General features: G+C 30.5%; 1 protein-coding gene and 2 long non-coding RNA genes across 3 annotated transcripts; 1 reads left to right on the top strand and 2 right to left on the bottom strand.

Moving 5' to 3' along the window:
• The first annotated feature begins 30,383 nt into the window (after positions 1 to 30,383).
• On the top strand, positions 30,384 to 34,192 carry LOC139905229 (uncharacterized). Its single transcript, XR_011779860.1, has 2 exons — positions 30,384 to 33,840; positions 33,904 to 34,192. It is a non-coding gene; the product is annotated as an uncharacterized lncRNA (long non-coding RNA).
• Positions 34,193 to 34,496: 304 nt separating this feature from the next.
• LOC121116042 (uncharacterized) lies at positions 34,497 to 39,330 on the bottom strand. Its single transcript, XM_040710241.2, has 8 exons — positions 38,817 to 39,330; positions 36,063 to 37,241; positions 35,872 to 36,004; positions 35,747 to 35,806; positions 35,357 to 35,689; positions 35,246 to 35,299; positions 35,086 to 35,181; positions 34,497 to 35,032 (listed from the first exon to the last, which is right to left on the bottom strand). The coding sequence occupies exons 1-5, from the start codon at positions 39,120 to 39,122 to the stop codon at positions 35,670 to 35,672; spliced, it is 1,698 nt and encodes a 565-aa protein (XP_040566175.1). The 5' UTR covers positions 39,123 to 39,330; the 3' UTR covers positions 34,497 to 35,032; positions 35,086 to 35,181; positions 35,246 to 35,299; positions 35,357 to 35,669.
• A 13,746-nt stretch (positions 39,331 to 53,076) lies between these two features.
• On the bottom strand, positions 53,077 to 55,092 carry LOC121116494 (uncharacterized). The gene is made up of 3 exons (XR_005863879.2): positions 53,895 to 55,092; positions 53,332 to 53,686; positions 53,077 to 53,277 (listed from the first exon to the last, which is right to left on the bottom strand). It is a non-coding gene; the product is annotated as an uncharacterized lncRNA (long non-coding RNA).
• Positions 55,093 to 72,089: the final 16,997 nt, after the last annotated feature.

Raw genomic sequence — 72,089 nt, forward strand, 5'->3', positions numbered from 1 at the left:
TAAAAATCAATATCCAAATGGAACAAGAAAATCAAGAAAAGAGCATCTTCAAATCATTCAAACAATTGCATCTAATGTCAAGAGTATTTGGGAGAGGGAAAGAATCCTTACTAATGATACCAAATACTTGAAGCAAAATGTTAACAAATTTGTAAAAGATACCAAAGAAGATAAATTTGTAAAGTGATCAATATGTTGGTGAGTTTTTGGAGAAATTTTCGCAACTTTTTGATATTGCTTTATGTTGTTGCACTAAAAACAAGGAAATTAGTTATTTTAAAATTAAAAACTGTAATTGTGAGGCATTCAAAAAAATACCAAAGGATGAATTTATTTTCTACATGAATCCGAACTATTCAAAGAAGCTCAAGATCACTTCCTCTATTGACAAGAAAGCAAATCAATCTTATAAAGAAAAGTATGACAAATTTGTTCGAAATCAAGAAAGGAAGTACCAAGAGACTAAAAAAACGATCAAGAAAAAGAAAGAATGGCAAATTTGGAGAAAGAACAAGAAGAATCCAATCAACAAAATGAGCTATTTAGTCAATATGAAGTGAATTCGGATTATGTGAGTCCTTTAATTTATGCAGTAAGTGAACCTGTCAAACAGAGGAATAATGCTGAGCTTCAAGAATCAAGCCAAATTCTAGTCAGAGATAGACTTTTAGATCGTTCAGTTGCAGCATATGACAATGCATTATTAAGAGATATGAAGCTCACAACTCCCCAAGGTTTGCTTTCAGTTACGAAGGTTAACAAGCAAGTGCAAAAATATGGAATTAAAATTTACCAAAAAGTATAATGAAAAAAAAGAATTTGTATGTATCAAGTTTGATGGGTGCAAAGATCTTACGAAATGTCTAACGGGATCTGAAAAGCCTGAAATTATGGAGGAGTATATATCAGGAATGTAGAACATGGAGCAAAATATATCAATCATTTCTAACCTTTTTCTGGAAAAGCAGGGCATATTGCAAATGAATTGTTTTCATTAATAGCTGAATCTGGAAGTTTTGATTCAATCAAAGCAATTGGTAGTGATGGGGCCGTAGTTAATACAGGGAACAAAGGTGGTATTATTCAACTCCTGGAACAGAAATTAAATGCTCCATTACAAGGTGTTATTTGTGTCCTTCATTTCAATGAATTGTCTTTCAAGAAGCTTTCTGAATTTTATGATGAAAGTTAAGTGGAGCGAGAACTTTTAAATGAGTGTTAGGAATCCTTGTATCAAATTTCACTTGTCATTAGGATCCAATCAAATTTGAATTAATAAAAGGATGTTTTATAATAATTGATAACCCTCAAAATAAAAAATTTAGTATGGATCAAAAGTACTTTATGGAAATTTGCTTAATTGTTCAAAAAGGGCCAGATTCGGTTACCAGCTTATTTCTCAAAAAACATCCAGGGACAGTTCACAATGCAAGATGGATCACGACAGCATCAACTCTCTTGAGGATTTACATCCAAACAAGAAATCCATCCAAAGAACTTAAGAGATTGCTCGTCATAATTCTTAATATTTATGCTCTAACATTTTTTCAAATAAAGGAGTATCCTCATATTAAGTATGAGGATAAACACTTTACTATCTTCGCTTTAAGTCAAGTAAATAAACATCTAACAAAAATGGAAACAGAAACTTCATGCAAAGTGAATTCATTCTTTGCCCACCCATAAAATATAACTTTAAGTGCTTTATTTGATTCGGATAAAGATACCAAAAGGAATATCATCAACATCATGATGAAAGATTAAAAAGAAGAGAAGCAGGATCAATAAGGCAATACATACGACCCAAGGATCACTTTAACCTAAAAACAAATAGATATTTGGAGTTTGTAAACTTATCTACAATTATTAAAAGTTTTCTAACTGAACCTCCATTAACCTTTGGCATAACAAATGAAGAACTTCTGGACTGTGTAGAAGGAGAAAATTTGGATCTACCTGATATCCCCTGTCATTCACAAAATGTGGAAAGATGAGATGCAACAACTACTCAAGAAGTTGTTGTAACAGTAGATGAACTGAAAAGACACCAAAGATTGCTAATGATTATTCAAGGTTAAAATTATCTACGAATTTTCAAAAATCAGACTTTACAACCTTAGCTCCAAATGAGTAAATCTAGTTAATTTAATTGAATTGTATAGATATGTATTTCAATTAAAACTAACTATTGAGTTTTTTTATGTTAAACCCGTCAAAATTCAATATAGAAAATACAATTTATATGCCTAATGTCCATTTATACTTAGTTTCATTTTTTTTTTTTTACAAAATAACAGGAGAGAACAAGAAAGAATAAATAAATAAAAAATTGCTCACAACGCATGCAGTATTACTATATTTGCTACGGTACATGGATTATATAAATGAAAGAACTAAATGAACATGTTTTTAACCAAACTATCGATTTTTTTATAAAATATGTTTTTCTTTACATACAAACTTGTAGAAATAACATTTTTTTTCATCAAATTTTGATCATTTTTTGAGGAATTCTATTACTGGCTGGAAGCTTTGACCAAAAGCAGCCCTTCCAATTCTGTCCAGACAAAAAAAATATTGCAGGGTATTCTTACTTATACCTAAATTCATGTTTCGATCAGTTCAGATTTTGGTTTGGTTGAAGTTGGTTTCATAGCACACACTCAACTGTACATAGCACAGTGTGTATGTAAATCATATAAATATTTTTGATCAATTTTTGAAACAATTAACGTATTAATGAAATATTGTAGGCCTGTGTAGTGTGCATGCACTTTTAACAAGAGTGCTAGTTTTGATTTACACATATGTATCGGGTGCGGTGAAAAAATCTTTACAATTTTTTATAAATTTCATTTTTTGTTTATTTTCATTATTTGACCGGAATAATTTTACTGCATTCACAAAAACCTTTATTTATGTAGCAAAAAGGAATTGTAAAGATTTTACCAACACACAGTTTAAATATTGTATATCATAGCTCATATGGCGATTTTATGTATTTTTATTTACTTTAGAAAGCTCCTCTGTACAAAAGTTTTTCGTTGATAAGAAGATACAAAAAAATTATTTTTTTATGGATAATCCAAAAATGGGTGGGGACGCTTCAGTCCACTTCATCATTTTCGAGCCCCCTTATGAAGCAAAATTGGCTCAAATGACAACTGAAAACTTTGTTTCTATTCAGGTAGACAAATATAATATTAAAATTACCTTCCACCTTTTTGACATGTGTCCCATAACAAGGGCTGTTGTTGAAATAGACTGTAATTTAGATACGGTGTCCCTTTATGTGGTTTTATATCAGTCAATGTAATGACTCATTATGTCTCAATTTCTCATATTCCCTATATTTTGCATTAATAAAATGGGCATTAACATATATATATATATATATAGTAAAATAATTTATCAAAATGATGAGATATTTTCTCAAACCCTTTTCTCCATATATCATTTACATAGAAAGCGTCGACGAGTAACAAGTGCAATTTCTTAACAACAAAAAAACTTAAGACACACAAAGAAAGAATAAGTTTAGATTTATTGCGATTTAATAATACAATTATTCAGAAAAATGAAAGAAAGTTATTCACATAAATGTTGTCGCGATATTAATATTTTCGGACGGGTTGCGGTACCAAAATCGATATTGCGTTTTCTTTTCAATAATTTTTGAAATAAAATATGAACCCATGATGTAGTAAAGGAAAATTGGCATACACTTATGGAGATTTTATCACATATATCATGCAAATAATAATATTCGTTTCTAAGAACTTTAAATATTCTAATCTTCAAACCTCAACAAATATCCATTTCAAAATAAAGATTTTCTATGATTTAAAAAAAATGTCATATTTGGGGAGAGAAATTGCCATGGTAAATTAAATTTTGGATGCACACAAATAATTAAAAGGACATTTCCTAGTATTTTAGGACACAAAAATTGATGTATTGATTCTTTCTCTTCTTCAAATATTTTTCTAATTCAAATTTATTTGTGGTGATTTTTGTTCTAATAGCGGTTCGATCCAACTGTTGAAGCAACCTAATAACGAAATTAATCCATTATTAGTTAATCAGGACTTAATCATTGCAATTCTTAGCCAATAATTGAATAAATTATCATTTAAAATTTGTGTACATGAAAAAGTGGGCATTTAGCAATGTGGACATTAGACAAAGTGTCTGTTTGGTAATGTGGTCATTCGGGAAAGTGTTTGTTCCGCAAAATGGCATTCTGAAAGTAGCTTAAGGCAAAAAGGTTTAAGCCAAAGTGTCCGTGCACGCAAACCAGATAGCATATTTTATCCCTTAATTTATGATATTTTGTATGCAAAAATGTAGTATCTGGTAAATATATTTTAAAAATTTGTTATTCACAAGAGGCATAAATAATTAAAAAATTATAAATTATAATACCTGGGTGATGATAAAGAATAAAAATATCTTAACATCAATATTGGCAAAGATATAGTTACTCAAATATTGAGAGTTAATTATCTCAGTTCAAGTTTTTGTCCAGATCATAGCATGTTTTCGAACTAGGTCAACGATATGTCAAATTATATACAATTAAATGGATATCCATTTTCATAATTAAAAATAGAAACCCTATCTTCAAATACATCTAATTTTATTTAATCACATATTATATTACATACATTCCTTCATTAGTGTAAAATATTTTTGAGTTATAATTATGTTAATTTTGTTGTTTTTTAACGAGTGTTCCATTAAAATCTGAACAATATAAATTTTAAAATTCAACAAGATATAATTTATTAATTAACAATAAAATTTCAACAAAATTAATACTATAAATAGATGTGAGTCTGAGCTCTCTTCAACATTAATGTAACCCTCCATAGCGGCAATGATGGCTTCCGGGGGGTTGCGGAAGGTTTGGCACTCGCTGAGGATGTAGTCCTCTATCATGGCGTCCTAGTGCTGGTTGACAGTGGGTTGAAGGGCATCGGTGTTTGGATAAAGGACACTGCAGTCCATCCCTTGACATGCATCTAAAAGGTGTAGAGGGGATTTGCATCAGGGATGTAGGGGTGCCAAAATTGTCAATAAAGAGTTCAAAACAAAGAATTCAAAACTCATTCAAAATAGTCTTACAACGGCGGAGATGGAATTCTTTCATTGTTGGTGTCAAAAGTGGCCTCTCAACCATTAAATCTCTCCACTCACCTTCTTGATGGTTATCTGGATATTTTGGTGTGAAACTCCGAGATCTCTTGGATGGACTGCTTGTGGACTTGAGCAGATTGGCCTCAACTGTTTACTAAACTTTTCCAGATCCAGTTTAGTCTTTTTGTGGGAGCCCATCTTCCTCTCCAACGTTTTAGACTTGCTGACGGGGTAGAGAGTGGTCCTGGAGATGCCCATCAGCTTGGAGTGAGCAAATGGAAATTCATCGATCACGTTCAAGTGTCATTCTCTCGACTTGTACGTAAGCTAAAGAGGTCAGGTTTTTTTTAATTTTGTAACTAATTACTTATGCTTTAATATAACGAAATATGAAATAATTTCAATCACTCAACCTTTATTAATCATTGATTAGTAAGTGTTCAGATTTCAATGGACCACTCGGTAAATTAAAATGAAAAATTTTATTTATCTAATCATTACGTAAATATTTTATGTATGTACATTGTAAATATTTTTCAGAGTATCTAGTGGTTTTTTTATATTATTCAAAGAAGAGACTCTTGTAACCCTCTTCTTTGATTAAATATTTTTGCCATTAGTATTCGCATATGCTTGTTGCTTGTACAATACAAACAACCTTCTAAAAAAAGCATTTCTCTAATCAAGAAAGTCTTCTTTTTCCTTAATAAGAAAATAAAAACTTTTTCAAAAATCCTTTGCATTTCCTTGGTTTCGTTAAGAAAAACATTTTTTTTATTTATAAAATAAATAGAAAGCTCCAAAGTTCCAAGTAACCTTAGTGAAACGCATATTGAATATTAATCGAGTTGAAAACATATAAATGGATAATATGGGCAAAGTTGTTACTGCAGTTATTATTATTTACTTTTGTTTTTGAGGTGGGGGCCCCCACCTCAAAAACAGGAGGGGGGAGGGGAGGGGAGATTTTTGACAATATCTCTTTTTTATGCCAAACTTGGACAAAAAAGACGGAAACTTTTTCCTTACAAAAACTTGATAGTTAAATTTTTTTGGAAGAGATAACATTTAAAGGAATTACCTTCGTTATATATATATATATAACAAATGTATTTTACAAATTTGAAGGAATTTTTTCAAAAAATTTACAAAAATATATTTTTTTTTAGGATAGACATTATTTTGAATACCTAAAATTTCAAATGTCAAAACTGTAACAACAAAAGATATAATACAAAAAAAAACCTTTTTTTTTCAGCAAATTTAAATTCATATAATGGGGGCTTTTTCTACACCCAACCCCCTTAGTAACCTTCTTTTCTTTTTTTGAGCTCAAGGTTACTTGATTAGCGGTTGATTTATAAATCAAATATTGACTGGCGTCAATAAAAAAAATATAGGAATAAAATACGTTTTCTAAATTTATTCATATCAAAAAAAGATATGTAAAAAAAACAGAAATCGGTGAAAATTTCTGTTTTCTCTTTCTTTTTTCAACCAACGTCAATTTTCAATTTTACAATAAAAATGCCAAAAAACGGTGTATTTTGGACATAATAATTTAGACTCTACCATTTCAAATTTCCAGAACATTTTCTTACATAATTTTTGCATTATGTGTAAAAATCAACCAGTTATTTAGTGTTATTTTTTCAACGACATTTTTCTCCATAACTTTTTTTTTTTTTGCAAGTACAAAAAAATGTGTGTTCCGCTTTACAATTCAAATAAATACTACTTTATAATTTTTTTTGAAAAATTAGTGTGAAAAAGTTTTCTGAAATTTTCTTGGCAAATTTTGATTTGGCAATTTTTCCACAAAAAAAAAAGATGGACTTCTTATCTAGACAATTTTTCTATGCAAATTCGTTAGTATATTTTTTAAAGTTTAAATACAATTTCTTCATAATAATACATGTTATAATGCTTGCCGTGGCTAAGGGGTCTAAACATTAAAAAGAAATAATATGGGCTATTGTGAATGTGATTTTCCGCTCTTTCCTTGGCCTGAACAACTCCGGGTAAACCTTTACTATTAGTTTTATCATTTAAAAAAAACTGATTTTGCAGAATTCACATTGTTCAATCAATTAAAAGGGTGAATTAATGGAAAGAGCATATTTAGTCATTGAGTAGTATGCTAATAAACTTGGTGTAACAGTCACCTGATTTAAGCGTGTCGTCTCACTAATCTTTTAAACAACAAAAATGATATCCATTATTGTATTATTTTATAAACTATTTTCAACTTTGGAAATATTTTAGAATACCAAACTTTGGGATGCTTAGACATAAAGAAGAAACAAGTGCATATTCATCCGTTGAAATTTGAATTTCATTTGCAAGATACATAAATGATTTCATTTTTCATTTACAATCATTGATATCATCCCTTTCAATTACTAACTGAGAAGTTAAATTCCTTTAAATAAATCCTTTGATTGTAAATATATCTACCTAGGATCTAGGAAATGAATTGGAGTAATAGTTGTTATTATATCACTTCAAGCAGGAGCATGATAATTGATAGCATCCAAAGAAGTTTTTTCCCAAAGGATACTCATAAGAACTTCAGTGATTTATGGATGAAAATTGATGATGAAACACTTCCAGTTAATGTTTATTTCAAGATAGCAAAATACTTTATTCAGTTTTACTGCCTGTACAAACCGTGTTACTATCAATGTTAAAGTAGATAGTTCTATGGTCCTTTCTCTTAAGAATTGCAAAGTATGTTCTAAGCTTGTCCAATGCCTCACAATAGACGGAGAATTACCTTTAAAATATTTTTGCATACATAAAATGTATTAATTATATCCTTCTCCTTATAACAACGTTAATAATATTCTTATTTCCATCGATAATCTTATAAAGAATGTATTATATTAGCTTTAATATAATCAACAGAAAAAGTTAATCTTTCTTAGTGAGGAAATTATCTTAATGAAATATATTAGTTAGTAAATTAGTTCAAAAGAGATTGCCGATATATGGGAAATATTGTCTAACTTACAAGAGGAATCCTTGGGCTTGGATTCGGATTCAACTGAGAATAAAATGGTATTCTTTGTTTCAATATGTGCAACTACTGTTAACTAGAAGAACAAGAAAGGTTTTCCCTCTGTAAAATCTATGAATCAATAGAAAACAAAGCAAAACTAAACTTGTAGAGCAAATAAACCGAAGAGGACTCTATTCTCCAAGTGACGTTACGTTTTCTCTAGTAGTCTAAAGCCTCATAATGAAGATCTATCTTTTTTCAGTACCAAAATCTTTGAAGAATATGTTCTCAATCTTTTTTTATAGTTATAATACTTTATGAAACTATTCAAGGAGATTATAAATGTTCAAATAATCATTTATTTCAGGATTTATTCAATCATATTCACAAAAAACAATCGAATGAATTAATTTTTGTTCCAATGCATTTGTTTGTTATTATACCATGACTGATAATATACTACTTTATTTTTATTTTAAAAGGCATGTTGACTGAAAATTGGACAGGATGAAGTATATTTAATTTATGACAAGTTGCCACATCCAGATAGCATTTGATTTGCTTAGAATGCTGTTATTTATAGCTTTGGAGAGGACAAAAGCGATTGGAGACAGTAACTCAGTCAGAGGAGAAAAAGAAGGAATTCTTGAAATGGTTCAAGGAAGCGTCTTTCTTTTTTCTTTTTTTTTTAATTATTTAATTCTATTTTACTTAACAAACAAATTGGTACAAAAGTAGATAATAGTTATTACTAATGACTACATAGAGCCTGATAGAGTGAAATTTAAATACATTGTATAAGTTATCGTTGAAAAAATAATTGTAACAACTTCTTGATTTTTTTGGGGCGTTTTAAATATAAATTACAACCAATTACTAAGCGTCCTTGAAGGATGTGGAGCGAGGATACTTGTAAAAAGTGAGCACTCCTACGTAGTGTTGTGTCCGTCCTTATTTACGCCTGAAGACATTCAGTTCCGTCTCGGTCCGGTCCAATTCAGTCCTATATATCAGTTCAAAAATTTATAAAGTTCGGTACTTGATGACATCCTTCAACTTTATATCTTCTGTGTTTAATCAGTTCTAGTACTGACAGTCCTAAGGACCGATTTCTAAGACTGAGAATATTATTCTCAAGACGGAATAAAACTGAACTAGACCAAATAAATACAGACCGACAAAATACTACGCCTACGATATAGGGAAAACCTGATTCAAATCGTATGTTTATTGGTTGATTCTTAATGTATTCATTTAAATATATTTTATTCATAACTTAATCCAATGGGTATTCTGCTAGTAGATTGTTTTTCTCTTTTTAAAGAGATGGGAATTGAAAAAATTAATAACTTTTGATAAGAACTTGCCTCAGGATACTCCTCTGGATTTTTTTTTTTTTTAAATGGATAAAATGTAAAATGGGTTATTGGTTTGTTCCATTATTTAAATTTTTTTAAATATTTGAAAACAAGAGAATAAAGATCAATCAGTCTGTTATTTATGAGAAATAAGATTATTTTATAAGGTTCACAAACTTATATAAGTAATAAGGTACACATTGTATTATTACATTAAAGTGAAGGTGTAGAGAAAAGGTTAAAATAGAATATAAATTTGGGACAAAATACAACGAGAGTCAAATAAAATAATGCAAATTATTTAATTGTCAATATTTGGGCAGTTATTTTTTACATTGAGGTATTCAATAACCAACCAATAAGTTGGGAAGGGATAAATTCCGGTCTACTTTGGGTGACATTTCGTTGAATGCATGATAAAATGATAATGGGCCATTCAATGATAAATTTTCACGAGAAACAGGTCTTAATAAAATTTGGTATGTATTATAATTGAGAGAAGAGCAGATTAATGCAACTCTTATGGAAGAATAAAATACCATTTTGGTAAATGTTGGATTAGTGTTAAATAGTCTATCAAAGCAATGACAGACAAGTATAAGTCATCAATAAAAACCTATCAGTTAGGTTACAAAACGTATGATCTAATTTTTTCGATTTTGGTTCTAAAAAAAAGTTAAGAATGACTTAACTTTTTTACCTTTAATTTTTCAAGGTATATAATCTTTGATTTTCTTTAAAATTTTAACCCTATGAAGGTAGAACTCCTATAATTTTTAATTAAAAAATAAATTGGAAAGTTCATAGAATTATGAATAATGGTGTGTCTTATAAAAATCATCTATACATAGCTGTCTTTTTTAAAGGTTATATCAAACATACCCTTTTATATGAAATCACTAAAATTAAAACTTTTAAATATGACAGGTTTGGCGTTTAAAGCTATTTCTTTTAAATCAAGTTTAATCAGGGTATAACTATGATATAGTGTCATATTTTGATATGAAATAACTATATAGACAAAAATCAAAGTAAATCACAAATTGATTCAAACCTTTCAGCATTTGGAAAATGAATAATTTATCCCTTTTCTTGATTACAATTAATAAAAAATGTGAATACCCACCAAAACATCGAGTAAAATGAAGGACTTTACTTAGAAGCTAATATATTATTTTATTTTTTCTTCAAATGCGTTACACAATATATCTTATATTTCAACTTTTCTAAATTCTTTTAAAAGAGGTTGATTTTGATTGATTTTTGTTCAATTTAGTTTTTAATAATTATTAAGAAGCTTAATTAAATAAGTTAGTTAGGTTGTGTTGAATATAGATTAGAATAAAGTTCCGTGGAAATATAAAATTGCTTATCAGTTGATAACTAACTATATAATGAATTATTTAGATGTAAGGGGATTAAAACAAGTTTATAGATGTTTAATATTGAAATAATTTATTAGAATTCACCCACTTATAAATTACATAGTTGGTTATAAACTCATAAGTGATTCATTTTTTCCCTGGAATATTACGGTAATCTTTATTCAACGTAACCTAACCAGCTTATTTTATTCAATTTCTTAATAAATATTTCATTTCTGAACTGATCTACTGTCAGCTATACCACATAGTAAATTTTAGTCAAATCTATTTCCTATTAAAAAAAATTTCATAGAATAAACCATGCTATTTTAAATGTGGAAGGATCTCCTCTCTAATTAGTAATAAAGTGTATTCTTTAAAAATGATATAACAGTCAACTGATATAAAGGTCTTAATTCAGTATTATAAGTCTCACACCCGCCTTTTCCTGGCACTCTATAAAATTTCCATCCCTATCAATATATTAAATATGTGGAAATGGTGGAAATTGTGGTGAGCGTAAGAAGCATACCTCAGAAAATGTTATAAAAATATGGTAACTGTGTTATATGAGTGATGACATATCTGACTGAGATCACTAAATACTAGTCTTTAGTACTGCATGCTAATATGTTTTAATTTTATAAATAGGGAGGAATAATTAATAAGATCAAAAACATCTTGCACCTTAGATGAACTATTTTTAATTTATTTATAATCGTGGAGATTTCAGCTCATTTTACATTTCTAGTTATAGTTTATAAATTATAGATTTAGAAAAGAATCTACAAAATCAGCCCCAACAAAAATATTCCAATTGTTCTAATAATCATCACTCATTTCAGGAAAACAAATTGCTCTAATAATTTTTTTCAAATCCAAATATTTTTTTCTTTAATAACTTTTTTGTTTCTAAAAAGGAGTAGAGAATATGGATGAATACTCCTTGAATATTTTCATAACGTTCAGGGTTTACAGTATTATACAATTTCAAACATTTCAAAGCTAAACTTTTTCATATAGGTAGCTAAAGTATATTGAGCTATTGAAATGAGATTTATGATGTCGGATGGAGTGATTGTAATAAAAAAATGTGTTGTTATACTTAATCAGTGCTACTTCTTTTAACCAATGCAAAAACATTAAAAAAAAGATAGTTTTTTCACATCTACGTACTATTGTTAAAACACTGAGTAAAAAATCACTAAATGCTAGTGTTGGAAGACTGAGCAGAAAGCTACTAACTATATGCTAACAATTGAATCCTGAACACATAAAAATGAAGGTTTGGATTCGAAACTTATAACTCGACTTGAACAGTAGTCTATATTTCGAGGATTTCTGACTTGACTTCATAACAATTCAACCTAAGACTCGTGACTCAATTTGGAATCAAAAGTAATTTCAATTTTTCCAGTGAATATAAAGTAGTCTTTAAAGCTTATATTATTTTCTGATTTCTTTAACTGAGCTCAATGAATATATTTTTAGGACTTGAACATGACTTGGAGTTATGAAAAAAGACATGAAACTTTACTTGGATTTTTAGTAAAATGATTTTTTTATTTTGAATCATCTAATACCATATAGAGTTGTATGACTAAATTATTAAAAACGGGATTTTTATTAAATCAAGAAGAGACAACTCATAACCAATTTGTGATATGTTTAAATACTATATTTAGCTATATTATTTTCAATATGTCCTCTTTCATAAGCAATAAAGGCCTTGACACTCCCGCAAACAGGTTGACAGCTCTTGACAATGAAGGCCGAGTCCATGACGTACGGCACAATCCTAATGGCAGTTCAGAGATGTGTTGTATACATTATTCTCCAAGACGTCTCAAACTGCAAAGTCCAGGGGGTTGAGGTTGTTGGTAGAGGAGGACCACATGGAGCCAGGCTAGAAGTCAGCCATATTGTTACTGCAGAATTTGTTTTTTTAGTTTTTTAAATTAACTATAATTTATTTAGGTACAACTTTAGTTTGATACAAAATCATTATTATGAATTAACAATTATCCAGTAAGAATAGAACAATTATAATTAGATTAAAAGTGGAAACACTATGACAGTTTAAAAAATCATTACATCTTAAGCTTTAAAGCAAAATATTTAATAATAAATAAGCAAAAACGCTAAGCGAGAAACATAAAAACTAATGGAAGATGATGTTGTTTCAACAGGATGGATTAATAAAAATTCTTCAGATTGTCTCATTTTGAAATGACTTGTGCCTTGTTTCTTTCTATAGAAGCCTCTCCTGCTAAGACGTCAATCTGTAATCCCAAGAGAGAGATGAATTACGTAACCTTCAGATGTGGAAAACGAGTTCTGAATACTTGCAGTTGCACAGCAGACGTAAGGACCTCCGTTTTGCCGAGATTCACTCTTAGGGCGGAGTCATCCTAAAACATATCCAATTTTTGGAAAGTTCTAATTAGAGACTAAGTTAAGCTCACTGGAGTATCCTCAAGAATCAGTATGAGGTCGTTTGCGTGCCAAAATGATTTGTAAGTTTTGTTTAAATATCTGAGATCTATAATCTGGGCATTGTTCATTAATTTCTTTTGTGTAGGCTATTGGGTGCCAGTAAAAATAAGGAAGGGGACAAGCAATATCCTTGTCTACAGACTATTCTATCATGTAGCCATGTTTTTTTTGTTTTTTTTGTCTGTATGGGAGGGGCAATCCTTAATGTAGTTATTGATATTGTAGGCAGTGAAGATGGAGATGTCAACGGTATTTACAGCTTTCTTGGTACTGACACTGAGGAGATTGCACACGTTTTTCCCTTTTTTCTTATTGCTTGAACATTGGTACACTTCGAAATATGGGATAGAATGGGATTTTGTTTTGTTTTAGCTGTTGTTGGGATGTGCAATGAAACCTCGTAGTTAAAAATAAAAAGTATAAAATTGTTAGTAAATACTATTACAAATTTTGTTTTCCCTCTCTGTATTTATGCAAAAATGCTCAGCAAACATGCTAGATCATAGTCGACATCGCGCCTGCTCCCTAATTGATTATTTATCTCTATATCAAAACGAAAAGTTTGCTGGGATATTAATTGAAAAATAGCATTTAAACTAATTGAGCCCGGACTTGAACGTACGTCTTTTTTCTGTGTTTTTATAGAATTGAGTAGCATTCAATCCTTTCTTGATAGCACTTGAAGAAAAATGAAATCAATGAAGGAACTTTACGGGGAAAATCATATATTTATATACAATTATGATTAATAAAACTTTATCTTACATTTTTTATATGCATTTTCTTTTCAAAAAGTACTTATGTTTATGATAAGATATGATGTATTTGAAATGCAATTGAAGGAAGTATACTTGGATTTAATAAAGCTACGATACCTACATTTTATAATGAAAATGCCTCAAATCCCTTTTAACACACAAAATATGAGTATTAATTCAATTAATATTATTTCAAATGATAAGCCAGGCCTTTACATTATGCAAGCTTCAAAGAATATCTAACTAATATACCAATGTTCACGAATCTTGTCTTGTCCCTGGAATAAGATAAAATATTTCCTATCTATTGCGCTTATCTATTAATCATATTTGTAGATAAATAGAGTGGAAGTAGTTTTTTGTCACAAAAATTTGATATATTTTAGAACATTTATATATATTATACCATGGATTACTTAACTACTTAGTTCCAGATTGAAAGTGTAAAGATTTTTTCTCGGCACCGCTATTTATGAAAAAATCTCATACATTCAAAGCAATACGAAGTTATCCATGTCTTTAACACCTTTTTTGTAAATATCTTGATTCAGTTATTATGTCTTGACCTACATCCTGTCAATCAAGTAATTCCTTTTAATATTTTTGAACATAATATCCAATATATATTGTAAAATTATGTTGAAAAACTTTAAATTACTCTACATAGTGTGATCAATGTTTTAAATCATGAATTATTCCAATTGAAAAAAATTCAAGGCAGTCATATCTAAATATAATATAATATGTGTTATATGCATTAAAAAACTTCACGAGAATGAAAAGTTGAACTTGCTGTCACAATAAATTATCAAAATCAATTTGAAATGAAAGAAATATCAACCAAACATCATTATGTACCATATTTTTAGTTTGAGTATTGGCAATGATAACGATTAGTTACATTAAAAGGCAAAATATAGACTAATTCATGAATCGCTAAACATCCTGAGTAATCCATATTAAGATTATAAACCCGTAATATAAGTTTCAGGAGTATACTCAAATAATCCAGTGATAGATTTGAAGCAATTTTATAAAATTTGAGGTATAGCAATCCCAGTTAATACCTGTCAGTCACTTTTTGAAATGCAGGAGTGTAATTCTTATATAATTTTGCCCCACAAAGATTGATAATCTCTGACTTTTTTGCAGTAATAAAATAAATATGTGGATTTTTCTGGTTTACCTTTACAGAATTAACAATTAGTGTGTAACAAAAAGAAGGGCGATGGGATAGATCAAGTAATGGTGGTACAAAGTTTAAAAAACATCGGCATAATCGATTAAAGAATACTTGTAAGATAAAACATAAGTCTTAAAATATCTTCAATCTATAGTGTTTGTTTATTAAACATTATTTTCACGTTTAAGAGATGTTAATTCCAATTTATGAATTAACAATCCAAGTACATCATGTAACGATTGATCAAATTCATTGTTTTATTTACGTCATAAGTAATAGAATTTAATTTTCATCATAAGTTTTATCAATTACTATATAATGGGTAATAATCTAAATAAATTGGGTACTGATCAAGAAAAAAAAATACGATCGTTTAGTGCAACAGCTACAAAAAGAAAAATTACCTTTTTATAACAGTCATTAATATTCTGAAGAGCTCCAAATACTCTCTACTTTTTATGCTATTGATATAAAACAATGGCATATATGAAAGGATAAGGAAGATTTTAATAATGTTTTGTAACACAAAGATGTCCTTAGAACCACTGTGTTATCCAATGTGACTATATATAAAGGTGAGGGAGCAAGGAAATTCTACGCATGTTTTTGTTTTTTTTATTATCAAAAGAAGAAGGAAAATTTCTTGACGTCACTGTTGATACACATAGGACTCTATCCTATATAGTTATAAAATAATAATTGTAAAATCCAGACTTAATCCATTGTAAGGCAACACAAGTTGAGTGAATAAATTAAATAAATATAATTAAAATTCATTTAAAGTACACAACAGTAAACTTAGGACGATACGAAAAAGTATAAAAGCAAAATTATTTAACTCTTATATTGATATTAATATCTATAAAAGTAAATCCTTTCCAATACTTATTTCGACTATTATGAAACTTGACGATATTTTCGCTTGATGCTTTATACAATTATCAAATCAAATTCAGAACTAATTATTTAAAAAAACTAACATTGATTTGCATAGAGTATATATTAAAAATAATGAACTATCTGCATGTATGCTTATATTAATATATTGAAAGAGAGAATTTGTATTATCTTCGAGGAAGCCAGGTTCACACTTAAAATCATGTAGAAAGATTTTTTGAGTTTGGCGACTGGGAATTTTTGGCAATTAAAGAATTTTTAATTCTTCGTACTTGGATTTTGGAGTGGCTCTTTTCTAAAGTGGTCTGTTTTAAATTTTGCTTAAATTTCTTTGAGTTTAGTAAGTTGCATTTGGTTTTGTACCGACAAAATTCCCTTTTCGTCAAAGAAAGTTCTTTTTGCAATGTTTTGCATTTGCACTCCCAAAACCAAGGTCCACTTGCTTCCTCACACTGGAATACTTTGCGTCTTGGTCAAAGGCTCTTGTTTAGACTCAGTGATCCCACTACATATTTCCATGAACCCTTCATTATCAGTCTCTATTTCCGAGTCAACAATGGTTTCCTGGACCTTACTTGCTTCCAATATTTGTTTTACACGCTATTTCCTTTCGCGAGTTTCCTTACGAATATCTCTGGAGGATTTGGGTACATCAGAGGTGGGAGAAGCAAAGAGAATATGGATTGAGCGGACTGCATCACTTTTTAATCACTTTTTAATTTCTTCCTGCCCTTCAAATCAAGAAGCTCATCCTGGAGATTCCGCTCAAAATAATTGGATATAAAGTGCTTATCACTAATCTTGGCATTTTTAATATTAATTGTGTGTTTTCTACTGCAAATTGAGATCCAAAGACACTGGAGCATCAATTTTTTCTGAGGAAATGCCAAATACTTGGCATTCCGTGGATTGGGAGAACAGATCACTTTGAACCTCGAGAGGGTGCCATTTTTGCTAAGCAGATCCAAATTAGTGTACTTCACTTCAATGAAATTATCTGAACTGCCGCAACAGTGACGTCCCTGCGTCAGTTGAGTCAGCTAACACCAACCAGACTGCCTTAGAAGATCCTTGTTGCCTCACTTTTATTATAATCACCTTTGTGTTGTCCCACTAAAATAACCATTTTTGTCAATTGTCAATTTTTCTAACACTCTTACCCTTAATTTGTGTTTAAACGTTGTTGGTTGGTTGAACTCAAATGAGTTCTTGCTAAGGGCTGCGAACTTTTCTATTATATGCATAAATGAATTGCTAAATTATTAACCAATGAATCTGGGTCTTTTTTATTTCTTTATCTATTTTTTTTTTTTTTTTTTTTCGAAGGAGAAAGCTTTTCTTTTACTTTTTACATTAAAAACTTTAATTTTATTTACATAAAATAAATATTATAAATTAAAAGCAGTACTTATTATAAAATAATTTAATAGTAATGTCATAGATAATTAAACAATAGATCATATTATAATGAATAAAAAAGTTTATAGCATCATTGAGAAGTTTGAACAAAATACGGGAAATTTTTCTAACGGGGAATTTTTCTTACTGGCAATTTTCCTCCATGATAATTTTCTCCAGGACAGTTTTCCTAGTACCGTGCTAAGATATCCTTGGTTTGAAGAAGAAAACTTTTGAACTCTTCTTCATCAACTCTCCTAGATTTTTTTTTTTTTTAATTAGAGTGCAATACATATACAATACATAGATGTAAATCATATGGCCTTTCGTTTTGTCAAATCAAATATTAACCTGATAGTTTAAATGTGTAAGAGAACAACAGCTAAGCTGTCATGATGTTATATTAGATTAGCTGGAAATAATCAGAAATTCCAGCCCGTATCTGGCAAGGAATAAGCATAAATTACACTTTTATTAATCCTTAATTCTACTCTTAGTCCCCAGCACATCCTCAATATTTCCTTCCTTTTATAGCTATATGCAAAAAAAAAAAAAAAAAATCATGACTAGTCGTGAAAATTGGCTGTATTTTTTATGTCGTACAATTTTTTTTTTTTTTTTTCGAGTTGGGAAACTAAGCTGTTATCATTATTATTTAACTCCTGATTAGTGAACTTCCTTTTCTATTACATTCAATTATATGATTCAACCCCTGATTGAATATTTGCGTTTGCTCATAAAAGACAGAGAGTGACTTTGAAGCTTTGTTGCAGAATAATAATTGTAAGTCCTTGTTGGACTCCGAGTAGAATTGTGGATGGAGTAGTTCTTGCCTATGACCTTGTTTAGTTTCATCTCCCACTCGTCAAAGCTGCTGATCTAATGAAACGTTATGACATCTTATCACCTCTCCTTAAAACCATTCATCTTATTGTCATGGTTACCATTTTGATGTTCGGTGTCTTTCTTTTTTAATATGACCTACATGATCCGGATTAATATCACTACAAATAAGCTGCTCCTCTCACAAATATTTTTCAATTTCTTTTATTTTTACATACCGGCAGCCCATATTTTCTACAACTCTACGTATGTTAGTATTTTCATTATAATTAGGATTTCTCATTCATTTTTGAAAATATCCAAACATTCTCCTTTTGAGATATGCGTCATAAATATATATTTTTATTTAAATAAATAGATTTACAGACCTTTTTTTATGTTTGCATAATGCATACTATGCTTATTTTTATTTGTACTACTTACGTTTGTTTGTGTTAATTTTGTTAAAATATTTATAACTATGTTCTGTTTTTGTTTTTTAAATTATGCATATAATTTTAGATAAACATAAGTTCATTATTATGTATAAGTATAATTTAAATGCAATTTTCAATCTAATTAATATAATATCTACATAAAAATAGCTTTGTAAACTGAAAACGGAAAACATAAACATTGAACTCTTTATTACTGATCTGGTGTATTTATTATCACTAAAGGCTTATTATCTATAAATAGATTGTCAAAACCTTCGATGAAAGTTCTTAGTTAATCATTTAGAGGATGAATATAAACCCCTGAGTAATATAAGGCACCCCAATATACTTTTTTGTGAATATATTTATTCCAGACTGAATTTGTGTGGACATATGACTGTAAGTGATATTATCTTTATGTCATCTTGCATTCAAGCTAATTGTGCCACCAAAAATAAGAAAGTATGTATTTATTATTATTAACTTTTTTAATTGCACACTATTAATGGATTAAATTTATTGTCCAAACAAATATAAAATATTCAACATCGAATACATTGTGGAGAGTTATGTGATAATAAGCATTAGTCTCTAAGATGATCCAAAATATATGAAATGTCTGTTTAGAGTAATATGAGTTACACTAATTGAAGTTATATTGACCTTGGCTTTGTGCATGTTTCTGATATTATTGATTAGCTTTCAAATCCTCAATTTGTAGGAGGTACATCCAGAGCTAGTACAACTTTGAATTTTGGCATATATTTATCAAACTTTGCATAGAAGAAGGTATAGCTTAAATAAAGCCTAACATTCCTTTTATTAATCTTATAATACCGTTTATGCATTAATACATAAGTAGTTCCTAAATAAAAAACAATTTAGTTTCAATTATACTAATGTGACATTTGTGGCCTGTATTGTCCTGAGCAGGAAGTAACATGGGCCAATTGCAGGTTTTCAATAAAAGGATCTAACTTCAAATCTTTTAGTGGGATAGCGATAAGTGCTACAAAAATTTAATACAACATACCACTTGAAAGTATATCTACTGTGAAGTTTCTAGCTACATGACTTGACTAGATTGAAAAATATATGTCATTTTGAAAAAGTGCCTCATTTTAAGACCCTTGCAGAATCCCCAAAAGTTAATTATCGAACTTACCACAAGAAATGTTGCTATTTAAACTTTGCATATTTTGTATAAAATAACTATTCCTCAAAAATGTATTATTATGTTATTTAAAGGGGAATAAAAAAGTTACCGGGTTTTTTAAATAAAAACATTCGGTTTATCTAGTGTAAAGCCAATTGAGGACGTCATCTACCTAATAAGACTTCCGTAACTGCGTAAAACAAAATTTTAGACGTGTACTATCATTATTAAACATAAATAAATATAGTTTAGTTTATCAACCTTGTTTCAGTCCCTATTGAAAAAGGGAGGTTATATTGCTGCACCCTAGTGTTTATGTGTAATAATTTTCTAGGGCAAGTAATATTATATATTGTTCAAATATCCATTTTACTGAACAACAACACCCCCATTCCAATTTACTTCCGAGACATAATACTCTCACAAAGAAAATGTACTCCCTGGGGTATTTTTTATGATTAATGCTTTCCATTTAAATTAATGTAGCCATTTAATTAATAACTGTTTGAGAAAAATATACCTACATATTTCAAAATCTTGGGTATGATGAATGATTAATTAATCAAACCATTCACAAAACATAAATATTTAAGTCAAAAAAAGGGTATATACTTTGTCTCCAAGCAAGAACTAATTTCAAAAAACTTCACTTCCAATGCAATTTTTGAAGTATTTATATCTATAGACATGCAAAGTGCAACCTAAATGAGTTTTTCTTTTATAATTTGTTCGAGTATAAGTAAACACTGGAAATAATTGATTTTGAAGTGAAGTGTTTTAAATTAAATGCTGTTTTAAAATTAAAATTTATTTAGAAGTGAATTATATATGCAGGGATTATACATAGACATATGATAAGGGATCTTTTTAATTACTCATCAAGACCAAAAAAATGGTCTTAAGATCATTTTTAAGTGACGTCATCATTGTTGATGTCGGCCATCATTAACCAAGTTGTTGGTAATGAAAACCTTCTTTTCAAAAATATTAAGACAACTAGTTAACTATTGTAGGTGAAAATGAGACAAACAACTCAAGTAAGACTTAAATCTTACTTTCTATCAAAACTTTATACCTCAATTGCCTAGTTTTATTAACTATATTAGCATAAACTGTATTAAAAATATTTTATTATATATCTTACAATCTTATTGCTGTCTTGTGCAATGGAAAAAATAAGGTAGTTCTCTCTAATTATCGAACGTTTCTCGTCCCTAATCGATCAAAAAAAAAGTACATATCTAACCATTTTTAGAAATTTTTAGTATATATTACTTTGATTTAATTTAAATATCAGTGTTTGTCATTTGCAATAAGTAGTATTCAATATAAATGTTCAGTCTTTTTGGATTAAAAGAAATTTTTCCGTTTTATAGAGTAAAAATATCAACTTTAGAGCTCAATATATCGTTTCCTCCAATTTTGATGCAGTTTTAGACGGAAGTAAAAAGGCTTTGTACATTGACCATGAACTCCTGTTTTTTGTAATGTTCCTTTAATTGGTTAGATAGAGTTGCACTTAGTGTCCTTTCCTTTTTTTTTAGACCTACTACTTAAATTTGATTTTTTTTTTTTAGTTGGTAGAATAGTTTTCAATTGAGGAAGTAATTGAATTTAATGAAATTGTAACACGAATATCTTCAGAGATTAATTTAACTTTTTTTATCAATTATTATCTTTTAATTTCTTAAAGTATGCATTAAACAATTTTTTAATTCAATTCCCTCTTACCAATAGTTTTGTACCAGTTCCGGTACCGAAATTTGTATCAATATTTCGACACTTTTTAAACAAAAATTTAAACTTGAATGTTGTTTAAAGAAATTCACATTCACTTACAGAGGCGTCCACAGGATCCTTGTTTGGAGTCATAGATTGAAGAACAAGTCCATCAAGAGCAACGCTTCTCAAAGTGGATTACTACAGTACACTGGGGTACACCTTGACCGTGTCCCGGATGCTACCAAAAAAATACGTACTCTGACATAAAATTTTACAAAAAAAAATAATTATAATTTCAAAATTAAATACAAAAATACATTTTTTTTACAAATTACGAACGAATAAACGTTTTAACTCATTTAAAATAAATACATATATCGAATTCACCTTTAAATATGTATTAAGTACCCATTGTCAATAACGTGTCAATTCAATAGCCCACGGGGGTCAGCGTGACTGCAGTGTGCGTAAATTGCTTTATCTTTTAACCACGAAAATACATTTTTATTTCACAAAGAGCAAGGAACAAACAACAACATCATGGATTGTTTCTATAAAGAAAAGTCCAACGAGAATTGGACATGGTTGACAGGGAAATTAAGCGGTCAAGCAAGTTTTTAAAGCACTTTAAAAATCGGTGTTTTTAAAGGTTAAAGTTAATATTATGATTATTTACAGTTCGTATTATGCTTTGTTCATTATTGTCTCGTTTAAATAAAAGAACATTTACATTAAGGCTATCCAGTGTTTGAGAAACACTGATCTAGAGGAAGGGGCTAGTTCATAAATTTTATGAAGCTATAAAGAATAATTTTCATATTTGCTTTGTTTTATAAAGAAGCATTTTCCAATTTTGAAATTTGGAACAATTTTTTCATAGTGCAATGGTGCTGCAAGTACTTTTTTTTTTTATTAATTTAGTATGATAACTTTGGAATTGTCTTTGTATCCTGATAACATAAGAATACCAGTATACTGAACACTAGTACAGTGTGTGAAGTTGGGATCTGGGTAAAGAAAATTAAGTTGACCGATTAGAAAAGGAAAAACTGTTGTTGCGTGTGCTCTTTTTTTTTATTTTTCTTCATTATTTTTAAGACGTGAGTGTGCTAACATCTAACTCTAAAAGAAGAACTATCTTCTATCTTTGGTGTAAATTAACTTTTTTTTAAATGTAGATGAATTCAAACATATTTATAATATCTTCCTTGCACTAATGTTATTTTAAAAGTAAAAGTTTCTCCTCATTATAGCAGTAATTCAGTTTATCTTCCGAAAATTATATAACATGAATCGGATATTAATAATTGTCTTAATTCAGTAATACTGTATGTCTTGCTCCCGCCTTCTCTTCGCGCTCTTAAACAAATCATATCTCTAGTCATAATTAGGGATGTATATGGCTTTTTCTAGTTGGGAATCTGAACAGATTTATTTTTTGTCCGATGTTGTTCTCATAATTATTTAATTCTTGAAAAATCGAAGTATAAAGTAATAACTTATACGTACACTCATAAAAGACAAAGAGTAACATTTAGGATTTGTTCCTGAAGTATAATTGTAAGTCTTTGTCTAACTTGGAGTAAAACGGAGGATCGACATCTGAGTAATTCCACCCTATAAGTCCTTACTTTATACGGAGTGGGATTTTTGTTGATTACTTTCCTCTCACAGCTGTTTGCAGCTGATCTGATAAAATGTCATGACAGCTAAGCTGTTCTTCTTCCAAACATTCTTCAAAGTCTTGGGGTGACCACGTTCATTTTTTTTATTTTTACATAATGGCAGAACATGATTTATGCATCTCTGGTCATGAAGTTGTAAAAGATAAAAAACTACTCCTCGAATGTAGTTGTGTAATCTCACAATTTCTTTTCATTTATTCTTAACCCCTACACAACTCAGATTATAATTATATTACTCTGTTGATCTCATTAATCAATTCTATTCATATTTAATCATATGTAAAATAAATGTAAGGAATTATGTATGCAAGAATGGAAAAAAATTATTTATACATCTACTTACACAGGTATAAATATACCTACAGCTTGATTTTGAATAAAGCCATTAAAATAATTTATATATGCATAATTTAATATTCAAAGGTAAAAGGTATTAGCAATAGAAACCTTCACTGTCTAATTCGGAGTTCCAATCTTATTCGATTCTTAAATTAATATTTTATTATATATGACCACAACGTATATGTTCAATATCAGCTATTTTGCATTATTTGTTTGTTTAGATGATTTCTTAGTCTTTTATTCTAGTAAAAAAGAATAGATTATTATCGTTTATTGTATAAAAACAGTCAAAAACCTTAAGTAAGATTTTCCAATGATGTTAGATGTCACTTGTCTCGCTGATGGTCTGAACATAATAGCAAAGCTCTGTCCTTATTTTTGTTTTTTCCCCTTTATTGGTATAGGGAAGTCAGATACGCAAAAAATATATAAACTATAAACTTTACTGTTCATAATTAAATCCATAAACTAAAAATAAATGAATACTATAGACATGGTGAACAGATAATGTTCATTATTCTATACATTTTTTCTAAAGATTCATAAAATATGTCCATAGGCATAAAACAAACATTAAAATAATCCTAAAAATTATCATTAAAATATTAACAATAAAAAAAGAGAAACAAAGGCTATAGTTTCAATGGTAATAAAAAAAGACAACTATTGAACTTTTGATGGCCAGAACTTTTTAAACTGTCCATGTATGCAACACAGAAACTTCCTATTGTTATTTGAACTTGTAGTAGCGAATAAGATCACCGTATATTTCCACGATAAACCCTCAAGATCAGGGATTTGGATAGTCAAATATTCTACTTTTACAGCTCCAGAGGGAAAATTCCAAGGCATGGGTATTTGTTGGAGCTTTGGTGACATTGGATGGGACCCCGAAGAATACCAGAAGAGTTACAAACTTATCCCATAAGTCCAGATATGTTAAGAGAAATAAATTCCTTCATTAATACAAAGAGCAGGGCAGTTAGCCAAAGCATGTATTGCGATATTCAATAATTTCCCATAATCTTTCCAAGGAGCATTAAAAAATAGACATCCTGTGGAGATTTGAAATTGCAAAGTAAAACTATTTCCATCATTAATTTTCGCAATTGAGTTCTTAATTCTCTTTTTCCATGATATTGGTAGTTTTAAAACTTTTAATAACTTTTAATATATTTATTCAGCATCTTCCTTAAAATTTGATTCGAACGACATTCTCAAATGTCATGGAATGGGCATTATAGGAAATCCTGCGGCTTTTTTGAGTGGGTAAAAAAAATATACAGTTGAACATTAAGTTGTTGTCTAAATCTTGAATCGAAACAATATTATTTGATAAAGCAGACCATTCTAATTATCTGCGTCCTACAAGGTTTTTAAAATAAAACTTCCTAAAACACCACGGCAATGATCAACAACGATGAAAAAGGCGGTAATTTTTTTGAAAATACCAGAGATGAGACTTGATATATATATATATATTTTTTTTTTTTGAAAATACCAACACTCATATCTCTGAAGTAAAATTTTTGTTTATTAATTATGATGATTGAAAACAATTGATTACTACGTTGACCGCTTCAATGCATTCTCAATGGCATGGATGAAAACAATGATACAATAAATAAATCAACAACAATAGCGTTATCCATTCATGGCATATAAAACCACTTAATCTTTGAGAGTAAGACTTATGTTCCTTGCTCCATCGTGGTCTATATTAAAACTGTACACTTTATTATTCCTTTTCACGATCCTCTTGTATGACACATATATATATATACATAATATAGGTACACATAGTAACAATATAATATCTATAAGTATGAACTACATCAATATATAACACCTCTGTTATTGGGAAATATGTATGCACAACTAAAATGTGTACCGCTACACATTTTGGTCGAGGTTGTCATCAATAAAAATTACATAGTGCAATCAATATAAGAAATCAAACATTAAGAAAATAATTTAGTCCTTATAAGGTTAAGATATTTTCGTTTACTTATAGGTTGTAAATTGAGCAAAGATATGAAAGGAACAGCAAATAAGAAAAAAAAAGTAAATAATAACATTTATCTCGAATAAGCAGTCTACAACTAGTATTATTACAAAGTTTTTGTTTACGCCTCTATGTATTATCTAGTAGGTACATAGTAGGTGTATGTTTAAATCAACTTACTATTCAAATAAATAATCTAGAACTTCGATCTGAATTGAGAAAAAGTGTTGGTTTTTTTTGACAAAATTGATTAATTAATTGTCCATATATGTATTGATGAAATGTACATACAAAGAAGTGATTATACAAAACATTTTTTTTCTTGGCATAGCATGCCTAGAAAAATAATTCAGTTTCTGCTTTTAGGAAATAATATATTGTACCTCTTACAAATAAGATTTTTATTATTACTTAAATATCTACTTTTTGCTTATATTAAATAATTTTTCTATCATTCCAATCCTAGCCAATGACATAGAACGTAGTCTTTAAAAGGTTAATAATAACTAATTCGATATTTGTTCTGTTCAGGTGACAATAAAGAGACTCACTATGATTGATAGAGTTGTAAAAATTATCACCTGATGGTATGCTAAAAAAATAAACCCAAAAATGACGTGGTAACCCTAACAATATAAATAGTATTTGATTAATAGACGTTTCATTGAATTAGCTACAAACAGCTATGAGAGGAAAGGAATGAACAGAAAAACCACTCCATAATATCTAACCAGGACGGAAATTAGTGTTACAAGTTAGAACTACATCTAGTAGTAACATCTTTCCCGTACACAGGGTCTATGGAGAAGAAATTCGATATCACATTCTTCCCGATGTTTTTGGGCGCAAAAGAATAAAAATAAATTTAATACGAATCATCATTCCTCTGAGGAAAGGAAATTGAATGTAGCAAAGACAGTTTTTATTATAAACGCTACAATTAAAGCAGGGGTTCCCAAACTTTTCAGTCTGTTACCCCCAAAATAACAGTGCACAGACCAACGACCCCAACAACACTGGAGGTAGTTTCTAATGTTGCGTACAGCCACGCACATGCACTATACTCCCGAACGTGTGTGTCTTTTCCCCCAAACATTGCGTCCACACACACACCAAGGGGGCCCGCTCACTCAACCGACACACACAGTGAGATCAGAGCTCATTCATGTGAGGTAGCTGATCAGTAACTGACTGCTTCTTAACAGTTGAAACTGTGAAAACACAGAGTCTCTCTGGTCACAACTGCTCAGGGATACACACAGCAACTTCTTGAGCAGAGCAGAAGCTACTGGTGGCTTGTACCGAGTTTCTGAGTCCGACTTGCTCTAATATTTAGTTGTAATATTTTGTCAACTAAAATAAATCTTTTTATGCTATTAGGCTACAGTTATATAATATTATTATAATAAAATAGAGTATTTCTTATTTTATATATTTCATACATATGTGTACATTATACATCCCTGCCCAAGATAGATGCACATGAGGACGGGGAGGCTTGTCTGCCCTCTCCTTCTCCGCAAGCTTTTCAAGCTCAGGTAGAATCTCCTTCTCTGCTAGCCTGCCCTGTTCCTGTGGCCTCCTCAATTTTGTTGGTATTAACCAACGTTTCATTGCGACATTCAATGATTTTCATCTGTTTCCAAAAGAGTTTTGGAGAGCTATCGTGTAATTGGTGCTGCTGTAAATTTAACTGTCGGTAACCTGTGTTGTAAGATAAAAAATTGAAATGTTGTTTGTGTGTTTTTTGTAGAGAAAAGAAAAAGGGAGAAAGAAAAAAACTGATGAGAAATGTGTAAACTATTTTATTTAGTGACTCTTATATTGAAGAAGGGTTTTACCGGAAGGATGTGTTGTACTAAACTGCCTCTATGTCTCTTGTGTTTCATTTAGACTTAGTCCTTATTCAATACAACAACTAAACGCTCGGCTACAAATCCATGGTTTTATTCTTATATCAACTCATATGTATATATTATACCAAAAAAATTAATATATACATATAAAATAAATAAATAATTGTAGTTATTTTTTGAAATGCAATTCGCGGCCCCGCATCTGTGTCACTTTGGGAACCCCTATACTATAGTAGCTTGTAATATTAAATATAATTTTATATTATTTGAGAATTGATATTACAATGCCTATGTAATTAACTATAGTTCTAATTTATCATAAACTATATATTTACCAGATTCAAAAATGTTTTTACTTTTTTTTATTTTCGATATATTCTATATCACTTAATCGATTCTGCCCCCATATATAGTCTCCCATCATGTTCTCAATATAAACCCCTTGGTACCGCTGCTCAAATCTGAGCATATCTTGGTGAAACCACTCGCCTTGTTCCTCAGGATAGATCCCCATATTTTCTTTAAAATTTTCCAAATGAGAATCTAACCTTTGTAGCTTTCTGTAAATGTCCAACATAGCCTTCACAAGCTAAAAATAGTTTTCCTTTTTTGTATTACCAAAAAATCAATTCCCAACTTCAATGAAACTATTCCAAGCTACTTTCTTTTTTTTTTTTGACCTTCCGCGGAAACTCGTTACAATTCATGTTTTTTTCTTATTGGAGGACCTCTAAACACTCCACCCTCTTTTGATGTACAGGAAGGCTTTAAATTTTTTATCTAAAGTTCTCAGGAATTGATTGATAAACCCAAGTTTCAAATTATGTGGTGGAAACAAAACTTTTTTTGGATCTATCAATGGCTCCCATACAACATTTTTCTTGCCCATAGTAAATTCAAGTCACTTTGGCCAGATCTTCTTACGATAATGAGTAGAGTCATCCCTGCTATCCTATAGATAGAGATACCAAGGGAATTTAGTGTAGCCACCTTGTAAACCCACCAAAAATGCTACCATTTTGACATCTTCTCATTTGTACTCTTCCTATTTGATGACATCTAGCAAGATCTTAATATTATTATACCCTTCTTTGTGTTGGACGGAGTGAGCCAGAGATATGGACGATATGTTTTACCCTGATGAAGCAACACAGTGATTTTAGGCTTTCGCGTGAACTATCTATGAAAATACATCCATCATTGACATCTAGGGAAATTTTCAATTCTTCAAAAAGGCCAGTCACATTATGGCAAAAGCAAAGACCATCACTTTTAGTCAAAAAATTTGAAAACTTATTATTACATTTTCTCTGAACGCTTACGGTTGAACGGTTGAGATGAAGCTCTTTCTTAAATTGTTTAAGTCTTCTTGGTTTGGGAAGTATAGACTCCTTTTTTGAATTGGGTTTATGAAATCCATATCTATGGCATCATTACATTTTTTTGGAAATTATTGGACTTGGTAATTTTGGAGGCTTTGGTACTGGAACCTCCGACAAGTATGGTACCCGAGCAATGAATGACCTAATATTTGGATAAGTTTTGCCTTCACGGTACTATGTATCCACAGTACAAAAATAGCAATCTGTTGAGTGATTTAGAAGTTTCCTCCACATTCTTAATTTCTAGGGTTGATTTGTTTTATTTAAGCATATTTATATCTTTATATTCTAAAATTTCACATTTTTCATTATTCAATATGAATTAATTATAGCTTCTAATTTTTTTTTTTTTTTTTTTATTTTTTTTGTTTTATTGATTGTGAAAATCAAACACGATTTTAATTTTGCTCTGATATATCCGTTCCGTCTCTCTGGTCCATAAACTTGATCTAAAGCGTTAGTTATTTCTTTTATTGTACGTTCACAACTTTGTGTGTGGCATGGTATTTTATTTAGGAAGTCAAAGCAGTGAAGAGACAACGCTAATTAGTTGACTTTGTTGTGATAAAAGGCTCCTGGATATTAGTAACTGACGTAGCATACCAATTGAGTTTGGGTGAAAAGTATGGGCGTACACTTATATCTCCAAAATCACTTCCATCTCTTATTTCTCTTATTTTTGATATTCCAAGTTTTCTATCTTCTTGATTAAAGCTTGAGGATATATAATATAATATAAATATTGATAGAACATGCTTCAGAGTGAGCATGCTCCCTTTCTCCACAAATTTCATGGCGATACTTTTTACTTTTGTTGAAAGTGCATCTTTTTTTTTTCCCCATGTTCTGAATTAATTGTATTTGATGCAATGTATGTGATGGACCGTTTAAAATATCGGAATCTACTTTAATTTCGAACCACATATGAAAGTAAAAAATCACGATGAACTCAACAATAACGAGCAACGTTTCTACTTCCTCTCCATTAGCTATGTTTTGAGACATAGAGTCTTACGAAACGACTTGCTGTTGTGAGCCATCTTGAATGTGAAAAAATGCCGACTTTGATTTTAAGAAGATCTTCCTCTACAATTCCTGAGATAACCGTTTTGGTAATGCGATAAGCATAAAATTGATCATTAGACAAATCATCTATTACACTTTCTGACATTTCACGTAGGGGGGGGAATGGTGTTTATTTTTCTAAATTTATGATAAAATTCTAAGTCATAAGCCTTAAAACTAATCATTTTCCCAAGTTTTTCTATTTATAACAAATAAAAACATAATAAAGTTACTATATATGTAGTGTTCAGCTATACAAGTTGATTCCACGGTCTCCCGAGAGTATCTCGTATCTATTATTTTGTATAAACTGTCTCAGTCGTTTACGTTTACTCGAGAACACAACTTATGTTTTAGTAATTATAAGAAGCGTGTATTATTCTGGAGATACTACACTGGTGACCCCGACATCCCAAAGTTGAATGAAGTCCCTCACCTTGTAGGGCAGTTTAATGTCTGCCCGTTCTTGCCGACCAAGCCTAGAGCTTGGTTCCATCGCATCGAAGCCCAGTTTCAATTATACCAAGTAAAGGAAGAATTGGAGAAGTATCATCATTTATTGTGTGCCATCGACGACAAAGTCCTAGACCTTTTTGGTGATGAGAGCGAAGACGCATTAAGCGCAACCCTTTACCCCGATCTGAAAGCAAAAGTCTTGGCTGAGCGTAAAATAGCCACCCAGGATAAAATTGAAAGGCTCTTTCAGCTCATCGAAGCGCCGCATATCAACTCTATTGATGAAATTGTGAGCCTGAGGAGGGATAACCTCTCAAATGTTCCCAATTTTCGTGAGGCTATAATCAAACAAATACTCTTGATGAGTCTCCCGAATGAAGAAGGTCTGGTTTATCGGTCTAGTGCTCGGATCTTAGCTGGACACATTTCATTAGGAAATCAAATATCAAACAACTATGGTTGAAGGACCAGGCGTGATTCATGCTATCAAGAACTTAAGGCCCCATGACCCAATTAAGGAGAAAAAGGAATACTTCTACGACAGGAAAGGGGGGGAAAAGGCCACAAAGTACGAAACTCCTGAAATCTGTCCAAAGCTCGTAACTCCAAATAACTAAGCAATCGTCGGGTCCTCATCCCGACGTTAAACATAAATTCACCTTGCATAGTGTCACCTTTTAGAAATGTTATTGTACTTATTTATAGTAATGACATTAAGTTCATCCTCAATACTGGATCCCAGCGGTCGATCATTCTGATGAACCTCTTCTCTGGGAGACGTAATCCAGCATCCCCTAAGCTCGTTGCCACGAAGGGAACTCCTGTGAGAAGTCATTGTTCTAGGTAATTATGGGTCGAATTCGACCCCGTGGGAAAGGTCCAGAGGGAGTTTGTCGTGGCGAATATTGAGTTTGGTGTCAGGGGTGCCTATTTCTTGAGCACTTTTAAACTGTTTGTAAGCATGGAACTAGGTGATAGAAGAAAGGTGCGACATTGCCAGGAAAATTCCAGCTCGATATCCCACTCCTCAGTATGAGGAAGAATCCTATCCGGAGCCAAGTCATGCAGTTCAACACGAAATTTTCAAAGCGGGGAATCCCTGCTTTTCACGTACTCGCCGTCTAACTCCTGAAAAAGAGACTATAGTCGAGAAAAAAAATTATAAATTATTGTCAGCTGGAATTATACGCAGGTCAAATCTAATTGGTCTTCCCCAATTCACTTTGTACCAACGCAGAATGGTTCATGGCGCATAGTTGGTGACTACAGGCAGTTGAACACACTAACTCTTCCAGACTGTTACCCGATACCTCATATTCATGATTTTATAAGGACTATCGGAGGTTGTAAATTATTTACTAAATTAGATTTAAAGCGTGCTTACAATCAGCTACCAATGTCAAGCGAAGACTGCAAGAAAACTGCAATAACTACGTGCGCAAGGCTTTATGAATTCAAAAGAATGCCCTTTGGACTACGCAACGCCTGCAATACTTCCCAAAGATTGATGGACTCCTTGTTTGGACTATGTTTTTACCTATATCGACGACATCATGATAGCTTCTCATTCCGAAAAGGAACATCATGAACACATCAAAAATGTACTCTCAATTTAAAAAGACCTGACCTGGTGTACAATATGGAAAAAAGCAAGTTTTTCAGAACGGAGATTGAGTTCCTTGGGCACCAAATTAGTCAACAGGGTATCCGCTTGATCGACCTGGTACGGGCAAGGACCTTCACAACTTAATTGGAATTGTCAATTATCATCGTAGATTTATTTCTAGTCTGGGGGAGTTGTTAACTTCTCTATATAAATTAATCCCTAAAGTTATAAGCTCCAAGATTGATGGAGTGAAGAGGGGAACAAGACTTTCTACAAAATGCAAAACACCCTCTCCAGCATTGCCACTTTGAAGTATTATTCTTCAGAGGGGGAGCTTTTCGTTACAGTTGATGCATCTGACCAAGCGATTGGAGGCGTTCTCGAGTAGCAAGATGGCCAAGGAGATTTCCTCCCATTAGCTTTCTTTAGTAGAGCTCTAAACCATACACAGAGGAGGTACTCTACATTTGAAAGAGAGTTCTTTGGTGTTAGAGAAGCCCTGCGTCACTTTCAATATTTACCGAAGGACGTACTGTAACTGTCTTTACGGACCATAAACCACTCATCGACGCCCTCAAGGGTAAAAATCCTACGTGGTCTAACAAAGTGCATCGATATTTTGCGGAAGTGTCTGAGTATGGAGCCACGTTGCGTCACATCAGTGGCAAAGAAAATATACCTGCAGATTTTCTCTCTAGACTCAACAATATCCTAATCGACGTAGTTGATTGGGAAGAATTTTCGTCACGTCAGGGGCGAGAAGGTGTGACCTTAGATGAAAACCGTCAATATTGTGATGTAAATGGATTCAATGTAATTTGTGACATCCGTAATCCAGTCCTTCGGCCAGTTGTACCACCGTCGTTGGTAACTAAAATTATTGCTAAAGTTCACTGTGAAAGTCACAGAGGGGTATATGTCATAACAAGGAAAATAGCTTGTTGTTATTTTTGGGAGAATTTAGAAGAAGATGAAAGAAAGTTCGTCAATGATAGTAATACTTGTGCCAGTCCTCCCACCCCTGTAATTCAAAATCTAGTATTAAGATTGTCAGACAAGACAAATTGTGTTCGTCCCTTACATATCGTGATGAGGATCCATCCGATTTCTGCTCTTGGTTTTGATGTGAAGCAGACAGGAAAATCTTGTCTCGTAGAGGTAAGTAGTTGCGAAAAGCACAAGCCCAGTGAGAGCTTTCCTTGCTAATGCAGGATACGTTTCCAACTGAGAAGCCCAGAAGTGTTCCAAGTGACCATTGGCAAACTCCATTTGGATTCCACTATTGTTTATCAGTTCGATGAGATCTTCCTTGATGTTGCTATCATCATCAACATATTCCATATTCTGCTTAAAAAGGTTGCCGTTCCAGTCATCACAGGTGTGTAGCTACCACACGAGAAGTAGTCATCCAATGAGGTGCACAGTATCTACAACAAATCTGGATGCACCTGTGACTGTTTCTTCAAGGGAAGAAAAACTTGCCAAGTTATCTTTCTTTACACGCCTAATCCAGACATTTGGCCTTAGAATGTAGCCAACTTCTAACTTCCAATCAAAGTTTCTATCCTCTTCCTTATGGTGAGCGATTGAGCTCATTGAGTACTGTGAACATATCACCCAAATAGACATGCATTTGTACAAATTCAGGATCATCAAAATATCCAGCCACTTCTTGTCCCAGTCCGTGGAGAATCTGCTGAATTGTTGTTCAGGTACCGGACTAATATCAATAACTGACAACAATTTGACACATCTCTTGACTCATCCCCTTGTAGGTTAATCTTTCCTGGACTGGCCTTGATGTCATTAACAACTTGCTCCAGGATATCATCACTCATATCCTCGCACCCCCGGTCAAGAACCACTGGTCTAGAGTTAGTGATGATTCACGATTTCGTCAGACCTCGCCTTATAAAAATACATATTATAAGAAATAACAGTTACATTTATATTTCATAAAAATCTACATATGTGTAAAAAATATATTTTCTCTTCTTGACGAAATACTAAATATACAAATTAAAAGACTTAGTCAAAATTTAGACTCAAGTCAGCACCTGCTAATGATATCTCTGATTGGGAGAAGAAGAAAAATTATATTCGTTCAGCTGAGATCACGTAAAAAAATAGGGGGTATATGCATGTCAGATTTTGAAGAAATAACATTAGCTATATTTGCCCTGGGGTATACAAATGAATATGGACCGTTAGTCATGGTCAGTCAAATCATAAGACTGTAATAACCTGGATCTAGCCCCAACATGATTTTTGTTTTGTTTTAGTGTTGGACGGCCATATGAGTAATGACTAATGAATTATTCAGCCCCCATAAAAACACTCCCACTGAATAATCAACCCTAACACATACTGAGCTTTTTTTTTTTTAATATAAATAAAAGATGAATTGTACTGTATTTTACAAAACATAAGCAACTATCCCACTCATTATTTTAAACTCCCTAACAGAAATTTAATATAAAACTATGTTTATTATCATGCTTAATAATAGGAATGGGAGATGGGAGCCTTATTCCACACCGCACTTGATGTTCTTTTAAAGAATCTGTGCTTCTTTAATGGAAACATAAGGTTCAAGTCAGGCATAGGTGGGACATCAAAAATCTGATCAATATCAGGAGGTTGATAGGTTTGTGAAACGATGGCTTGGCGAAATGCAGAACTTGATGCCCATTTAGGAATAGCTTTTTTAGGCTGATCCTCATCATCTGTATCGTCATCTGATTTCAAATCAGCCACGTCATAGTTGTCTTCATCTTTTAGTGGTTTTGGAGGACATTCCTCAGGAGCAAGAGTCATATCATAAGAATTAGTCGCTGTGTCTTCTTCTTTTGTTATGGTTACATTTAGCATAGGTTTCGGTTTTTGGAATACAGCTTGCGTTTCCTGGGAAAAAAATAAAATTATCATTTAAAAAATTAGATATTTATCTTCCAAACCTTAATTTGAGCATTAGCCTCTTGCTGTGTTTTCAATTTATTTGCAACAATTTCTTTCGGCTGCAAACTTTTATGTTCTGTTATGGAAGTTTGTTCCTTAAATATAAATCAAAAATAACAGAAATCATGAGAAACCGAAATAAATTGAATGAGTAGCTACCTTTTGTTGTTTCATTGGATGAATTTCAGTGATCTTTGCTCTCACCCTTTCCATCTTAAGTTAAATAAATCGAAATAAGTTATAATTTTTAATGTCAATTAAACTACTAACCTCTTGCCGCTCTCGAATGTCACCTTGGATAATTTTAGTCTTTATTTCTGGTTTCCTTAAGTCTGTACTTGATAGTTGTCTTTCTAATATTCTTTTATTCTCCATTACTTTCTTTAATCTAGCTTCTCGAAGTGCTTTTTTATCTTCAATTTTTTGTTTTGCTAGTTCATCTTTCCTACGAATAGCATCTTCCTCTTTGTGTCGTTTTCGAAGAGCCTCTTGTTCTGCTTTAAGTTTTAGCTCATCAGCTGTAGGTTTTGATGGCTTTAAAGGTAATAATGTGGTCACACCCCTCGCAATATTACTAGGCCCATTACCAGTTCTTGTAATATGCTAAATATAAATAAATTTTAATGAAACAATTTTTATAAATATAATAAAATATCTTACTCTGGATACCGATTTTGATGACAAAAAAACTTTTTGAGCTACTTGAAATGACGGATGGCACTAGATAATTAGATTGACAAAAAAACAAATATTTAAATATGATAAAGCCAAACAAAAATTCTTACTTTTAATGGGATAAGGAGAGCGATGCCTTAGAAGTGAATGAGTTCTTGGTAGTGTTGCTGTTTTCATTCCTGATGAAGTAGTCGCAGATACAGTTCTAGGGATTTTTCTAGTTTCATTTAGAGGTGTCGAGTACTACATATAAAGTGTTAACTCGATTAAATTTAATTAAAACATACTAATTGCCAACAACCTTATTAAATATGACATTTTCTCTATCCTCATTGGTTTTATTTTTCTTTTGCTCAGCAGATATGGATGTTCTGATAGCTTTATTAACAAGACCTTTGTATTGACATAAGCTACTTCGTCTAGCTGACTTTCTTTTGTCCTTTTCTTCTTGGTTTGTAGCAGATTTTGACTTTTTTATATCTGTTTCTTCACGACTGGTAAGCTCCTTTACAGACAAATGAGGATAAAGAGCATTATTATTATTCGAAGATGGTGCAACATTTTCTTTAGGGGGATCTTTAACGTTGACTTTGGAACTTATTTTAGATGAAGAAGGCGTCGTCGAATGTGATTTATCTTTCGATTGAATGATAGATCTTGTACTTTGATTGGAATCTATAAGAATATTCGAAGCTTGTTTTTCTATATGAGAGTTTGAAGGAACATTAAATGTTGTATTGCAGTTGATATTTTGCTCCGGCAAAGTACCTTCATTTATTGAACAATTGTCAATCTCAGCACTACTTATCGAATCCCTTTTGCTATTTTCTTTCGACAAAGTATCTTCATGTATTGACTGACTGTCAATTACGGCACTACTTAGTGATTCCCTTTTGCTATTTTCCTCCGACAAAGTATCTTCATGTATTGACCTACTCTGACTATCAGCACTACATATTGAATCCTTTTTGCTATTTTGCTCAGGCAAAGTATCTTCATGTATTGACCCATTGTCAATATCAGCGCTATTTATTGAATCCCTTATGTTATTTTGCTCAGGCAAATTATCTTCATGTATTGATCGACTGTCAATCTCAGCGCTATTTATTGAATCCCTTATGTTATTTTGCTCAGGTAAAGTATCTTCATGTATTGATCGACTGTCAATCTCAGCACTCTTTACGGAATCATTTTTGTTATTTTGCCCCGGCAAAGTATCTTCATATTTTGGACAACTCTCAATCTCAACACTACTTATCGAATCCCTTTCGCTATTTTGCTCCGGCAGATTACCTTCATGTATTGACCGACTGTCAATCTCAGAACTACTTTTCAAACATCTTAGGCTGGGTTCATTATTTATATTATCTTTATTTAAGTCTCGAAGGGATTTTTTTGTATCATCTGAGACTTGAACCATGGGTTTCGTAAATGTAGGTGACTTTTGTTCTATCCCCTTTTTCTCATTAGAAGAAGAGTCCTGTAATGATATTTTTCTATTATAAATCAAAGATGATTAAAATATATATAAAAGAAAAAGACCAATATAAAAAAAAATTCTAGAGGTAGTTAAAAAATAGGGTTAGAATTTCGATAGATAGAAACAATGCACAGTACATTATATTTGTTAGTTCGAAATTTGTTTTTGTTTTTTCAATTTTTTTTGGGATTCTTTAAAAACAAAAAATTAATAAAACAATTTTTAATTGTTATTTTAGCAAGTGGATTTAACTCATCGCGGAGAATCATCGTCAATAAAATAACGAAATCTAAGACAGTTCGTATAGTAGAACATGCGTCAATGAATTAAAGAAAAAGTGCATAAGAAGTAAGGCCAAACATGAATACCAGAAACGTTCTACAATTTTGCCCGTCCGTTATATTTTCTCTTTCAATCTCGAAATTGAAGACAACGTTCGCAGAAGGTTGAAATTCAATTATTCTCTTAATAATAAGCGAACGTATATTATTGAAGTACGAGGAGAGAGATCTCGATTCTTTCGAATGATTCGACCAAGAATTACTTTGGATGATCTTGAAAGAGGATTGAAGGTCTAATTATACATAAGAAGGTTGTAAGTTCGTCTCTTATAGATTATGGAGAGGAGGGGTTTGTAGTCGATACGTGGACTAAAAGGTAATGTAGGAGGAGATCCCATCTTATTATGTAAGGCACTACGACTCCTTCATGTATCTAACATGAATCATGAAAGCATAATTTATCCCATGAATACCTTGTACGTGAGTCGTAGTTTGCAAATCCATCAGCCTCTCGCAGTATTTTTCAACTTGGACATATATGAACTCGCTGAAGGGGTGCATTTTGATAGTAATATAACCTTCTCATACTTAATTAGACCTTCCATCTACTTTCAAGATCCTCCTAAGTGATAATTGTCTGAATATCTCGAAAAAGTCAAAATCTCTCTTCTCCTACTCTTATAATCGTGAGTGGATCCTTTGCCTGAAAAAAATAATGGATAATGATTCATCCTGCAATACTATGCCATTTTGATTCTCCTTCAAGATAAAATGTTTAATTATTTAGCACGTATTGCAATGATTAAATGTTAATTCATTAATAAGGGATCCAATTTGCTCTAAAGATGATTCAACTGTTAGCTCGAACCGCTCTAAAAACAAAAATTCTGACAACCGTCCAATAAATAAATTCGGAAGAGAAAAAAATTTAAAGAAAAGGAGTCAAAAATGGATTATACCATCATTGAGATCGAATGTGTTAGAGCTCCTATGCACTTGTTCAAGTCCTGAGCGACACTCGTCAATCCCGAGGTCGTCACTGACTCTATAATTATCAAGATTTGTGTAGTCTAGTAGATAATTGCTTAGTATTGCAGTATGAATCATCATCTAGGATATTAATTCTATTTAGTGGCAAAGTGTTCAAGATCCTCCAGTACTAAATACTTCTTTCCTCACTAAGTAAAAGATTCGGTGTCTCCAATTATGAGATTAAAGAGAAAACTCGGAAGTGGGAGGAAAAGGGGACAAATAAATCAAAGTATGGACTGGAGGGAATCCAGGACTCTCCAACCTCAATCTCCTTCTCTTCCACTATTGCTTCTTCAGAAACCTTGTTCAGAGCTTTCTTTTTCCCTTTACGAGTTTTGGGGAGAAGAACAGGAACTTCTTCGAGGTCATTCTCTTTGAGGACAGAGAGATTATTTTCACCAGAGACGAGACTCTTAACTTGTTGAAAGACTTCAGAGATCCAGATCTTATTCTCATCAAAGAGCGACTTTTCCAACACCTTCGCCTCGAATTCATCCACTTCTTTGGAGTAATCCTGGAGGACGTGCAAAGCCTTCTGGAGTTGTCTCTTGCTAATTGAACTCTTCATTTCTTCCTCTATATTCACATTTATACATTAACTAATAATGATCATCGCTTCTGGAACCAGCACTCTCACTCAATCACTAAGGGAATGACGCTCGTACGGGATTTCACGGGAGTACTCACAAATAAAACCTTCACAAATTATTGTTTTTCCTCCTTTTTTTTCTTTTCTTTCAAAAAATTGGCGGGGGGAGGAGGGGAAAAATATATTCAATGGTACCATATCGTATTCACTAAGAAAATAACGACATTCTTCTACATATAAGATACCAATTTGTAAGAACAAAATATACCTATCAGTAAATTATAATTATAATATCTGATAAAGGAGAAAATCGATTGTGTGTGTACTGTATAGACGCGGGTTGGAAGACAACTTACCATATTATATTGTAAATTATGTTCCATGATATTAAAAGTGAACATTTGTCAGAAACTTGACGGCTAGTTAAGGCTAAGAACGGTCTAAAAATTATTTTTCTAAATCATCTTGAGCATCGAAATAAAAAGTGAAAAACAGACATTGCATGTTTAAACGCCTTAGTACTTTAACTACCTACTTTACACATACAATGTCTCTTTTTTCATTTTTTATTTTGATGCTCAAGATGATAAAAACAGTGTTCGATGATATTGCTCACTTAAGTAATATTTTAGTACTCTGTGGAAAAGTAATTTAGTAATATTACTTAGAATCAAGAGTAATAATTACTTTACTTCACATGACTTATTTTTTGATTATCTCCTTAAGAGGTTAACAATGCAATGCTACAACTTCAATTCTGTGAGTTTTTAGATTTAATAATGATTAATCATTATTATAATTCACCTAATCGATTAGGTGAATATTTGTGAAGTAATATGTAGTCATATCCTACAAAAACTAATTTCTACTACATTTTTCTATATTAGTATTTTTTTAAATCATCGATTATTTTCAATATGGATTTAACAAATTCACAATAACGAATTACATACTAAGTATGAAGCAGAAGTCTCTAAATAACTAGCATCGTTGGATTTACAATCTTGACATATTCTTAACTAATACTTCTAAAACTATTTATTTTCAGGTTTATATACCCTTTATTACTTGTACAAATAATAAAACAACAGGTTCTTTAATTTTTCAACTTCAATTTTCTTAGTTTACACATATCAATCATAAACATATAGGCTACAGATTACATAGTGATAGTAAAAGTGTTAGTCGACCTCTGATTGGATTAAGACATTTCATTTCAATAATAACTGAAGTTATTATGTAAAAAATAATTTCGTTATTTCTCTGACTTATAAATTATTTAGCAAAGTAATGATGTTAGTTACTCGAAAAGTAAAACTATTATTACGAACTAACGTGTAACAATGCATCGGAGTGGGCAAGAATCAACTTCTTTTTTATTTTATATATGAACTCTTCTGTTTTGTATAAAGCAAAAAATAAAGACCGTAAAATTTTAAGAATTATTCTCGCTGCATGTTGGTCTGTATCTTTACACACTTTTTATAGGAGATTATAAGGTTTAGAGAAGAAAAAAATATTGTAGTTGAACTATCGTTCGCACATCTTTAATATTGTTTAGAAAAATTCTTTGTTTTATTCTCTTTTCTTTTTTGTGAGAACAATGCTTAAAATTTTACGTTCTTTATTTTTTGTTGTATATGAAATGGACGTTTGTTAGTCTCAAAGTTATTTCTTAGAAAAATGCTATTAAAAGGCTGTCTTGGTCTTAAAGCCAAAAAAAAGGGTACTAGAACTGTTTCTGGAGCCTTAAGAAGCTACATTTAAAAAATCAGCAAAATCTATATCTTAATTACAGTGTGATTTCTGGACAAACACACAGACATTTGCATTTAATGTATAGATAATTGCAATAATAATAGAACATGCATAACAAAATTCAGATCCACCGTCTATCCATTGAAAATGAAATTCTATTCAGCAGTCCTGACTATATATATTCGGCAACGAGGAATAAATTGACAACGGAGAGGATCTAACTTTTTAAATAATAATATCAAATTATTTAGAACTAATTATATTCATAATTACGATTGATGTATTTATTTCTATTCTCGTGAAGTCAAATTTATAAAAATTTTTATTATTTGTTTATGCAATTCCTTTATAGATAGTATTAATAATGGAATCGTTCATAAAAATGGTTTTGGAATCGTCAGAAATTTTGATATCTGTACATCTCAGGTTACTACTCAACATTGGAATTATAATATTATTAATAGTTATTATCTACCTTATTGTAAAAGGTTTAAGTATGAAGTATACCTTCAGAATTGATATTTGTAGATTTATTCATAGCTCAAAGCTTAAAAATATTTTTTTCAATTTATATTTTATGTTCCTAAATGTTATATTATAATAGTCAATACATATTTGTACAAATTTTGATATTTATAGATTAATTTTTTATTTAAAAAAATTGAATATCAATGGAAGGATGTCTTTTTTTTAATAAAAATTAATTTTTATTAAAGTGAGGATTTTCTTAATTCATTGTTATTTCATTGTACTAATAATTTAATTATAATTTTTTATGGTGTACGATATCAAAAATGATAAGATCTAAGTAGCTATGTAATATTTACATACCCCTGTAACGAGGAAGGAACGGTATATATGCACATCTCAAGCAAGGCAAAAATATTGTTGTGATAAATATCTAACCTTATATTATCTTTTCGACATCAAGTACGATCTCGATAAAGAGGATCAGAAGGTTTCAAACTTTGTGTGGGAGCATATAATTTCTGAGAGGTTATAATAACGTAAAAATTATACATCTGTTAAATTTCTCTCTTTACGACGTTAAATTCATGATTCGAGTATTTATATCGAAAGTATAATAAATTTTATGATAATCATAGTATAAAGTATAGTTATGATTAAGAAATTACGCTACTTTTGAAGTAAATTAATTCACGAACCCTATTCAATTCCTTTCCTCATGCTGTGATAAAATATAAAGCGGCTACATAAAGGACTCAAAATTTATGAAGATAAAGTTTTATAGAAAAGGGATGATGAAGATTCCAACAGGTCTTCAAATATCGGATTAGAAATGGACCATTTTTAACCTAAGATTGAGGGTGACAATGATAATTCAAATTATATTAATCTTAAAATAATTATCAATATAATTTTCTTATGCCAAAATTAGAACTTATTGTTCATTCATATTGTATATTCCTGGGAAACACTCACTTTTTATGTTCTCTAAATTTGTAATAATAAATTTATTTATTTCACTTAAATTTACTACGTTGTTGTTTATTTTTTTTTGTCCATCCGCTCTTTCCATTGCCTTAGACTGGCTCTTTTCTGGCTATGACTTATGAGCCCTTTAGAGGCTACAAGAAATTTTGATGTTAGTTTGACATTGCGTGTACGAAAAGCTTTTTGATCCACTCTCAACCTCGAGAAACAAAAGGGATATGAAAAATTTGAAAAAAAACACGAATTCTAAACGAACGCCCTTGATTGATAAAAATTAATAGATAAATCCTAATCTTATGTAATATCTTTTTTTATGTTCATAAATTATGCATAAACTACGTATTATGAATCTTAATCAAAGTTCTTTATAGATATTTTTTGATCATAATACGTAAAGTAAGCTCTTTTAAATTATACAAGTGTAAACTTATGAGAATAGGAAGCAAGGTGACTATATATAAAGTGTGTCGATAAGAAACTTGAAATACAGTCTGATTGACGTCGACTGACAACTTTCTTGATGACCTACCAGGGGAGCCAAGTTCAGTGTAACTGACTACTGTTAAGTGTTAACTCTTATAATTTCAAGAATTATATCTTCTTCTGGAGGTACTAGGCGTATTTTTATTGAGGCAACCTGTACAAATCCATCAGATGTCCACTATTTTTATATATTTATTTGAAAATTTATATTTTACCTATTTTTCAATAAAAAACAACTTTTTAATTTATTTTTTTAAAGTAATTTTAGTACCGTAATCGTCGGAGGGTAAAAATTTATACAAATAGTATTGTCTGATGAAAAAATAAAATAATATATTATGTATTTATACAATTTGTTTTATCGAATTTCCTCCTAAATTGGCTCCTCTGTGACGTCATCAAAATAGCCAGTAAGAAAAAGCAAAGAAACTCTTATCGATACACCTTATACTTGAAAATTCATCCCTTATATTTAGTCACCTTGGCAAGGAAGACAAACATCTGTGTTTTTTTTTTTAAAAGTGAGCCGTGGGGCAGTCTTCTTTTTGAATATAGAGCGTTTTCACGTGACGTCAGCACTGTTGATGTCGCCCATTTTGGGGACCTAAGCAACCAAGTTTTATAACAATGAAAATTTATAACCATAATACTGCTAAGGGCACAACCTTATTGAGTCCTCATTTCCAATAAGATCCCATAACTCTATAATTATATTACATTTCCTCTCCAATAAAAAAATGAGACCCCCAATAACGAAACCGTGATTACGGCTCTGTGTATTGCGTTAGTATTGGATTCGAGTATGGCTCGAACTCGAAAAAAACTCGACTTTACTAAAGTACTCAATTTTATGAAAGTTACTCAAACTCACCTGATTATTCGCAAAACTGGAATTGAAATATTAAAATATGGAACATTCTTTTATAGACTAATCTCATATCTCCAAGTGCCTTTTTCAAGAATTTTTTTTTTTTTTAAAGGGGGGCTAGACAATTTTTTGTATTTTTTGTGAATAGGGCATTGCATGTCAAGTGAACACAATTTTTAGGAATTTTTGACATGGTCATCACCGATTTTGATAATTTTTAGTCAGGGTGTTTAACCTAACAAAGAAACAACATCTGGAAAATTTTAGACTTTTGGAGGTGTGAGGGACGTTTGGGAGTCCCTCAAATTTTGGTCCCTTTCGAAAGACCTTCAAACTTGAGTAAACCATAACTTTATTTAAAATAAACCCATTTCTTTTCTTCATTTTATATATATATATTATAACACTTTCAAGAGTAAAATTATGACATTTTAGTTTTTTTTTGTAGACTTTTTTATTGCGATAATTATAAAAATGAATATGGTTCTTGCGCCACTGGAGCTAATCATAAAGCCAATTCCATTCCAACAACTTGTGTTAGAGTGAGAGGGTATTTTCTACTCTTCGGTGATTATATTGAAAAAAAGTAATAGAATAGGGCAAGAGCAAACTAAACAAAATATGCCATCCGCAAGATGGTGAGACAGTATGTAGCTTTTTGTATAAACTAGTTTAAAAAAATGGGATATGCAGAGGAAAATTTTCATAGTGCCATCTATGTTAAGAATATACATCTATATTTTATATGAAATAATATTATCATTTAGAGAGTTGTATTATTTTACCACAAGACAGTGCCACTCTATGTCCGCTTTGTTTAAAAACTCATGTAAGTAAATAACGCTCTTGGCTTATACCCAATCGGTAGTCATGCAACTGAGATTTTAATAACAATACAAAATGAGAGCCGAAAATAATTAAATTTACCCTGACAATTTAGAATTTTTTTGAGAGGATAGCAGCTTAGCTGTCATGGTGCATAATTAAACTAGCTGCGAGTAGCTATGATTTGAAGGAAATAAAAACAAACAGCACTCCGTATCTAGCAATGATATAGGTAGGCAAGGGCGTCCGCAGGGTTATATTTGGATGGAGGTTTGTTTGTGGGTTTATTTTCAAAAAAAAAATCTAAAAATTAAACAAATTAAAATTAAAGGAAATTTATTTTTCAATTTGGAAAAAAAATTGAAAAATAAATTTCTTTTGGAAAAAAATTTCATCTATTACAATTTTTGATTTTTTTTTTTGAAAACCCACAGCTATTTACAAAAAATTTCAAAATCCATAAGTATCGTCAAAAATTAGATTTTGTAGAAAAAAATTTCAAAATTAAATTTTTTGGAAATAAATTTAATTTATATACAGTTATTTAAGAATAATTAAATTTTTTTTGAAAAAAATATCCAAAATCTATACTTATTAAAAAATAATTAAATTTTTTGGAAAATAAATTCAAAAATCGACTGCTGTTTACTAAAAAAATTTGAAAAAAAAATCCAATATTACACTTCATAGTAAAAAACAAAATATTCCTTAATTTAGATGGGGAGGCCACAGCCCTTCCAACCCACCCCTCGCGGACGCCCCTGACAGGAGTTAGTTCATATCGATCCTCAATTCTACTTTTAGTCCAACAAGAAGCAAACCCTCATTACTTCTCTCCGTCTTTCGTGAGCCCACGTACTAGTTTTTATTCTGGACTTAGATGTGCCTTCTTAAGGAATTAAATTATAATTATGACAGCTTTTGAAAATTGAAAAAAAAACTATTTGGTCAGCAGCTAAAAAAAGTCGCTCCCTCCTTCATTACTTTTTCTTTCATCAATGGTAATATTCTTATGAAAAAAAGTATTTATTAAATTTTAATAGTTAAATGTATATCTTAATAAAAAAAAGAGGCCTGTAAAAGTCATAAAACACAGTTCATATGAAATTATATAATTTCAATATCAAGATAATAACAAATCTGATTTTTTAAGACACATTTTTGTGTACATTCAAATATGACATACACACTTTCTTTTACTAATTATCTATGCACTATATTAATAAAACAAAGTTTTGTTTTATCTGTAAATAACTCATTTTTTAACAACGAGCGTGTGTAACTATAGCTTAGTGAGTCATATTAAAAAAGAAAATCAGGTACATATAAAAATAATGAATATGGCTTTAGATTTGGTGTAGGTACAGAAAAATTAGAAAAGGAAAAATGATTGTAGCGTGTGCTTGTTCTTTTCATATGTAATAACTAATAAGTCATTATGGGGTTAACTTCTCTTGCTATCTTTGGTGTAAATTGTTTTAAGAATGCATTGTCCATTGAGCTACGTCGTTCCATAATAATGATTTAGCATGATTATTATTCCATACCCCAAAATCTTACTATTAGAATAAAATTAATGTAAACTTTTGATAGTACGATTACAATAATAACTTTCCGCAAAAAAATCCTTAGGATTTACAACCCTACTAATAATTAAATCATTAAAATGATTGGACAATTAATAACTGATTTTGATTATAATTTTCTTTCTCTTTTTTTGAAGAAAAGTTGCGAGATAGAACTTTAATAACGATTTGTGAGACAAATTCTAACAGAAATGAATCAACTGTTCACTGCAGGCTGATATTCAATTCATTTGATATTTTTCTATTCTATTTGTTGAATGTGGTGATAGCATAGAGCAGCAATTAACTGCGGATCCCTATAGCATAGAGGTTTTTTAATGATAATATTTAGTACATAGCCTTCTGCCTGATGATACTGTGACGTCAATGAAGGTACTTTATCGAGATTGTTGATGCAGGGCTCTCAAGTAGGCTTGGACTCGATAACACTTTTTCTCTTCATATTTGTAAAATGTACATTCTAACGTTCCGTCGTTAATTTCATTTCGTTCATTAGTCAATATTTGAAATGAAACGAAAGCCACGTGATCATTTTTTATCGTAAGTTAGTTGGCTACACACAAAAAAAAAATCTCTTGAAATGTCCGTTTAGACTTACAATAGATGACGTCGCTTAATAGTACGTTCAACACCCCTAGTGGAAAAAAAAGTTTATCGTATGGGACAAAATTTGGGCAAAATTGAACTCGTGGTTGATTTTAGCTTTGGTTTGGAATTAAAAAAAATGAACGCTGTAATAAACACAGTTCCGATAATTTTGCCATGAATCGTTCAATTTTTTTCCGTTTAGATTTTCAGGTGTTCAAAAATCTCAAAATCCATACCTGCTCTCGAGTTTTGAGACCACTTTGACGTAAGATTATTAATCTTAAAATGCAACTTCACCCATGTTATCGCGGCATTCATTCCTAATGAAATTAATTAATTAATGAAAAATTATACATGTAAACAAAAATATTTATTGATTTCAGGTTAAATGTTAAATTTAAATGGTTGCTTGTTTTGAGGCTATTATGAAAAAAAGGACAATTTTAACAAAAACATTGTGATTCTAAATCAGTTATTTGTGACTTTTTTGAGTGGTGATAACGTACAAATCCATGATAATAGAGTGTGCGACGATGAATGTGACCCTTGAGGGACCTGTAGACGTTTAAAAGTAGCTTAACCTTATTTATAAGTTAATTTTTATCTACTATATATCTACATTTAATTAATCTTATAAGTGACTTATATGTTTAATAAGAATCCTAATAGATACAGCAACACATTTATACGGCTCGGATGAACTCAACACTTTTTTTAATCCGAATAAAAGAAATAATACATAGTTTTATAAACATTCCCGTGTAAACATAGCCTTAGTCTTGGATAAGGTGGCCTTGAATACAATACTATGGCTAACTACTAGTGCTAAAAATAGGCATGAAAAAAAGTAGCTATTTGTGCGGTTAAATTGAACAAAATGTTCTAAAATTTTCTAATTTGTATGTATTTTCTTACATTCATAGATGATTGGAGGCAATCTAACAAAACGAAATGTTTTGAAAAAAAATTAAAAAACCTATATTAATCTTTTTGGAAAAACATTTGAAAAATTATATTTTTTTTTTGAAAAATTATATTTTTTTGAAAAAATTTAAAATATTAAATTTTAATTTGTTAACCTGAAAAGTAATAAAATACCGATAATAAATTTGGTAATTGTAGAAAAACATTTACTCCTGACAACTCAATCCCATGCCATTGAAGCATAAATCATACTTGAATGATTTAGGAATAAAAAGGTCGGATATGAATTATGGTTGTAATAATATGCAGCCATATAATGTAAAGTTCGAATGGAATACAATGAAGTGAAGTCCTAGATTAAGAAAGGATGTGTTAATGAAAGGAGAGGTATTCTATAATTAGGACTGACGAAATAATTCAAAGAACTTAGGAAAGTATTTACAATTGACAAATCCCTTTATTAAAAAAATAAATATTGGATATACATACAGTTATATAATATCTAATAATAGGATATTTACTTTTTGAGAATCAATAAAGTGAATAGTGAATTTAAATATTGATATCATGTATATGGAGTGATATTTATATTACCCCTGAAATCAGTTTTTTAGGTATCAGTATATATTTATATATATTTTTTTTTTTTTTTGGGGGGATTAATGACTGTTAAAGAGAAATAGGCTTATAAATTTAAAATAACGTTAGTGCAGAGATAATATTATATTTAGAGTTGACATTTTATAAAGAAAATATGAGAGCTTGAAGAAAGCGTGTTACTGATTTAAGACTTTTGTTAATATCAGCTGCCTCATATATGATTTTGGGGAGAGAAAATGAATTACTGCAATATACAGGATTACATTTAAAATTGCATTAATGGAAGGACAATATTTTAATCATAAATATTTAAATTCTTATATATTTATTTTATCATGCATTTTTATAATAATTTACAAAATATTAATAGGATTTTTGATGCAAAAATTGTATTACGACCAAAGATGTAAAAATTGTTTACATACTCATGATTGTAAATCAAAAAGAAAAGTATATGTTAGCAGCATTGATAGACGAAATATGTATATTAAGGTGTCCCATAAAATTAAAAGCTATTTTTCAAAAATGCATACACCCCATTTTTATTCTATTGGAACTCAGCTACTCAAATATGGGGGGAAAAAATTCTCTAAGACAACGATAACAGGTGCCGGCGAGAGCTTAAATTCAATTAAATGACTTGATTGTTGGGTGGACAAAAAAAATAAAAGCATTCAAATAAAGATTGCACAAAAAGCACATATCATAATTGTATTTTAACTCGTTTTACTATTAGCAAATAGATGTATGTCTGTTGTGTAAAACTTTGGTTCGTCTAATTTGAAGTATCTCCAAGTAATTAAGTAAAACGTGTTTTAACTTTCACCGGTTAACCCTACTCTATATAAAGTGATAATGTTGAGTTTATCTTTCAGAATTCATAAGTAATAGGACTCTATTTCATATATTAGGATTATTTTTACTTAATAATACAATAAATTAATGTTTTTGGATATATTTTCTTTTAAGTGTTTTATTTTACATTCAGGATATCTCTTCTTATGTTCATGAACACAACATTGTAGAAATTACTTTTGTTCCTCATCCGCTGTAATTAAACCATGGAAGTCTTTTTTAAGCTTTTGAAGTAGATCTCAGTCGTAATAGTAACTATATTAAGCATTGACATTTTTTTGCGGCCTTCAATCGAAGTAGAATTACTATCCCATAAAGATGGATCTTCACGAACAAAGTATCTTCAATTTAGAAACGGAAAAAACCGTATCATGCTTTTGACCGATATGAATTAACTTATTTTTTATATCTGAAATCAAATTTCATATAATTATAGACGAGTTGTTAATGAAAAAATAAATCAAGTTATCACTAGATTTAAAAACATTCACGCACTAAACTAAGAACCATCAAATGCTCCATTCGATGCAACATATATTTTGCCATGTCCCGAGATATTTTCATTGTTCAAATTTACGACCATTTTTTCTTTAGTTTCTTAATCGACATCATCATTGAAGAATGAAAGGGCAGCTTCATTAGACAAATACCATAAATGATCACTAAGTTTCTTTAAAGGAGCTTTTGAAATATTTTTGTTTATTTTTTCGTAAGCTTTTAATGATTTTAACATGCATGAATCATTATATGGTGCTTTGCCTGCTAAAATACATTGAAGGCAAGGCTTAACGTATATTGTTACAATCAATAAAAATATATTTAATTACGCTATTTTATCGTCTTTATTTATTTTAAGCATTTAACTTAATTAGGATATTTTCAGAGAATATAATTGCTCCGGCCATCCAACGAGCTGGGTCCAAGGTTTGCACCTAAAAATATAATACATGCATAGTGCAATGAGGTCCTTGTAATCATCTCCCACAATTTCTTTTGATAGTTCACTGCGATAATATTCTAATAAATATTCATTTTCCGAAAGTGATAGGTTACTTTGTACTACTAATGATAATAAGGAGTCTATATTTCTTTTAAATAATCTTTTAATTAGTGAATGATTGGAATAATTGGACCTGTTGTTACATTTTTGATTTTCATTTAGAAAACACTTTTTAAAATAAATTCATGAAGACAATGGCGACAAGTAAATAAAAGCATTTCTCTTTCAAATTTTTGCTCGAGCAGCATAGCGGTACCATTAAGAAGACCAGTATTTGAAGTTGTGCTATCACAGAAGAGAATTTGCACCTTTTATTTGAGCTCCCAGTCTAGGATTACTTTCCATATGTAAAGACATTCAGTAAATTTTCTTCTTTATTCTTCCAGTATTCAATGCAGGGAGTAATTTAAACTTACTAATAGAAATTCATGAATATTCAAACCCAATGAATCAATAGTTGCTTCAAGAACAAAAGATATATCTCTCATACTTAATTCACATTTTTCTAATACAACTACTAAGTTTGGAGTAATAAAATCTTTCTGAATCATTTTTCGAGATGTTATTTCATGTGAAATTAGTTTGAACTTGTGTAAATATAAATCAGACAAAAATACAAACAGATCGTATATTTTCTTGGAGTTATTTTAGTCTGTAATTGCCTTTAAAGTTAGAATCAAACATGGTCACAAGATTTCTCTAATTTGAAATTTAAAATGTAATATGTAAAATCTCACTGTCTTCAAAATATATTAGGACTTAATGGGATACAGATATGATTAATAAAAAATATGTTATTTATCAAATCTGAAACATAAACTCCATATCAGCACGATAGTATAGAGTAGGGTGGACCAAAGTATGTTGAAACTCGTTTTACTTAATATTTTGGAGATACCTCAAATTAGACGAACCAAAGTTTTACACAACAGAAATACATCTATTTGCTAATAGCGAAACGAGTTAAAATACAATTATGATATGTGCTTTTTGTTTAATCTTTATTGGAATACAAATTTTTTGGTTCCCCCTACAATCAAGTCATCGAATTGACTTTAAGCTCTCATCGGCACCTGTTATCGTTGTCTTCGATACTCTTTTTTTTTTCATATTTGAGTAGCTGAGATCAAATATAAAAAAATGTGGGGTATGATTTTTAAATTTTTGAGAAAAAAAAAGTTATGTTATATGTCTTGGGACACCGTAATACTAAATATATACTGAAATATAGTATATACTGAAAAAGATCACTAAATAAAGTATATTGCTCTTTACTTGTCCATTATTTTCTGTTGATCCCATATAAGAGGTTTTGAATCAAAATCTTTTATATATATGGATGATTAACTCGGTAAATACCTAGTGTAATTTAGGACCAAACTGAATTACAGAAGGTAAATGATTTAAAATATTAAAAATAAATTACTATTAAACAAATATTGAAGTGGCATCAATAGCTGCTATCATTGAGAAAGGTAGAGTGACTTAGTGAAGAAAAGGGAATAATGATAATATGTTTTTCAGTCAGCTGTCATAAGTAAGATGTCCCATATTATGTTCTACTTGAATAAATTAAAATTTTAAAGAAAATAAGAATATACCCTATAAGAACTATTTGATGTTCAAGAAAAGTAACTAGGGCGCCCTCTATTCCGACAAATTTGGCCAGGATCTCAAATTTTAAAAACAAAGAAGAAGTCAGATTTCCGTCAAAAATTCAAATTACTCCAAGGTATCATTTTCTTGTGATGTAAACTTTTCTTAAAGCTTGGATTCTTCACATTTTATAATGTTTTCAGTTATGATTATCCTTAAGAACCTGCAATACGAGCGCCTTACATCTACAAACAAGTTATTCTCCATATGGTATTTGCACATAATTCAGTAGGCAGACGGTAGCATATATGATATCAGCCCCCCTCAAGTAATCTATACTTACCTATGGATGCAATCATAAATCATAACATGGGTATTATCTGGCGTCTATTTATCATTATTTTTTTCAGTTATAGGACCACAGAATTGGTCTTAGGACCAATGGTGCTGGAAAGTATTTCCCAAGTGGTGGGATTAAATTATATAACGGTTACGTTATCAAGGGCGGCCACAGAATATTTATTTAACATACTTTTTGACAATTTTGACGTATAATTTTTTTTATATAAATGCTAAATTTGCCAAATGGTTTTTTTTTTAAACGACTGTAATGTTTTTGCAAATAATTTTAGATGGATTTTTTTTTGAAAAATTCTGAACGAATAACACTAAAAAATATTGCAATAACTATAAAAATTTCCTAAAAATGGAGGGGGGGGGGGGAATGGCCTTTGTTTCCTATGGTTCTGCAGTGGCTGCTTAGAATTATTGAATGGGAGAAAAAGATTGTACCTATTGGAAAAAAACACGGATAAAGGCTGATTAAAAATAAATACCTCAGGTTTGAGTCGGACCAAGCCGATAAATATCGATTCGACACAACACTAATATTCGGTAACTAACGGAGATAAAGAGGGAATTGATTGATGAATCAAGGTAGATTAAGGAAGAGATCTTATTTCCATGCAGATAAACCCACGAATATATCATTAAGTTGTATCTTGACTATGAAACAAGATGGATCATATCCCTCTATGTCCATCCATATAAAAACATGGTATTGTAATATTTGATTTCCCTTAGTTATCCTATCAAAGAAAAAAATGAAGTATCCAAATAAATAGAAAGAACCAATTACTTTTGGAATGGAGGTTTTTTTTAATGAAAAAAAAAAGTCATTTGGTAAATCGATTAGATATTAATGGTTCATTATAAAATATTGCTACGTTACTATTTTGATTTCTTTATTTTACATGACTGCTCAATTATATAATATATAAAGATAAGTCGTAAACTACCTGAAGAAAGTGATGTAACGACTATATAAGGGTTTGTGGAGAAAGATGTATAAGAATGATAACAATTACAACAATGATATAATAATTATTCTACCTCTGAATTATATCAATTTATTTTGTTTATCTTCAAAACAGAGCTGCTAGTAATTTTATTATATTGATCTACGATTGAAAAATTAACTTTGTTCTTGCCGTAACTTTCTAGAGAGTGTGTCATCAAATGAACAGTAAATATGAACACTGCGATGAGTGCCGTTTTTGTTTCCCGTAATAACTTGATCAATTTTAAACAAGTTCCCTAGAATAAGGAAAATTAAAGGAATGTTATCTAAAAAGACAATATCTTACTAACATCATCAAAAATAAAATGTATTTGTAGTCTGCTGATGACTTTTCAACTAATTTTTCTTTTATGAGTGTTCCAAACGTTGCTTTATTGGGTTCGAATTGGGTCCTGTTAAGCTGTTTGTAAATACCGATAGCTATTGACTAAAATGTTCATAGTTGGAAAGAATTGGCTAACTATTGCAAACTGATTTTGGCCTATTTTCTTGTTTGCTCTTGAAGGAAAGGTTGCTAGATACTTGTTGAGTGACGAAAATGAGAGTGTAAAAATTCAAACTTGTTTATCAATTTTGTGGTAGAACGAGGGATTATTCTCAATTCTTTTTCCATTTTCGCCATTCCATAAATAAACCATGATTGATCTATATTGGTGTGGATGGGAGTTACGTCGAATAATCAAATCGTTCATTTTAAATAAAAAACAAGTTGCAATGCATAAAACGGAATAAATATTTGTACAAATATAGTTGGGAACACGATAAATTTTTATAAGCTGTGGCGTATAATTGAATATTACTTTTGTAACTAAAAATGCAACCTTAATTAATGTACCCCTTTAAAATGAATTACCAAGGTGAATTGCAAAGAAATATCGCAATTTGAAGCATTTTTCATGATATTCAAGTCAAAACTGGCTTACAATGACCATATTTTTCGAAAAAACTCAAAACTTCTTCCTGGGAAGCTACGGCTAGGTGGTGGGGACCTATAGGGAAGAAAAAGTTGGATACGTCATAACAGAAAATAATTAAGTAACGTCATGATAAAAAACGACATCTTCCGTGGGGAAAATATATTAATAGGAGAATAAATCTACTAAACCTAGCAGGAGTGTTTCCCAATTTTGTTTTATAGAGCTTTGGACCAGACTCTGTACTTATACGTTGGATGAGAGGTTACTAACTTGGATCACTGCATGTACTGTGATAAATTTTTAATCTTTTAATAGAATGAAAATACAGCAAATACTCGTTTAGTAATATGAGGTTTGATTTTTTTCGACAAACTTTTCACAACCAATATCAATCACCAAGTACTAAGAGATCTTGTCTATCCCCGAGGTAATCCTTGCATCCAAAATTTGTTTCATTTCAAGGGCGTCTGCTGGATTATATATACATGCATATTATTTGTATTTTTATTATTTTTTTTTTTTTTGGGGGAGGGCTTGGTTTTTGGAATAAAAACCAAGCCGAAATTTTTTTTTCAAAAATTAAATTTCCACTATAAATTTTTTGGAAAAAAATTTCAAATATTAATTCTTTTCTAAAAAAATACATAATTCAAAAATCCACAGCTATTCACAGAAACTAATTTTTCTATAAATAAATTTCAAAAAACCATAGCTATTAACAGAAAATTACATTTTTTAGAAAAAATTTCTAGTATTGTCGTGATGGAACATGACTTTTTGTGGGCCAATCATGTGCAGTTTTCTTGATGCTCGATTTTCAAATGGTCCAGTATTTATGAATAATATACATCAGTAATAGTTTAACGTTTTTCCAGATGATGATTCCTTGCAAATCTAAGAAACAGTCATCATAATCCTTCCAGACAATTCTTCGATACAAAAGAATGCCAAACAGAAAGAAATGGACTGATCTGTCTGGGTTGCGTCTTGACGAGGGAGAGACACAAACTTATTTATAAGGTGGAGAGATCCAGGATGACCGAGAGACAAATGAGAAGAAGAAATGGCGTGGAGGAATAAGACTACACTGTTTATAAGATCATATGTATTCTTTATAATACAAAACCATACTCTATATTATTTACACAATACGAGACTATTTATAATACGTAAAACACAGTACTTATAATACATAAACGAATATACAAGAAGATAAGAACACGGAAATAAATATTAATTACATAACAGTCTGAAAGTTTGTGTGTGTTATTCCAAAAACTGCTAATAACTAAACATGACCTTGATACACGCCAGTATTCTCATATCTCGGGCTTTGCACGGACTTTTCAAACGACTCTCGTATTCAATGTCATCTATTTCTGATGAAATAAACTACCTTGTATTGAAATATCCTCATTTATTTTTGCAAGCCAATTTATAGTACACACTCTGTATGTACACATTTTACGTTTTGCAAGTAGAATCCCATTTGACCTCTTTTTGGAAGGCAAAAGCTGATCTTTTACACTCATGGGCATAATAAATTGCACTCTATTCATCACGAAATAGTGTCATTAAGTCTTTTAATACATGTACTACAAACTACTATTAAAATATGACATCCATTTAAGGAATAGCCAATGGGTATTAAAAATGTATTTTACATACACATTAAGTACATATGTTTTGAGTTAACACAATGAAACAATCTTGAATAAAAATCAAGAAAAGGAGAAGTATTATGCGTCCACATAAAAACAATCTCGAAGAAAAATCAAGCAGTGGAGAAAATAATAATTAATTTTTTTATTTCATATATCCAAACAGCCCAATATTTCCTAAACATACCAATATGTGTCAATTATGGGCTTGTTATTCAAATTTGTAATATGAGTTAAGATAAGTGATGGGAGGATTTAAAAAAATGCCGATTCCAATTCCATTCCAGTAAAAATTCCTGATGCCAATGCCGATTCTTTAATATTTTAAATAATAATTAAAAAATTAATATATATACTTTTTGGGTGGGGGGGACTTAGTTTTTGAAATTTTTTGGGAAAAAATGAGAAATAAAAATTTTTTGGGGAAAAAAAAATCAAAATATGCAAATTTGATATTTAAATTTTTTCAAAAATCTAATACTTTTCACAAATTAATTAAACTTTTTGGAAAAAAGTTTCAAAAACTCATGGCCATTCTTAAAAAAATTACAAAAATTACACCTTTTAGGAAATAATAATTTTTTTGGAGAAAATTTTTCAACATTCATAGCTGTTTACAAAAAATAAAAAAAATTGGAAAAAAATTTCAAGTATTAAATTTGTTTGAAAAAAACTTCTAAACCTCCAGCTATTCACAAAATGTTAAATTTTTTGAAAAAAATTAGAAAAATTAAATCAAATTTCAATTATTAAATTTTCTAGTAAAAAGCAAATTTTGTTTATCATAACTTAAAAAAGTAATAAATAGTTAATCTCCTCCCCAAAAAAAAAAAAAAATCGCAAATTAAAGAATATTTTATCAATACCGTTTTCGATTCAAAAAAAAATACACGACTCTCCAATTCTGATTAATCGTTTCATTACTAGTTAATATACCCTTATATTTTAAACAAACAATAGTTTACAACCTTTATTTGATTTAGGAGACTTATATTGACCCCCAAATTGGTCTAACAAATAAAATCTATATATGTATCATTCTCTTATTGTGACGATCAGTTTTGACTACTTTATGCGCAATGTATGATACACCCAAAAGGCAAATAAGAATAATTTGTTGATAGAAATTGACGATCATTCGTAGAAAAATACTAATGTATTCCACACTCAATTTTGGGAAAAACTATTACAGCTTGTTTTAGTGTTGACGGGACACAAATGTTCTATTATAATGGTCAATTATAGGCCTTGTATTCAAATTTATAGATTGAGTTAGGATACTCATGACCGTTATAAATAGTTTAGAGACTTTATTTGATCAAAGATACTTAATTTGACCCTGATCACCAAGACCAATCAAACATAAAAATTCTAGGTTTATACCAGTCCTTAATATGTCACTTATAATAGGTCTTGTCCAATCTATTCCTTAGTATAAGTATTGAAAATTTTAAAGCGCTCATTACTATTCATCATTTGTAATAATAATATACTAAAGTATTTCAGTTTGCCATCATTCTTAATTTAGGCCTAATTGAAGTATTTATTGTTCTTATAAAGATTATACCCAAGATGGTCGAAATTGATTGATGGCAGGGGCGACCGCAGGGTGTAGGCGAAATTTTTTTATATTATAAATTTAATTTTTGAATTTTTTTGGACAAAATTTAATATTGTTTTTCAAAAAATTAATATTTTCAATTTTTTTTGGACAAAAAATTTTAATTTTTGGCAAAAAAATAATCCAAAAACCAAGGCCCCTAAAAATACAATCCTGTGGACACCCCTGGGGGGAATTCTATGGGACGATTTTTATCTCCGATTTGGCCGCATCCTTAAGATCTAGCATGGTACTGGAAAGGAAGTGAAAATTTCAGAACCGTTATATCCCTAATAAAATCTATATATTTCTAATTTTTTCATTGTGAAATTTTGCTAATTTAAGTGCATTTTGTGACACTTTCAAATGATTCATCAGAATCCTACTAGTTAATAGAAATGGAATAATTATTAGACTCGAAGAATAAAACATATCTAGATAATACAGGCCCACAATGAGAAAAAATCATTCGAGTTTGTTTTTGTGCTGACGGGCCACATATTATGTACATTGTATAACATGTATAAATGATGTCTCTTGATATTGCTTCTCCACATATTCTAGGTAGGTTAATCACCAAGAATAGTAGGAATAAAAATATAATAATAGACGAGAAAATTATAAATTATGTGGTTCGAAATAGGAATTAGTCAAATCACTTTCTTTAATTCCAGAGTGTTGGTTATTTGAACTACATAAATCTTTGGATTTTTTTGATTTATTTACTCCATTAGTACCTTTGTAGTGTGTATATAACTAATTATAGGTCTCGACCCTTGATTGACATAAACATAGGTGGTGATTACGTAATGACTCCACGTGACTCCAATAAATACTACTGCTGTAAAGATAATACAAATGTAATTGATCTTTCAAAGCATTAATATTTATTATTAATGTTTTGAAGAATAATGAAAAATATTGTATTATACCTTGTGTATGGTTAGTTATAAGCGAAGGAAAGTAAGTTTATATATGTAACTCCAAGCAAGAGGTGTAATCACTCGATCATAACGAATTCATAACAAACGCACTCACAAAATAACAAACAACCATTCAAAAAGATAGAAAGAGAAATTTTTTCTCCCCTTCTTCTGCTTCTCACATCGTTACCTTTATTATATTTCGCAACCTTTCCTTCTCCAAGAAGAAAAATAGGCTCAAAATCTGTTGATAGAAGTAGTTAGCCAATTTATCAAAATTACGAAGTTGTAAAAATTGTCAAAATCTTCCGGATCCTATAGTTATCAACATATACTATTTTTAAAATGTATACTCACTAGTATTTCGACAATTTTCTCATATTCCCTATTAATAGCTAAAAAATAGCTAGCTAATTCGAATTCTACCAATCAACGTGATGAACATCGCAAAGGAGAAATAAGTGGAAAATCGACGGCTAACAGCTATATATATTATAAACTTTTTGTATGTCATTGAGATACCCCAAATCTTTCAGATAGCAATATGAATTGCATCTCACAATTTTTATTTCTCCAAAAATAAATAACTCACGAAGTAAAGTCATATTCACACTTTAATGGCTATGCTAGTTAATTTAAAATCAACAACAAAGGTGGATAAAGAATAGACAAATCATCAACTGACAAAAAGGGCTGTTAATATGTTGGTGGGATTAGTATTGTCAAAAGTTTTGAAAAATTATTATATTACTTTAAGACTTTGAAATAGGTATGTAACGTCAAGGCATATGGGGTCAAAAAGGAGCATTTGTCAGCCGATAATGATAATGTGTCCTCTTTGTAAAGTGTAAAAAGGAACATTTTTGTATTATACATTTACAATTTACCCATCCAATATTCTGTTAAGATGGGCTTTAGGTAATTTTACATCTTAGACATAATTTTTTACCTCTTAAAGATTTTGCCAGCGAAAGGCAGCAAATATGTCGCGTGGAAAAAATTCCAAGAGGCCAAAATATTCGCTGCAATATTACTGCTCACGATACATTTGCAACTTGCCTTTCAAATGCTCTGACAAAAGAGTCAAATGGAAAATGATGGAAATTCATTAATGTATACAAATCCAATAATTTTTTTTTCATTTATGTATACAAAACACTTCTACACGCAGCGGAAATACACATATAGCAATGCTTGACTGATCTTATAAATTATACGAATATCCTTCTTTTAAGGAGAAATTTATTATGTTAGAAACACATAGAGAGTAGACAGAAAGAGAGATAGGTACTACTACTTATAAGTTTTAAGGAAAGAGACCTTCTTGAGAATTATCCCCACAGCCTTCATCTAATATAATATCTAAATAAAGATAGCCAATAAGCTTATAAAAGCAGTATGTAAGAAAGAGTCATTAAATACAAAAAATAAGCGTTTAATTAGCAAATACAGAGTTTTTAATATAGATAGTAATAATTAATATATACGAATCAGAACATTCAACAATGAATAATGTAAGAGTATAAATAATCATAGGCATCAATGAAATTGAGAGCGGAATAAGATAGGCATAGAGAGAAGCGAATGTAGTCAAGATTCAACGGTTGCTCATCCTGCTATAACATAAGTAGAGATGTGAAAATGGGAGTATTTTTACGCGTGTGATGATAAAATTGTGCAAATAAATGCGGATTTTTAATAAGCTTGAACAAATAGATGGTATCTTTTCATGTTTAAAAATCCACGCATTTTCACTTTTCTAAATATAAGATATATGGATGTACAAGTTGCAATTATATAGAAATTGGTTAACTCAAAAACAGAGTATTCCTCGAGTAATTGATATATTAATGGTGCAATTTTTCACTTTTTTTAAATAAAAATGTATATTTAATTGATATGTATGATGTGGCACATTATAATGTGCAAAGGCCCACAATTATTTGCCCGTAAATAGATAACAAATGCATGATTTTAATAGGGCAAAATGACCTCATCACATCAAAGAATCAATGGAAATCAAGTTGAATAAAATTTAATTAGATGTCCAAAGTTCTAACTTGTATGATCTGCTTATACAAGTAACAACTTGTACAGCAATCACAAAATGTACACAACATAAATAAGCCAATCAGGTACTTTATTCTCTATTTTTACTCTTTTTTTTCCCTCATTAATGTCATTCACGTTTATATCATTAATACGTATTGAACAATTGAAGATTATTTACAGGGGAAATGAAAAAAATAATAATCTATCTTTATAATACAAATGAATACAATTAAACAAATAACTATAAAGAAAACAATTCAATTTTCAAAGAGGGACTATGGCTTGTAAAATGAGTTTATATCTACAAACATATTATGTAAAAGCAGGGCTGCATTACAGGCAAAGCGGAATAAGTAGAGGCTAAGCTATAATCCAAGTGGCGAAACGAAAAACATTTGATCAATTTTTGTCGAAATTTGATTGGCTCTGAGAAAATTACTCTTTGTTCGCAAGGGGGCGCTGCTTTAATAATTGAATTTGAATTTTTCAAAAGGGAAGGAAAAACAAGGTCAAGGCAGCAAAAAGAGTAATTACTATATACTGACGTCACTAGAGTATGAAGTGTGAGTAATATACTTTGAATTTTTAGTATACTTTGGATAAGAGTTGGTATCAATGTGTATTTATACCCCTTGAATAATATATATCAATATTCAGCATGATTTCAAATAATTTTTTTAAGCTTCATACCCGAGTGAAGTTATTATATAAATGCCACATATGATTTTGTAAAGAATGAAATTTAATAATCAAATATTGTTGTGCTCTTTTGGAAAATATATTTATGAATCATAGATATTCTTGGGGTAAAAATTAAGGCCTTAAAAAACGAAAAATTTCCTAAATAAACAATATTTATTATTTAAAAAAAAGTTAATCTTGGGGGAAATGGCTTTATTAAAGTTATAAAACTTGGTTAATAAAGTTGAAAAGGTTAAGAGCCGCTGGTGTAGAACTTGAAAAAAAAAATTAAAAAAATGTATACGTCCTGAGGCAAAATGAAGTACTCTTAGATACCTCAAATACCACATCTTGTAGGAGGAAATGTTTTCTCGTAGCCAATGAATTCTGCTCAAGTTAACTAACGCGTTTAGTCACTTTGTTTTGAAGCTTTGAGTAGTAGCAAGTACATAGTAACAAGGAATGATTAATTAATTATTATAATAATAGTAATGGTTGTAAAGTAATGACTAGGTCCGTATTATTATGGAGTATATATATATATATATATATATATGCATAATATAAAAGAGGGAGCTTGAGCTGAGCCGTGGATCTAAAGACTTGCCACCTTCTTCATATTATTAGAACTAAAATGTTTTAGATAATATGGCAATCTATCTTCTTCTTTGGTAAGTATAGAAGTTATTGTAGATGTCAGAGTAGTTCAGTGGCTCCGAAAGAATGGGCGGAACCCTCGTTGTTCGACGTGGCCAACGTCCACTACGATTAGAATATGATGAAAAGGGTCGTCTTTTGGACCCAGCAGAAGACTTTCTTCGATTTGAAAGCTTTTTCCTCCGTGATACATTTCTTTGTGAGACTGTTGGCGATGTAAGACGAGGCCTTTGTGTCGTGGGCCGCGTGTAGCGAATGTACTCACTCTCCTTCACTTGAGAATTCGAAACGTCGTGATTGTTGTTATTACTCTTCTGCTCTACAACCGACCCAGCATTATTATATCGCTGTTTGGCAAAGTAGGAGTTGAGTTGGTTCCAGTTATGTTCTGTGTTTCTGTATCTGTTGGGTGCCTTACTCCCTTTTTGTGGACGCTTATTCCGACGACGATGACCCCGGTTGGATTTGCGAGTAGATGAGAGGGGTGGTGAATGTGTTGTGCTGTAGTAATTGGGCGAGGCATTGGATACCTCAGGTGGAATGTAGTCAAAAACAGAGTTGACTATCCATGAGGCCGTCTCTTCCACTCCCTTTCGGTGCACTTCTCCTCGTAGATTTCGACGTACATTTTGAGCCAGATCTGTAATTGATAAATAAATAGATTATAGTCCATATGGTATGGATATTTGGTCTCAATAAAAGCAATTAAATGCATTTTTTTTGCTAAGAGGATTAACTTTTCACATTTGAGTGGAATGGCAATCAATTTTTTTATACTATGTAGACGCTCCTTTAAAGTCTTGTGTTTGTAGTAGTATGTTGGATTAAAGAGTTTTCTGTTTTTTTATTTTATGAATAATTTCATATCAAGGATATCCAATGGATAAGTTCCCTTTAAGTTCCTTCAACCATGAACAAAAAAGAAACTTATTTTATTGATACATTTATGTATATATGAATATATACCCTGTACATTAAAAAAAAAAAAAAAAAATTGAAGGACTACTCACACTGCAAAAAAAATCTATAATTTGTCTTGCACACACACAAAATTATTATTAAAGAAAACCTTTTTTTAAATGTTACTTTTTTAATGGGATAATCATTATGTTACAAAATATTTACATGTATTGCAAAATATCAAAAATTATAGTCATTAATTAACCAAATTAAATTATGTACATACATAGAGAGGGAACCATTAAGGAAGAAACGGTTCAGGTCTGTGCAAAAAATAAGTAAATTTCACAACCTATTTGTGTCGTATATACTTATATTTCCTGACAATTTGGAAGGATGAAAAAAAAAAAAAACATTCAAAGAATAATTATTTAGTTAGTACTTAAATATATGTATTTCATAATAAAAAAAGTCTCATGAATTTTAGAAATCGAATTAGCACAATAGTAACTTATTCATAGCATATACCTACATATCCAGGTCAGTTATTGCAATCATCAGACTTAGGATTTTTGTGCGATCACTCAATCACTTATTACATTGCAAACTTTACGATGTAATATAAATAAATGGCTCATTTTTCTGTGTTGTGTGTAAAAATCGGTAGTAAATAAATAGAGAAAAAGTTCAATTCTAGTTAGATTACAAAAAAACTTTTGATAATTCTTTGATGTTATTTTTTGAGGGAAAATTCGCTTCCAAAAACACTTCTTCATTTCGTTCTCTTTTTGAAGATATATGATGCAATCAGAGTTATGATTACACGATTAGATATGTGAGGAAACCAGACTCCGATTACATCTACTGTAAGGAGGGGGAAATTTGGCGGAAAATTGAATAATTTTCCTTGATTCTTGCAACAAAGGAGAAATACTTTGCACTAAATGGTAAAATCCTGATGCTCCATTTATGCAAAAGATTGGACGTATATTCAGAGGTGGTAATGCTAAGATGATTCTGTCGAACAAGACTCCTGAAGATCTCACCAGCTTCAAATATGCTTCAACTACTAATATGGACGTCTTTTATTATGTTTAAAACTGACTGAATTAGTTTGATAAATTTAACAATACTAATTACTTTAAAGTATCCTTATAAATCTATAATTTTCTTTATATACAAATTGAAAATTTGATATTTTGGGTGCTCATTTTTCAAAACTTTAGCTCTATTGTTTTACTCATTTTGAGGGGGAAAAATCGTTCATAAATAATTATTATCAAGAACGTCCGAATCACCGGTGTCGAAATACATTTATGAGTGAAGGGTACAAATTATATAACGGGGACGTCATCAGGGACGAAAATATAATTTTTTTTTCTGTTGGGGAAGTGGATTGGGGGGTGGGGGAGGGAGGACTGTTGAGCAATTTTGAAAGAATGTTTTTTTTTTATAAACTCCGGATTTGACAGATTTATTTTTTAGAAGAGACAAAAAATTTCTTTTTTTAATCTTCTTTTGCAGTTGCACTTAAGTAAATATTACAGTATTAGAATTACTTCATCTGACCTTGGAATTGTCTTTGAAGTTCGATATACTTAATGTATTTTTTTTCTCTAGGAGAGAGTGAGCATCGAACCTACACAAAATTGAGTTCAAGAGAACAATTTACCCTAAGCACGTTGTCCATTGAGCTATGTCGCTTTATCTTTCTTAGATAGCTTTAGAGTTATTTTTTTTTTGGAAAGAGACTAATTTTGAACGTCTAACCGTTATTATTATTTTTTTGAAGCAAATTGATTTTTTTTTCTCGAAATTAAGACATTAAAATTTTTGGGACAAGACGGAATTTTTATATTATGACAAATATCAAAAATTCCGCAAAAAAAGGGAGAAGTCTATATGCTCCGGCGTGACTGGTCATAACCAAATCATAAGAGTGAGGATGAGGGGGCAACTTTATAAACATGACGTCACATAATGGAGAGGAAACAATGTCTCTCTGGTATAAAGAAAGGACTAAAAGAGTTTCGATTGGCTGTGACATAATTGAACAAGATCCCCAAAAATACACTGTATTTGTGGTCAGCGAACAATTTTTCTGCTTCTCTCCTCTTCATTAATGTCCTGAGCGTTGATTGGTTGAAATAGAGAATAATTGCCTAGCTAACTCGATGTTTTATGTCTGTTTGCATGTTTCTTTTTCAAAGAAAGTTTCCAACATTGGGCATTGAAAGCCACAGGATGGAGCAGAGAACTTGATCCGAGTGATCAAACCTCCTACTTCTATTGAAGTAAATAAATATTATTAAAAAAAAAAGAGTGACAGTATAAATCCAACAAAAACATGAAGTCAATGGCTCAATCTTGCGCTGCACAACTTGTCAAAGCTATGGTACTTACATAGATTCAATTAATGTTTCTATGCATGACTATACATACATAATAGGGGCAACGTGGGGTGCAGCAATTTTATATTCTATTAAAATCACATAGTTATGGTAATAACAATTTATATACGAGTCATCAAACTTTCACTTAATTGAATACATCATCCTATTCAAATTAAACTTGATGCATCTACATAACTCATTATTTATGATAGAAAAAAAGTTTTCTTTTTATGCATCAACTGAGGACCAATGCAGAATACAGGAAACCTTACATTATGATGATGCTATAATAACAATATTAATTACAATCGATACATCAATATGTTTTTGTAGCTGCAATTAGCTAATGGTTATTCAATGTATATATTTGCAATTTATAAGACAGTTTGAAGTACTCTTATATAAATAAAACGTACATGGGGTACTAGTGATGTTTGGTGGTCCCGGGATACCCACGTATATAAAACGGTACTCTACAAAATTTGCCTTCGAACTGGTTTTTGGAGCCCCAGTAAGTCATTAATCAAATTGTCTTTCTGATTAAATAACCAATCAAATTTTTAAGTTTGGAAAATGTGTTATATAAAAAAGAGTAAAAATGAAGATTGTTTGTATCACATACATCAGATTGTATCACATCACCAACTCAAATCACCTCAATTAAAAATCCTGCGTACGCCACTGTAAGTGCATGTAAATTACCCTTAACCGTATTTTTGTTTCAATTTTTTTTGCCAAAAAAGTGTTAAAAATATCAAAATGACGATTCAAGAATTGGTACAAAAATATTGATATTGTGACAACATTTCTTCATACATTGAATATCTGAGTCAGTGTGACAAGATTTTGCTATTTTTAGAAGCCATCACATTTAGAAATAATAATGTCTATCAAATATGTGAAATTGATTTGTCCGTCAATTTATTTCTTGGTTTAAACGATGTGTAGATAATTTGTGGGATCATTATCTAAATTTAAACCTGAAAAACATGAGCTTTTGAGATAAAGTATATAAATAATTAAAGTATCAATTTTTTATAATCAGAAAGTTGTATGTTAAAAATATTAAACATTATTTTAAAGATGTTTCTTGATATATTGATACTTGAAAGAAAGTAATTTATACACTTCTTAGGGGCATTCACATACACGTGGTGACATGGGGGGGGCTTATAATCACACATATTTTTGTCGGAGAGGAAGAGGGGGTGGAATTAACTTAAAACATTTGTAAAACTGAATAATATGTCAAAATGTCATATATAACGTTTTAGAGAACAGGGGATAAAAAATTGAAAAATAAGAATCAACTTTCTTCTTTTTTGAGACAAGAGTGACCTCTTCGAAAAATAAGTTCATTTTAGAAAATGAAATATATGCAATCAAATCTAGATATAAGAAAAATACACCTATAGTCAATGTTCTCTCAGAAACCAATTTTTTAGTACATAAAAAACTTTGCATTGAAGAAAAATGAAGTATAAAAACCGCGTCAACTTTTTCTACACTTTCTTTGGTATCAACTTCTAACGAATTTATGAGAATAAAGAATTCCCATGATGATTTCTCCTTTTTATGGGCGCAAATCGTAAGCTGGTACCAATATTTTGTTCTGTTTCTTTATTTTTAAATTAATTTCATATTGCCTTTCATTCAATGCAGATATATATCATGTTTGCCCCCGAAAAAACACTTTATGAAAAATAATCTAAATAAACTTTTAAAAACAAAATCCAATCAAACACTGATTACCTTGAAATAGATAATTTCAAAATTTCATATTGACTAGTGATGGGACGATTCAAAAAAAAAAAAAAAAATCCCAATGCCGATGTGATTTTAGTAAAAATTCCTATGACCATTCCAATTCTTTAATATTTTAAATATTATCTAAAAATACAATTTTTTTTGCTATCAAGGGCGTTCACATAATTATATTTGAGGGCAAAGGCTTGGATTTTAGAATTTTTTTGAAAAAAAAAAATCCAAAGATTAAAATTTTTATGGAAAAAAAATTCAAAAATTAAATTTTAAATATTAAATTTTTTTCAAAAATTAAATTTTAAATATTAAATTTTTTGAAAAAAAATTTCTAAATACATAGGTTCTCCTATAAAATTAAATTTTTGGAAGGAAATTAAAAAAATTAAAATTTTAAATTTTCTAGTGAAATACCAAAATTTCTTAATTTGGGGTTGAGCGCTATTTTAATCTTTTTTTTAATAACTTTAAAAGTAATAAATAGTTATATACCAGTAATAAATAATAATTGGAACCTCAATTTTAAACATTATTTTCCCAATCCAAATTCCAGAAAAGATACCCCATTCTCTGATGCTGATTAATCGTCTTATCACTATTATTTACATTTATATCCAACTTCGAAATTAAGTCAATCTTTCATCTGAAAAATGGCAGTTTCCTTTATCAGAATGAGATAGTATCTCATTAAATGCAATATAGTGAAAAAATGGTTCTAGATTTATTTTTTTGTTTGTTCCTGGGTTGCAAAAAAAGAAAAAAATTGAATGAAAAGAACCAGGTAAGCTCACTCGGGGAGGGGGAAGGGGATACTTTATGAATTTTATATTAGTTGTAGAAGAGGGCAAGGTCAGACACATAACACATGAATTTCTTCTAGGTTCATAAATCATAGTGGTAGATAATTACACTTCTGTATTACACAATACCAAACAAAAATCTTAAATCCATTTAAAATATCCCTGTATTTATATTGTTAATGTACATTATGATACTATTTAAACACATATTTAACAAGAAGAAGAATAAAAAATGAGACTCTTACTTGATGTAAATCTGAGATTCCTTCGAAGATTGTCAAAAATGAGATCCCCATCCGTAAGAAGTATTACTCCCACATAGACAGAAAAAACTGTTAGTATTATATAAAATATATCCAATCCGCCAATGTTGTCCAATTGAACGTTGGGGAAAGTACTGAATTTGTTCCATATGGAATTACTACTTCCACCATTGTTCACAACGCCGGGTGAGATGGGAAAGGATGGGACGAAATTTACAACTGGAGCAGAGACGACGGGGACTGAGGCAACGGCGGGTAGAGATGCAATGGCTCCAGGTCCTGCGATAACTATAAATATTAGAAGGAATAGTGATTAGTAAAAGGTCGTTAGGTAATATTAATTGATGGTCTTTTGAATGATATTTGCATAAATATTTTTTAAAGAGTTGGTACTTATGCACAATTATTATTAATTGATGTGAGTCACGATTGACGGGAACTTTTAAAATATTGATTGCACATGGAGAGGTCATTAGTATTAGGGATGTATCGGTCTTGTCCTGTATCTTAAAGAAGCGTCCAAATCGAAGACAAAAGAAGATTCATACTACAATCTTTAATAAAGTACATTGTCATAGATATAAGCGAAGGACATCATTATTCAGTCTATCAAGGCTATTTTGGAGTTATTATAAATAACAAATCCTTAGACTTTTTGGTCTACTAAAATGAACAGTAGTTATGACAATGGGTATAAAGGCTATTATGATTTCAACATCAGCTACAGGAAAATGGTAAGCTTTTTATTTTATCATCAGAGTCAGTCAGAGTTGTTTATCATTTCTCTAGTTGAAATTTCCAATAGGGACTGTTTAGCGTCCGACACGACTTGTCTTCAAATGCACAGTGGCAATATTGCGGCAAAACTTAATATTACTTTAAACGATAATTATGACTGAAAACATTATGAAATGTGGAAAATCCAAACTCAAAGTAAAGTTTATATCACAAAAAAATGATGCCATGTAGTAATTTGAAATCTAAAATTTTCGACAGAACTTCGACTTACTCCTAGAGTTTAAAATTAGAGATCCTATCAGGTTTTAATTGGATACAGGGGTGTCCTAGTGGCTATTCTTGTTCAACAAGCAGATGTAAAGTCATATTATACCCATATGTGAAGTAATGCTGAATCATATATGCATCAAGTCACCTCTATGTTTTTCTTTTTCTATGGGTGATCACATTGTCTAAGTAGACTAAAATTTGACCCATCGATGTCAATAATACATGGGCTTAAAAATTAAAAAAAAATTTAATTTTTTTTTTTGTCTAGAAAATGTATTTTTATGTGTTCATTTGTTTTATCAATATATTGATAAATAATATTTATGATCATGGAATCGCCATAGTTCATGGACAGCACGATCGGGAGTTATTCTCTTGAACTTGTTGTGTATACGTTCGCGCCCCGGTGATTCCTGGAGAAATAAATATACTATATGTATATTAATTTCACCAAAAAGATTCCTAGGTTAGATAGAGTAATTGTAATACTATAATGCTTACTTATACTTAATCATTGTAGTGCAACTCCATCTAACCAATTAAAGGAACATTAAAATATATATATATATATATTTAGGATTATATTTAGGATCTGCATAAAAGCAGACATTGAATCGGTCCATAAAAGTATCTCCAGAATAGGTGCAAATGGGACAGTGGGACCCTTTAGTTAAATATAATATTTGTGATAATTATACCGAATGCAAAGGTCGTTTTAATATATGCGACTTTGTTGTCAAGCACCGATAACAGAGCCGGGATCGATTTTAAGTTCCACATTAAGGAACTTTAATTAGTATTATCTTTTCATAATTTACTTTTCGGAGTGAAATCTGAATGGTGATTCTACATAATATGTACGTAGATATGTTGTTCCTTGATTGTCACTACAAGCAATACGCTTTACGATAGGATTACCCCTCTTAGACTCTTTCACACTTTCCTCACATGTTGTTTAAGATAAGAGAAAAAAAAAATAGAGGAAATTAGCTGATGAAGAATACGGACGGAGAACTTCCTTTTGATCATGATGATAGTACATATATAAACTTGTACACTAATGATGGATGATTTATATGTAAGTGAGATTGATGGATTTAAAAAAATAAGAAATGAGGGTAATATATTGGTTCTTTAATTCCCCTTTATATATATATTGTATCACAGCCTTACCTCACTTACATATTAATATAATATTTAGTTGTCAGCTGTCAATTTGTTGGCCTCTTTTCCCCTTATAAGTATTCTGAACGTTGTTGATTGGTAGAATTCGAACAGATCAGTTTAAAATTTAGAAAGTAGACGTAAAATAACCAAGCATCCTTCTATGATATTTTTTGGGGACTTCGTCATCATTAAGAGGCTGTTTTTGACGGAAATAAAGCATTATTTCCCCTATTTCTTTCTATATATATCTCTTCTTTTCTTCCTTTGCCTCTTTATACATCTCTCTCTCTCTTCCTTTGCCTTCATTCTTTGTTTCTATTACCTTTTATTCAGCAATGTAACGTGGGCACCCTCTGCTAGTATAATATATTTATATTAGGGCCTGACGGTACGCTAAACCCATGGCTCGGTACAAATCGCGGTACACTCTTCAGGGTACGTGGTTCGGTAGAGCATAATAGAAAAAGGTTTTTTTAATGGAATCAATGTAGATTTGCATGTTTTTTCGATGTTTTATTCCTTTAATAAATTCATTTCTGTACGAATAAATTATCTATAAATATTATTAACTTTTCTAAAAAACAAAGGTTGATATAAAATATACACGAGTTATATAAAACTATTATTCATGAATTTATCATTTTTTTGGCAAAAAGATGAGCTATTCTACATTTCTTAGTAATAAATAATACCTATTACCAGTCACAATATCACGAGCTGTCGAAATAATTATTACGCTTGATACAGATGTACCTGTAGGTGCGAAGTATCGTACAGCTAACTTGGAAACATTGGGAAATTTATTTCAAATTATCCCTTCACCATACCAGTGGTTTTCGTCAACTGGAATAAATATTATCATTTTGTAAGATATTATGTCTTTTTTTTATATTCAAAAAATACATAAGTTATTCATTATGCAAAAGGATGCTTATGGATTAAAATAATACTTCACTATCTAAATCTATTAATTAAAGCAAAATTGATAATAATCAAAATATTTAATATTTGATTACCGCACCGAGGATAAAAACGTACCAAACCAAACTGGGCTGCAACACCGTCCCATACTACCCCTTATATATATATATATATTAAGATATTGCCTCACTAACATATTATAAATTGACCGCGTATTTTGCTGTAAACTGTCGATTTTTTTACTTATCCCCCTCTCCCTTAGTCAGTATTATAAACGTTGTTGATTTGTTGAATCTTAAATATAACTTGTAAGGTGCTGAGAAAAATTCACAACAATTATTATTCAATAATATTTCCATATTTTGAATAAATGTTTCTAGGGCCGGTTTAAGCGTGAGCGAGGTCTAGGGCTAAGATAAATGTACAAGCCCTTTCCCTTTTTTTTAAATAAATAATTTTTATTGAATAAAATGCAACACCTTTTCATTTTTTTCAAAGGTTTTATTTTAACTTTTTTTCAAATAAATTTTTTATTTAATATTTATAGAATGATCTATTTATTTTAAGGTCAACCCTTTTTCTTATTATTGCCTTTTATTAAAAACTTCTTTTTAATGTATATATTTATACTATCAAGCGGGGTTTCTGGGGAAGCAATCCAATTGCTTTATCTAAAACCAGCTCAGATTGGCTAATAGGTACCAACTGGTTTTTTCGGAGGTGGAAAGGTTATAAGTTAAAGTAAGGGTAAAGATGTGATACATATGTATATGTTGTATCATTAGTTGTATTAACAAATATTACAAATTTATATTTATTCGTCCTAAAATGCATTATTGAATTACAGCATTGGTTATTTTAATTACCAGCCATGTATTGATACTCTCATTTCGTTTTGATCTTTTCAAATTACAAGATTTATAAGCAATGTAACAGCAGACATTTGGACATTAAAATATGACACCAAATGCTTCTACATTTTTTAGTGATTTTTATAGAAATAGTCAAAAATGACACCATTACTTAACGGATCATTAATGAAATATTCTATTATAGCATAATCCTCATCTCAAGTACTGTAAATCCTTAAATTCAAATGATTCATTTCATTTGAGTTGCAACTGGAACACAACATTCATATTAATATTATCTCTCCACTCCCCCCTCATCTCAGCTGTCTTTTAATATATTATAATATACATACAAGCAAGCAAATGCTTTACTATGTTTTCATCACTATCTTCATCGCTACCACACATCATATATAGTGTCTGTTTGAGAGAAGACGCTAACCACTTGACCTTCACATGATGTAATCATTATTATTATGTATGTATTGATTTT

Source organism: Lepeophtheirus salmonis, chromosome 4 (genome assembly GCF_016086655.4).
Source record: "Lepeophtheirus salmonis chromosome 4, UVic_Lsal_1.4, whole genome shotgun sequence".
NCBI lineage: Eukaryota > Metazoa > Arthropoda > Copepoda > Siphonostomatoida > Caligidae > Lepeophtheirus > Lepeophtheirus salmonis.

Excerpts from the sequence above, each read along its gene's own strand:
- LOC121116042 (XM_040710241.2), bottom strand. The coding sequence starts at position 39,122 with ATGAAGAGTTCAATTAGCAAGAGACAACTCCAGAAGGCTTTGCACGTC. Across the intron at positions 37,242-38,816 it reads TGGAAGAGAAGGAGATTGAG|GACTCTTCTTCTAATGAGAA; the intron begins GTTGGAGAGTCC and ends ATATCATTACAG. Across the intron at positions 35,690-35,746 it reads CATCAAAATCGGTATCCAGA|CATATTACAAGAACTGGTAA; the intron begins GTAAGATATTTT and ends ATTTATATTTAG.